This window comes from Plecotus auritus, assembly GCF_963455305.1.
Source record: "Plecotus auritus genome assembly, chromosome: 12".
NCBI lineage: Eukaryota > Metazoa > Chordata > Mammalia > Chiroptera > Vespertilionidae > Plecotus > Plecotus auritus.
This window is the reverse complement of record NC_137778.1, coordinates 34,953,731-35,023,237: the sequence shown is the minus strand read 5'-3', so window position 1 is coordinate 35,023,237 and position 69,507 is coordinate 34,953,731. Positions and strand designations below refer to the sequence as shown.

The following is a 69,507-nucleotide window of genomic DNA, read 5'->3' as shown; positions in this document are numbered from 1 at the left end:
TTGTTACAGTCTCCCATGAGTGAAGGCGGATGCTACAAGTTCTAAAGTCTGTCTTTAGGGAATCTTTGTGTTGTTTAATGGTCTGTCTCCAGCAGCTCTTTGTACCACCCTGCTGGCAGCAGGAAATGGTTTGAGGATCTTCTGTTCTCCATAGCCAAGGCATGACCAGCCCCATCAAAGGGCGCTGATGCAAAATGGTCTTTATTCCCTAAGTGTGGGGCCAAGTACCTTCTAGCCATAAAAATGACAAGTTGGGATGCTGTGTGCAAAAAGGCACCACTATTGAAGCAACACATTGAGCAGTATCATAGGAGTCTGAAGTGGCTGGAGTTAGCGTCAATATTGAGTAAGGGTTACTGGCTCTGTCCAACATCAGCTCCCAACATATGTCTAAATTCCTCACCTGAAACATTTTCCCTGATGGAGAGAGGTATTCAGTGTAGTATCAATATGGCTCATTCAAATGCAGTAAACTGAGAGACTTCCACTTGGCAACTGTGATATTTAGTAATCTTTCCACACAAAAAAACATAGTCAACATTTGAGCCCTCATAAGAAGTAAGCTGCAGTGAGATACAATTGAGGCTGCAACTGCTTCCTCTTAGGATCTTCCACTTGGACTTTTTGCTCCTTTTGAATGATGTGCCCCATGAGTACTTCAGTAACTTAATAGCCAGGAATGTGAGCTCTGGACTTAGATTCCTAGGTTCAAATCCTGACATCACTCACGGGCTGTGTAGTCTTTAGCAGTTAATTTCTCTTGGCCTCAATTCCCTCCTCCACAAAATGAGAATAATACCCATTACTTCATAGGATTTGTTGTAAGGATTATATGAATATTCATGTGAAGGAGAAGTCATAAATGTTAGAGATCATCATCATTATTGACATCAATGACAAGCTGGCCGTTTGAATCCTTCCTACGCCTGAAAAGGAAACCAGATAGCCGTACTTTACTATTCTTAACACAATAGTGGAGAGAACAGGGCAAGAGAATGAAATGCGAGCATGGGCTTGGTCACAAAATGGGATCATTGCTTGGGTCCTCTGCCCAAAAGGCTAATTTAGAGAAAGAGAAGTGTAAAGTTTCAGAAAGAGTCAGGATATCAAGGCAGTGTGGACAGAGGAATATTTGGATAAAATTGTCTGAGCGCTTTACAGTTAAATGAGGAGTCAAGAAAGTTTAATCCAGGAGTTCCAAGTGAATATATGGGAATTAATGGGAAATGAAGTCACTAGAGACTCCTATCCTGAGGTTCTTTATACCTGTATTAATTAGCTAATTCAATTTACATGTAGATTTGGGTACAAATAATTAGCTTGGGAATTTGTATTAGTCTGCTCAGACTGCCATAACAAAATGCCATAGACTGGGTGGCTTAAACAGCAGGAACTTATTTTCTCACGGTTCTGGAGGCTGGGAAGTCCCAGATCAAGATGCCAACTGACTGACGAGGGCCCTCCTCCCAACTTATACACTGCCAACTTTTTAATGCGTCCTCACATGACAGAGAGAGAGAGAGAGAGAGAGAGAGAGAGAGAGAGAGAGAGACTCATGACCTTACCTAAGCTTAATTATCTCCCAAAGGCCCCATCTTCAAATACTATCACATTGGCAAGCAAAGCTTTAACATATGAATTTGGAGGAACAAAATTAATTCAATCCATGGCACTTGGGGAGGGTACACAACTTAAAAGGAAAACCATTCCAGTGAGCAGAATTCTTCCCCAATCTCTCCTCCTACTTAGCCATGCTCCAGGTCTTCCATCAGAAATGGGTGATTACTAAAGTGGCAGGAAGGGTGTCATCATGAGAAAAGTTGAAGGATAAAAAGGGATTGCTTAAACATACATGCGGGGCTCTGGGTGGGAACACAAGGAAGCTGGGCCGTGCGTCCTTCACAACCATCACAAATGTCTGTTTTTGGCTCCTCTGGACCAAAGAAGTACTGAGGGTTGGAAGGAGGTGTTATGGGGAAAGCAGGCGAAAAAAGAGGAATTGGGGAAAAGGAATGAGCAATTAGCACATAAGAGTGAGAAAGCAGAAATAAAAGCCAACATCCACAGAAAGAAGAACCTCACACCCCCTGCCTACCCAAGCTCTGCCCTTGGGCACAGATGGGTCTCTGATCCGTCCTCCCCCACCCCCTTCACACCAGGCAGCTTCTGAAGGAGGAAGCCTGCCTGCCCACTGGAAGAAGCCCTTCCTTCAGACAACAGGGGAGGCAGCAAGCTCCACAGCACTGGGGCAAGGCTTTGCTGTCTGGTACAGTAGGAGAAACACCTTAGGTTTGTCGGTTTCTTTCCTTTTTTTAAAAAAAATATACAGCCCTAACCGGTTTGGCTCAGTGGATAGAGCGTCGGCTTGCGGACTCAAGGGTCCCAGGTTCGATTCCAGTCAAGGGCATGTACCTTGGTTGGGGGCACGTCCCAAGTGGGGGGTGTGCAGGAGGCAGCTGATTGATGTTTCTCTCTCATCGATGTTTCTGACTCTCTCCCCCTCTCACTTCCTCTCTATAAAAAAATCAATAAAATATATATTTAAAAAATATATATATATATATTTTTATTGATTTCAGAGAGGAAGAGAGAGATAGAAACAGAGAGAATCATTGATTGGGTGCCTCCTGCATATCCCCCACTGGGGATCAAGTCTGCAGCTCAGGCATGTGCCCTGACTGGGAGTCAAATCGTGATCTCCTGGTTCATAGGTAGACGTTCCACCATTGAGGCATGCCGGCCGGGCTGGTCTGTCAGTTTCTGCTTAGAGTAAGGTGGAAGTTCAGTCCGGGGGGAGGGTGAGGACGTACTAAAGAGGAACTGAAGAGCTAGGAAGAGCTAGACCTTTTGAAGGGGCTGCCCTGGGCTGCCCAGGAAGGCTGCCTCAGATCTTCATCAAAAGGGTTATTAACTCTTCCTCGTCTCACGGTTGGACTGAAGCAAACCCTTCACTTAGCCTTCTTTCAAATGCATGCAGACCTTGAGAGCGGACCAAGAGGGAGAGGAAGGAGGGGCTGATTAGCGAAGAAGTGAGAAGTGACAGGTGTGAGGCAAACTGACAGGACAGGAGATGGTTTGACTGAATGAGTGTAAGGTGACAGCATTGTCCTGAAAAGCCACATCCCCCTGTGGCTTCTGATCTGTGTTGTGTCCTATTTACCAAGAAAAAAAATCACCCAGATTAACCTCACTTCCTTTCCTGCTATGCTTTGCAGGCTGATAAGTCAAGGGCTGGCTATATAGAGCTATGCAGGAGCTGCAGTGAGGCACTTGAACCAGAAGGAACAAGTGGCATTTATGGGACTCCATGCCTGCCTAAATGACCGTACCCAAAGCATGATGTCTAAGGCGTCATGTTTACCTGGAGATCTCTCCAGGTTGTGCTCAAGTGCCTGCTCAGCATTTTCACTGGCAACTTGAAGGCAAAGAGCAGCTTGTCAAGTGTTCAGCTGACACAGAGTCAGGAGATGGCATGACTAAGTCAGCTGACAGGAGTGGACAGGTTAGAATGATGGATCAAAACTAACGAGGTGAAGATAGAATCCCTAGTTAAGTTCAGGCAATTAGATGCACCAGGTAAGGGAGAGTTGAGTTCACGTGTGAAAAAAAGAAATATGTGATTTGGGTTGATTGCACACTTGATAAAAATTACTAACTAGCATGACATGTTTGCAGCTTTAAGTTGCTTATATAGAGTGGTCAGTACATTTAAAAAAATCATGACAGCAATACATGCGAGTTTTAGAAATTAAAACCACACCCAAGAGGAATGAAAACAAATGCCCATATAAAGATGTGTGCACTGATGTTCATAACATTATTCCTCATCACCCCAGAGGGAAATCAACCCAAATATCCATCAACTGGTGAATGAATGTAGCATGTATCTGTACTTTAGTGAAGTACAGATACATGCTATATAACATGGTGAACCTCAAAAGCATTATGCTAAGTGAAAGAATACGAGGCAATAGACTACATATTGTGCGACTCCATTTATATGAAATGCTTAAAAATGTTTAAAGGCAAATTTCTAAAGACAGAAAGCAGATCAGTGGTTGCCTTGTCCTGAGACTGTTATTAGGGATACAATTTTAACACCACTGAAATTCATACAAAATATGGGTTCGACTAAAGAATTTGTAAAGTCTCCTGTGTTTTCAAATTATTACCAGAGTCGTTCCTACTATAATGGCAACCCGACTGTGCCTGTGTTAAAGGACAAATTGAAAATGGTCGTTTTTGTGAAAGGCACACAATGAAATGAAATTGAATTAGCATTACATATTGTTAAGCCAAAAGAATGGAGCCTCAGAAGAGGAGGGCCTTCCGTTTGGTTTTTATGTTAATATGCTGCTACCTAGTGATCATTTATAAAATGGCAGGACTCGGTTTGTTTTTTTTTCTTGGATTTGTTAAGCCATGTCTGTATACCACAAATATCTGAATGCTTGGCTATGGGGTTGGTGAAATATTTGCGTGAATCACTGAATAATTTATGCTTCACAAAAATACTATAGTGGCAAGAACTGGATTGGGAATCTCGAAAAATGACTTCCAGTCCCCATCTGCTGGTTTCAGCTTTGTGACTTTGAGCCCGGAGAAGATTAATCTGATTCCAAAGTCCAAGGAGAAGCTCTGTAAGGCAGTGGTTAGGAGCAGGGCCTTAGGGCAAGCTCCTAAGGACTCTAAACTTTGGAATCTTATGCTTTAAAATGGGGATAAAAGAATACCCACTTCCAGGGTAGTTATGAGAACTAAGAATGCATGTAAAAACACTTAGAATACACCTCAGAAAAAGTTAAGCTAGCCCTGGCTGATTTGGCTCAGTGGATAGAGCGTCAGCCTGTGGACTGAAGGGTCCCGAGTTTGATTCTGGCCAAGGGCACATGCCTGGGGTTGCCAGTTCGATCCCTAGTAGGGGGTGTGCAGAAGGCAGCCAATCGATGATTGTCTTTCATCATTGATGTTTCTGTCTCTCTCTCCCCTCTCCCTTCCTCTCTGAAATCAATAAAAATATATGTATTTAAAACAAGTTAGGCCTTAACCAGTTTGGCTCAGCGGATAGAGCGTCGGCCTGCGGACTGAAAGGTCCCAGGTTCGATTCCGGTCAAGGGCATGTACCTTGTTTGCGGACACATCCCCAGTAGGAGGTGTGCAGGAGGCAGCTGATCAATGTTTCTAACTCTCTATCCCTCTCTCTTCCTCTCTGAAAAAATCAATAAAATATATTAAAAAAAAAAAAGTTAGGCTAGCTCTGGCCAGTGTGGCTCAGTTGGTTGGAGTGTTGTCCTGTACATCTAAAAGTCTCGGGTTCAATTTCTGGTCAGGGCACATACCTAGGTTGCAGGTTCGATTCCTGGTCAGGGCGCTTACAAGAGGCAACCGATCAATGTTTCTCTCTCACATCTATGTTTTTTTCTCTCTCTCCTTTCCTCTCTCTCTCTCAAATCAATAAAAACATATGCTTGAGTGAGGATTTTTAAAAAGTAGGCTCTAGCCAAAACCGGTTTGGCTCAGTGGATAGAGCGTCAGCCTTCGGACTGGGGGGTCCCGGGTTCGATTCCGGTCAGGGGCATGTAGCTTGGTTGCGGGCACATCCCCAGTGGGAGGTGTGCAGGAGGCAGCTGATCGGTGTCTCTCTCTCATCGATGTTTCTAGCTCTCTATCCCTCTCCCTTCCTCTCTGTAAAATATCAATAAAATATATTTAAAAAAATATTTTTTTTTTAAAAAGTAGGCTCTAGTGATATTTCCCTAATAGTAATAGGTGATAATTTGCATCATAATTGTGACCCCCTCCTACTCTATCCCAAAACAATGAGCAAAACTCAGAGGGATATACATTCAGAAAACTAAATATATTTTGGTTTACCAATTAATTGGAAACCACATTTGAATAATTTAATTTTAAAATAAGTAAAGGTTGCATAGAAGTTGGAATTTTACAAATAACTTGGAACCTGGCATTGCTGATTATTTTTAAATCATACAGATAGTGACAGGGATGTCAAGGGCTGGCTGCTCTAGCTGAGCCTCTTACCACTGGTATCTTCTAGATGTCCGACATGTTTATATATGCCAGCCAGCACAATGCTGACCAGAGAAAATACGTTCCTTCTATGTCCCCACGAATTACAATGGGTGTTTGAACCACTGGGGATTTCATTTCACACACTGGAGAACCAGTCTGCTTAAGGAGCTACATTGTCTGAAACGGAACAGTTTCTACTATTTTACTTCTTCACCATTTTATTTCCTTAAGATGTCAAAATAGCGTAGATAATTTGCGGGGGCCAGCTGCGGCGGGATCCAGATATGGCAGGGATCTCCCTTTTTCGCGTCCAGCACAGAAAGAGAGATGAACGAACCGGTTCTAAGTGGAGGCGGCCAGGGATTGAGAAATAAAAGAAAGAATGAAAGAAAGAAATAAGGCGCAGAGATAGATTTAAAAAGCTGGGAGCTGGGTGGAACCGCTGCCACCTCTGATGGAGAGGCAGGAATCCCGAGCCCACGCAGCGCATTTATTTTATACCCCCAAATACCAGGAAGTAACACCAAAACTTAGCATCAAAGGAGCTTATTTGCATTCTTGAGTAGGCCCAAGCATTCCTGGTGCTGGCCTGGATTTACATATCAAAGCCCGCTCCCGACACCTGGGCTGAAATGAAGGCCAAGCTGATAACATTTCCAGCCTTTTTGGGGAAGCATGCTCCCAGGGCGTGGCTCTGCCTATCGCCCTGAGTTCAGCTGATAATAATTAAAGAAATGCCCATGTGCCTTCCCAGCCGCTGTCTACAATAATTAACCTTAGCTCTTATTTTCCATGCTGACATTCTGACATTGCTGCAGGGGTCCTCAAACTTTTTAAACAGGGGGCCGGTTCACTGTCCCTCAGACCGTTGGAGGGCCGGACTATAGTTTAAAAAAAAAACTATGAACAAATTCCTATGTGCACTGCGGGCCCGGGACGAGTCGGCTTCTAAGCAGGACAGGCAGCGGCACCCGGCGGGCCGGATAAATGTCCTCAGCGGGCTGCATGTGGCCCTCGGGCCGTAGTTTGAGGACCCCTGGGCCTCAGACCTTATATCTTTTGTTTGTTTTGTACCGCTTCTATTGAGGGATAGCTCAGATACCACAGAATTCACCTAAAGTATGCAATTCCAAGTCTTAATAAATTTATATAGTTGTGCGGCCATTACCACAATCCAGTTTTGGAGCAAACCCATCACATATTTTGTGTTTGACTAGCCCCATATGGAAAGAATTTATTGGATCATTAACCTGCATATTTAAACCATCTAGCTCTAGGACCTAGCCTAGGCATTCCTTTGGAGTAAATCCATCTCTAAAGAAAAACCAAATCAAGATCTCAATTTGACTCAAAATAGAGGTCCGTAAAGCACATTCTTCAATAGTTTCTCCACAGGTCTGCAAGCTATTTAAGGACATAACTTAAAAATGTGAATAAAGAGTCAGTTAATGCACATACCCTACTGTACATGTATATATTGAAAAGTGTATATTGTACAATTCATTGTAGTTTATGCTGATATTATGGCCACCCTTCACCCAGTGACAAACTTGTTTTTTTCACTCTTATGAATATGATTAGGTAGGATAAACTGTCCAGAGCCTAAACATTTTTTTCCTTTATTTTTATTGTTGATGTTATTACAGATGTCTAGCATATCACATATTTATGAAAGAAATATTCCCCCTTTCTGTGATCTGGCTGTGCACACTTTCATGGATTTGGACCTGTGATATATTGGCTGGGATATTTACAAAGGAAGAGCTTCTTCCTGAATGGGATATTTAAAGAGGCCCCGATTTTGTCTTGTTTCAAAAGGATATTATTCAAAAACTGATTAAATTACTATGCCCCTCTTCCTGCAAATCCAGTGTTTATGGTCTGCTTCTCCCAATACAGCTTCTATTAAATGTATTTACCTACAAATGTCTCAGTGCAAGAATTATAATCTGGGGATGATGAAAATGCCTCTATTTATTTATTTGTTTTTGCTTTGTCTTTAAATTTATCTATAGGCATTTCAGAGGGGTAGTTATATACAAACTAACACCACTTTGGTTCCAGGAACATCTTTATCCAGCCCTACAGAGTTTACTGCTAATTCCACTCATCTTCACATTTAAATACTATTTTATATTATTATTTAAGTGTTCAGTCTCTACCAAATATTGAGTAAGCCTTTCGTGTTTAGTTGTTAGAAACGTTGTGTGTGTGAATAAATAAATTCTATATTTCTCAAGTGCCTAGTCCACACCGGACACACAAAAAGCTATTTAATATGTACTTGTTTAATTAATAAATGATACCTCAGGTTTGCCTTCCCTCTTCCAGACCCCTGTGACATTTACATTTATCAGATAGCCCAGGCTTCCTAGACATTGCAGCTTTTCTGTCCTGCTGTCCCCACTAAATACAGCAGCACATGCCATACCATATGTCTGGCCATATGGCCCTCAATAGCTGTAATACGAAACCATCTCTATTGCAATAAGTCCGATTTCTATTCCTCCATTCAAATATATATATATATATATATATATATATATATATATATAGCCCAGTGCATGGGGGAGTGTCCCTCAACCCGGCCTGCACCCTCTCCAATCTGGGACCGCTGGCTCCTCACCACTCGCCTGCCTGCCTGATTGCCCCTAACTGCCTCTTAAATGTATTTACCTACAAATGTCTCAGTGCAAGAATTATAATCTGGGGATGATGAAAATGCCTCTATTTATTTATTTGTTTTTGCCTAAGCCGCAGCCTGGCCTCCCTCTGTGGGAGGTGACCTGGTGGATCAGGGGAAACCACCACCCCCATTACCCCGCTGCTGCTGCCACTGCTGGCCTGAGCCTGGGCCCTTCGCAGCCCCTGCGCTTTGTCCCAAAGGATGTCTGGAAGGTCGTCTGCTCTAATTAGCATATTACCCTTTTATTAGTATAGGTTTTTTTTATTGGTTTCAGAGAGGAAGGGAGAGGGAGAGACAGAAACATCAATGATGAGAGAAACATCTATCGGATGCCTCCTGCACACCCCCAACTGGGATGAAGCCCGCAACCCCAGCATGTGCCCTTGACGGTTGACAGGAATCAAATCTGGGATTCTTCATTCAGCAGGCAAAGGCTCTATCCACTGAGCCAAACTGGCTAGGGCTATTCCTCACTTTTTAATGGATAACTTGGATTGCGATTTCAAATACAGGCCCCTTTCATTTAATTTCACCCTCGATTTTTAATATTATCAGAGCATACTAGTAGAAAAAAGTTTGACAAAATGTACAGTCAAGCTCCCCTTCGCCCCTACACTACCAGCGTCTAGAGAACATCCTGTACACACACGAGGCAGCTGCGCGGTCCCCTGGGCACCTGCCCGTAATTTGCTGATTCTATGACCTTGGGGGAGTCGCTTTAACCCCTATGAGTCTCGGGGGTCCTCCATAAAATGCTGCCCATCTCTCCAGGTTGTAGAGAGACATGCGTTTGTAGGCACTCTGTCGGGTCTTAAGCGCTACATAAATTTAAGACTGTTGTGGGGTCCTTTATGCCTGTCCTGGGGCAGACCTGTCAGTTCACCACGCAGCTTTAAAGGACGCCCCCAATCACCTCTCACCCGCACCCCATCTTGCCCCCGCCGCTTCAGCACCACAAGTTCTGCGGCTCCTGCTGCGGTGGCCGCTCCTCCAGCCCTGTCCTCCCCAGTGAACGTGACCGAGCACAGCGACAGAGCGCCCACGAGCGCCAGGCCCTGGCCCGGGGAGATCTGGGAAGATCGCGGCGTTCTCGGCCATCGGGAGGAGCGAGCCTTCTTTGCAGCGCTCCTCCCTGCAGTTTGTAAACCCGTTTCCTGTAGGGCCGCCTCCGAGAGGGTCTTAGATGGAAACCCGAGTCGCCCGGGTCTCAGTCCAGCCCGTAAGCTCTCCGAGTTCCTGCCAAGCAAACCCCACCGACCTCCAGTCTAAACCACCCTCCAGCCTCAGCCACGCCCCCCAGTCAAATGCCCCGCCCTCACGCCTCAGCCTCAGATTTGATTTCTGCGCGCGCCAAGTCTTAGTGTAGCTATGATTGGTTGGAGGTGAGTGAATCTCCAGTATGATTGGCTGGGACTAGCTAGAGGGTGGGGTTAATGCCACGGCGGTGAATTATGGGGGGGATTAAGACTGATGATTGGTTCTGGAGGACCGACTGAAAAGCGGAAGCAGGTGTTGGAGCGGGACTTCGTGGGAGAGGCCCAAAAGAACCGGATGGAATTAGTTAGGTGTCCAGAGCATGGTGAGGGGCCAGGGTCCTAGGGCCCCCCGGGGTCGGTCCATCTGTCATGGCGTAATTGTTGTCGACCTTCTCTCCTCAGGGACTTCCTGCTTTCTGAAAACCGGCGTTCGCGATGGCCCGAATAAAGGGAAGAGCTTCTACGTGTGCCGGGCGGATGCTTGCAACTTTGTGCAGGCCACCGAGTAGGTCCCCACTCCCTGTGACCTCGCGGGGCCTCCCGGGAGGAGCCGCCGGCTCTCGGCGCCCGGCGTCAGAGGGTGTAGGAGCGGTGGGGCCCCTGGTCTGCGGAGCCAGGGCCCTTGAAGTAGTTGGTAATCCCAGGACCGCAGGGCGTGTTGGGGAGACGCTCCGCTCCTGCTTGCTGTGTGACCCGAGCCTGGTTGCTTACCCTCTCTGGGTCACCAAGAGCTGTATAATGGGGGATAGGCTACATCTAATCCTTCTGGTCCTTTCCAGCTCTGGGTTTCTATTTATGTGTCGGGCCTAGGCAACTTGGACATTCCCCTCCTCCGCCCCATTTAACTGAGGACCTACAGGCATAGTAGGAAGGAGTTGGGGCTTGTTTTGAATTAGTTTTAGGCTGAACTGGTTTTTAAGTGTTTGAGGTTAAAACACCCCGATGGCCCCATCTAAAAACAGGATTCTCTGCATTTAAGTGGTGATAATGATAATCCAAAGAAACGAGTTACTTCAGGGGTTAATGCTGAAAGAAAATCAGATATCTGATTTCAGCACTCACTCCAGTTTTACAAAATGGAAAGCTGAGACCCAGCAATATTAAGTATCTTTTTTAAAGTGAGAAAAGTTAATACTTTTCTCAGAGTGTTCATGTTTTGTAGTGCCAGCTGTCCACAGTCTCTAGAAGACTTGAAAACGATCACATCATTAAACATTTTTCCCTTCTCTCTACTGGACTTGATAAAGAAAAATAACTTTTCTCTATACCATGTAAAGCACACAATGGATATAAACTAGAAAATAAAGTATTTTTCCAGCATGTAATATTTTCCGAGATAATATTCTTTTACTGGTAGCCCTATACTAAGGTTTTTAATTGAAAGAAATTACTGGAATCCACTTTAATTAAATACAAAATGATTTTGAGTAAAACTGTCAAATCTTGAGATAGAAGGAACCAACCAAAAATAAGCTATCAGCAGCATATTATGTTAGGGTTTGCTATTTATTTCTAGTTTCTATACTGAGCTTCTTAGGTTCTGTATCTAGCTCAAGTTTCATGAAACATGAAAGCATGTTCATATTAGTAGGAATTAAGCATTAATGGTAGCATAAGACTTGGTTTTACATTAAAAAGAACATACCCTTAAATAGAGTGCCATTTATACAAACGTACTGCTATACAAACTAATCTTCTATAGTAATAAAAGCATAATATGCTAATTAGACTAGACATCCTTCCGGACAACCTTCTAGAGCAGGGGTGGGCAAACTTTTGACTCGAGGGCCACAATGAGTTCTTAAACTGGACCGGAGGGCCGGAACAAAAGCATGGATGGAGTGTTTGTGTGAACTAATATAAATTCAAAGTAAAGGAGCGGAGGGGAGAGCAAGAGAACCGGATAGAACAGCCGGATCCGGCCTGCAGGCCGTAGTTTGACCACGGCTGTTCTAGAGGAAGCCGGGGTTGTGAGGGAAGCCTGGGGCCTGGGTGCCAGAGGGAAGCCAGTGCCTGCAGCTGGGGGAAGGAAGGCCTACTCTTTTTTTTTTTTTTAAATATATTTTATTGATATTTTACAGAGAGGAAGGGAGAGGGACAGAGAGTTAGAAACATCGATGAGAGAGAAACATCGATCAGCTGCCTCCTGCACAACCCCCACTGGGGATGTGCCCGCAACCAAGGTACATGCCCTTGACCGGAATCGAACCTGGGACCTTTCAGTCCGCAGGCTGACGCTCTATCCACTGAGCCAAACCGGTTTCGGCAGGAAGGCCTACTCTTGCACAAATTTCATGCATCGGGCCTCTAGTACAATAACATTTGACTTGAAGACAATAATTTGATCTATTTGGAATATGTCTGGTAACCAGAATATAAGCAAAATAAAAAGTGTTGCAGGTCATAGGAGAGGAAAGTACGTAAACCAATTTACTCTCAAATGTCAAATTTTCTCATAAGAAGAAGTTGGAGGATAGGATTTAAGTTTATGGCCAACCATGAACAAATTAGGGTGTGTTGCTGCAGTAGATATATGAACAACACTGTGACAGAAAACAGGTTATGAAAGGAAAAAGGAGGATGGAAGAACCTGGGGAAAATTCCCAGCCAGTCTTCGATACTTCATGCATCCTGTGGTCTTATAATGTAAAGGTCATGTACCACAGTATATTTTTAAACTTTTGAGTCATCAGGAAAGAGATATTGTCACGCATTATTTGGGGGGTGGGAAAGAGGAAAGCTGTGGCCGCTTTCCCCAGAGGAGTGCATGTACACATGAAATGTCTGGGATTTACAAACAGTGGAGGTCATGCCTGGACTCTTACAGTTTGGATTTAATTGTGGGATGTTTGCTTCTGTTCTTTGCCTTCTAAAACAAAATTTCAATTTTTTTCCCCTCTAGCCTTCCTGTTTCTCATTGTTTATTGCACGAGGGATTTGAGGTAGATCTTCAGGGCTTACTGCCACCCCAGGGCACGAAAGAATATAGGTAAGTGTCCAAAAGGAACATCTAAAGTACATTTTCTTTTTTTTTTTCCTAGCCTGGAAGAGTTAGAGCCAGGTATGTTTTCCTAGGATTCTTTAATACTCGTTATTTAAAAAAAACAAGAACACAGCAGTATTTTTACATGTATTGAATATCGTCTGAGCTGTCACTCCCTCACTGCTGAGCAAAATTTCAGGATTAAACTGCTCCACCTTTGTCCCCATTCAGCTCTCATGTAGCCAGTAACACCAGCCCATCAACGGTCATTAACTTGTCAACTTTCTCATTCTGGTAATAGAATGAGGAAATGTGTAAAAATGTCTAACATATGTTAAGTACTCTGTGAATGTTAGTTGCCCTTTTTATGGGAACTCAGAAGTGCAGGAAAGTCTATTTAGATGTTAGATGATATTTCTTATGAGAATTGAAAGATAAGTAGGAATTCACAAGGAGCAAGAGAGGGGTCATATTTAACTGATTAATATTCTACATTAGGGTACAGAGGCACGAAGTAACAGAATTACATGCATTTGGTTCAGTAATAGTTTAGCACGTGTTTGAGTAGAGACTTCAGAAGATAAGGCTGGCCAGGAAGGCAGGGGCCAGGTGTGATGGTCTTTATATGATATTCTGTGCAGTTTGGAATTTATATATTCTAGATTGATTTCCCCCAACCCCCTCTCCCCCAAATAGAGGCATTCAAGGGCCATCTTCATAATTTTTACATACCTGAATACTGCCTGTTTTACTGTTTTTCTTAATTGAGCTATACATGCAATAAGATGCACAGATCTTAAGTCTTCAACTGGTTGAGTTTTGGGAGAAGTATACTAGTACACCCATCCTTATGACCAAGACCCCAGTCAAAATATAGAATGTTTCTATTGCCTAATTAAGTGCTATTGGACCCGCTTCTAGTTAATCTCCTCATCCACCATAGGCAACCACTATTTTGATTCATAATATATACATTTTTTTGTTTGACTTTTATGTAGCAGTATCTGTGAAATTCTCCATCTGGTTTTGTGTATCAGTAATTCATTCATTATTATTGCTGAGTTGAATTCTATTTTATGAATTCTACAGTTTGTTTCATGTGCTCATTTGCCATCTGTGTATCTTTGATGAACTATCTGTTTAAATATTTTGGCCATTTTTTAAATTGAAATTTTTATATAATTGTAGATTCACTTGCAGTTATATCAATACAGAGAGATCCCTGTAGACTTTACCTAATGGTAACATTTTGCAAAATTTAGTATAATATCACAGCTAGAATATTGATATTGATACAATTCATTGATCTTATTTGTAAAGATAGTTTTACTTATACTAATTTGTGTATATGTGTGTGTATATCCTATCTAATAAAAGAGTAATATGCAAATTGATCATCATTCCAACACACAAGATGGCTGCCCCCATGTGGTCAAAGATGGCTGCCCCCATGTGGACACAAGATGGCTACCACAAGATGACCAGCAGGGGAGGGAAGTTGGGAGGGACCAGGCCTGCAAGGGAGGGCAGTTGGGGGCGATCAAGCCTGCAGGGGAGGGCAGTTAGGGGTGACCAGGCTGGCAGAGGAGGGAAGTTGGGGGTGACTGGGCCTGCAGGGAAGGGCAGTTGAGGGGGACCCAGGCCTGCAGGGAAGGGCAGTTGGGGGGGGAACAGGCCTGCAGGGGAGGGCAGTTAGGGGCAATCAGGCTGGCAGGGGAGCAGTTAGGCATCAATCAGGCTGGCAGGGGAGTGGTTAGGGGGTGATCAGGCTGGCAGGCAGAAGCAGTTAGGGGCAATCAGGAAGGCAGGCAGGCAGGCAAGCAGTTGGGAGCCAGCAGTCCTGGATTGTGAGAGGGATCCCAGATTGGAGAGGGTGCAGGCTGGGCTGAGGGACATGCCCCTCCTGTGCACGAATTTCGTGCACCGGGCCTCTAGTGTGTGTGTGTGTGTGTGTACACTAGAGGCCCGGTGCACGAAATTTGTGAACAGGAGTGGGAGGGAGGTGTGGGGGGGACTCCCTCAATCCGGCCTGCACCCTCTCCAATCCGGGACCCCTTGGGTGATGTCCGACTGCCTTTTGCAATCTGGGACCGCTGGCTCCTAATTGCTCGCCTGCCTGCCTGCCTGATCGCCCCTAACCCCTCTGCCTGATCGCCCCCAACCATTTCTGCCTGCCTGATCGCCCCTAACCACCTCTGCCTGCCTGCCTTATCACCCCTAATTGCTCCCCTGCTGGCCTGATCTCCCCTAACCGCCTCTGCCTGCCCCGCACCCAGGACCCAGGATTCCCTCCTCCGGCTGGCTGCAGGCACCCAGGTTCAGGCTTCCCTCCCTCTGGCTGGCTGCAGGCACCCAGGACCTGGGCTAGCTTCACCCGGGCCGGCCGCAGCCACAGGGGACCGTGGGCAAGCGGCTTTGCCTGGGCTGCAGCTGTAGCCGCCCAGGATCACGGGGCAGGTGGCTTGTCCCTCTCCCGGGCTGCAGCCCCAGCTGCTGGCACCCGGGACTGCGGGGCGTGCGGCTTGTCCCTCTCCTGGGCCGCAGCCTGGCTGGTCCCCATTCCTCTCTCTCGAGCTCATTTGTGCCTGGCTGGTCCCCATTCCTCTCTCCCCAGTGTAGAGTGTCTGAGCTGTTACTGTGTGATGGTGTGAGGGTGTGATGACCAATTGTATATTAGCTCTTTATTATATATATGTATACATACACACACACACACACACACACACACATTTAGTTCTATACAGTTTTTTCATGTGTAGTTTTGTGTATTCACCACAACAGTCAAAATATTGAACAGTTCGATCACCACAGGAACCTTCCTGTTGCCCTTGTATAACCATACCCACTTCACTCCTACTCCCCCCTCACTCCTGGCGGCCATGAATCTGATCTCCATTTAAAAAATATTACATTAGCCCTAACCGGTTTGGCTCAGTGGATAGAGCGTCGGCTTGCGGACTCAAGGGTCCCAGGTTCGATTCCGGTCAAGGGCATGTACCTTGGTTGCAAGCACATCCCCAGTAGGGGGTGTTCAGGAGGCAGCTGATCGATGTTTCTCTCTCATCGATGTTTCTAGCTCTCTATCCCTCTCCCTTCCTCTCTGTAAAAAATCAATAAAATATATTTTAAAAAATATATTACATTAATGGAATTATACAGTATGACCTGGGACCTTTAAGTCCGCAGGCCGATGTTCTATCCACTGAACCAAACTGGAGATTTTTGTCTTTTAAATATTGTGCTGTCTTTTATTATTGAGTTGGAGTTCTTTATATATTCTCTATACAAGTCCTTTGGCAGTTGTACACAATCTGAATATTCTGTTTGTGATTTTCATTTTCTTAACTGTTTTGAAAAGCAGAACTTTTTCATTTTTATAAAGTTCAGTTTATTACATTTTAATGGCTTGTGCTTTTTGTCTTCTCTGTAAGAAATCTTTGCCTACCCAACATCATAAATTTCTCCAATGGTTTCTTGTAGAAGTTTTATAGTTTTGCTTTTGGCTTTGTTTATTTGTTTGTTTACTCTATGGTTGACCTCAAATTAATTTTGGGTATCTTATGCGATAGGAGTAAAAGTTTATTTATTTTTCAATGTAATATCAAATGAATGCTATGCAATTGTTTCTGCGCTGTTTTTTGAAGACATTCTTTTCTCCATGGAAATGCTTATTAAAAAATCAGTTGAGCCCTAGCTGGTTTGGCTCAGAGGATAGAGCATCAGCCTGCGGACTAAAGGGTCCTGGGTTCTATTCCAGTCAGGGGCATGCTCGGTTGTGGGCTTGATCCCCAGGAGGGGGTGTGCACGAGGCAGCCAATCAATGATTCTCCCTCATCATTGATGTTTCTATCTCTTTCTCCCTCTCCCTTCCTCTCTGAAATCAATAAAAATATATTTTTAAATATATTTTTTTAAAAATTAGGTGACCATTTGTGGGCTATTTCTGGACTTACTAATCTGTTCCACTGCTGTCTTATCCTATCCTTACACAACCAGATAAGGTAGTGTGTGTCTTCTAACTTTATTTTTCAAGACTGGCTATTCTGGGTCCTTTGCATTTCCATATACAACATAAAATCAACTTTTAAAATTTCCTCAGGAAGCACTGTTGGGATTACACTGAATCTATATGGATCATTTGCGGGAGAACTGACAATAATATTGATTTTCCAATCCATGAGCATGGTCTATTTATTTATGACTTTAAAATTTCTTTTTAGTATTGTTGAATAGTTTTCATTATGGAGTTCTGTACCCTTTTTGCTAATTTTAGTCCTCAATTTTATGGTTTTTGATGTGGTTGTAAATGGAATTTTTAAAAATTTCACGTTTCGATTGTTTTCTCTGATATAGTGGGGCTGGTACGCTTCTAGTACATGAAACCATTTGCAAACTACTGGGGGCTCTATCATGCAGAAATACTGTTCTAGGTGGTAGGAAACCACTGAAGAATTTTTGATTCAATTTGCATTAAAAAAGAACTAACTATGGAGGATAGATTAGAAAGTGAAGATAGTGGAGGCTAGGGGACCACTGAAATAATAGCTACATAGCATATTCATGATCTCTTATTGTCATAGATTCTGCTGTGATAAGTTTTAATACCCCTGTTTTACAGACAGATAGGGAAAATGTAGAGAGATTAGAATGGAATCTAAGTTCCCATGGTTGTAAGTTACATTGCTGATATTCAAACCTAGCGAGAAAAATGGGCTTGGATTGAGGCAGTGGCAGTGGAATTGGATACACTTAGACTGCAGAAAACTTGCTGAAAGAGAATTGATAAGACGAATTTTCCGGTAGGGCATTGAAGCATGCTTCTTCCCTTCTTTCTCATCCGGAATAGTGATCATGGTAGCCCTGGGCGACTTTCCTGGGTTGTGAGGACACAGTGGGGCTGTGTGTGATGCACTTAGTCTGGTGTTTGGGTTATTGTCAGTGCTCAATAAATGGTTGCTGAGTTGGGGTTTATGGGTGATGAGTATACCATTAAGCAAGAGAGGAAGAAAGGGTTGGGATGTGATCACGTGGAGAGCTTTGGATTAATCATGTGTTGTGTAATGTGAAACCAGCTAAAAGAGTGAGTGTGCAGCTTTGAAGAGAGGTGTAGGCTACTGGGAATTTTGAGAACTTATCATTAATATTCTTCATACTAGGTAGGTGAAGCTGAGAGGTGATCATTGTTTTAAAATAGAAAAAAAAAATGCTAAATGTAATTCTTTTAGCCCAAATCCAGAACACTATTACTAGGAGGTATTTACTAGAGCTTTAAAAAGGTTGTTTTAGGATGAATAAAATAAAGTTCTGCAGCATACAACCACAATAAAAATCATGTATCCAGCTATGTGGTACAGGTGGGGAATATAAGCAGAAGTAGACAGCCCATGGATGATGATGTCCTTTGCAGACAATAATACATTTACCCAGAACTCCTGTACTCTGGAGAATGACCTCAGACTGGCTTTTCTTTTCAAGGACTTAGGTACTTTATAACCCCAAATTAATACCATTGTGTGTAAAGCTTAACCTGAATAGGAGACAGGTGCAGCAAAGTAATATACACCTTGGAGTGCAGCTGCATTTGTGTGCAGTTCTCCAATTTAAACACCAGATGGTACCACTCACCAGCATTTGACTGGTCCTTCAGCCATGGCCCTCTGTTGGGCAATGAAGGAAGCTATGCTAGTCATTCAGTAGAACCAGAGGGAAGAACTCTTGCCTTGATACGCGTGTTTACCACATAAAAGTGGCACACCTTGATTTACAAATGTGGGACATTGTCATTGAGCTCTGAGTTCATGTTCTCTTTTTTTCTCTCCCTGCTCCAGCCCTTTTACTTTTTATTCTCAAGGATATGGGATCAAAATGGGTGGAAATAATATTTTGACTATAAATAATAATACAAGTTAGTTTTTTAAGAAACTGGTTTTAGTAGGATGCTCAAAATATTTTATTTTTAATAACACTTGAATCTTTGTATGTCTAGAAAATTCCTTGAGTGGTTACTTTTTGGGTAAATTTGGCATGCAGATTATCTAGCCCAATGAAGACTACCTAGACTGCTGACAAAGAGGCATTAGGGCATGAGCCAGAAGGACCTCAGGCCCCACCAACCCTTAAAGAACCCACATCAATAAAGCCAGTACCTAGTAGGTATTATAGAGTATCATTCTCTGTGTTGTACAATAGGAGTAACCCTTGTATGTGAAGGATATCAGCCCTTTGTAATATGTGTAGCAATTACTTTTCCCAGCTTGCTTTTTGTCTTAGAATTTGCTTATAGTATTTTTACTATATGGAAGTTTAAAATTTATGTAGTCGAAATTACCGAATTCTTTATCTCTCAGCTGTAGAGTCTTATGTCATGCTAAGAAAAGCCTTCATTTTAGGATTACAAAGATATTCATCTTTTTTTTTTTCCTTAAGATATTTATAGTTTCATTTTTTACATTTCCATTTTTGTTTCAGCTTGGGTTTTAGTGTTAAAGCAGTGAACCCATATTCCTAAGTGCCCTGTGACAAAACTGGGTAAGAACTAGAAATAGGAAGGTCATTGAGCAGTCGTATCTGCACACATTAAAATGCCAAATTAGATGTGTTCAAATGCCAGATGCTTCTGTGACTTTAAGACCTACAGTAAGGGATTATTGCTAATCAAGATTACTGAGAAAGGGGAGGAATTCAGAATTGAACTTGGCCTTGAATGACCTTTAAGATTTGGATAGAGATAAGGACGCAGGAGTGTTCCAGGCTGTAAGCAGAGGTCTGGATATAGGAATAAGCCCCTGTGGCTGCAGGAGTGGAGTAATGACTGCAGTTATTTATTAAGTTCTTAATATGGGTCAGACTTTGATCTGACTCTGTTATCTTCACAGCGACCAAATGAGGTAGGTACTTATTTATTTGCTAGAGGCCTGATGCATGAAATTTGTGCAAGAGTAGGCCTTCACAGTTGTGATCCTGCAGCTGCAGCCCCAGCTTCGTCTGGAAGGTTGTTTATAAGGACGTCTGGATGGCTGTTTGGTCGATTTGCATATTATGCTTTTATTATTATAGATTATTATTACTTTTTACCATTTTACAGGAAAGTAAACTGCCACAGGGACCAGTCAAATATGGTGTCATCATTTTCAGAGCTAATTATATGGTAGGGCTGAGATTTGAATCCTCCCAGCCTGCCTTTCCTCATTCTTAGACACGACTTTAGGAAGAAGGGAGGATGTGCTTTCTGTGCTTTCTGATGAAAGAGACTGAATTGAAGATGTCTGGCTTCCTCTGGCTGGTTTCTTCATCCTGGTTTTTTATAACCTGTATCCTGGAAAATAATTAATATGCTACAGACATTACATTCTCCTTATAGTGGAATCAGTATTTGCTTTCACATGTGTTTTAATGGATTTTCACATCCTTGATTATTTGTGTTTTATACTACATTAGATTGTTATTCCGATGCACTAGAAGTAAGGCTGAGAAGAAACAATGGTGTGGATATATCCCATGGCAGGTAGGAGTTATTTACCTGTTTTCAGACCTGCTCTGTTCAGACTGTTTAATCTGTGGCATCACCTGAAAAAACTTTGAAGTACAACATAAACTGGTTGGTCTTCATCATACTGTCTCGGAAAGGCAGTTCTTTTCTTTAAGGAAGATAGACCCTGTTGTGACTTTTAATTCAAAGAACTATTTGGTTATAGTAAAGATTTAATTAACTGTCTTCTATTTTACTTACCTAAATATTTTTGGAGGTCTTAAATGTAGTCAATATTCTCCTACTTTGGGGAAAATTAGATTTTCTTGACTAACTTCAGCATCTTTTTATACACTGATATCTCCTTGATATTGGTATTTTCTGATTATAATTCATAAGCTCTTAGAATGTGAGAACTAGGAGCGATCCCACAGATATCCAGTAGGTGAGAAACTAGACCTAGGGAAGTGATGAGACTTGTTTTGATGGAGGGATAGCTTGAACTTATGATTCTAGACTCTACAGTGAGACCTTCCAAATCAAGTAAGCATAGGACCTTGATTTGGTTTGGGGAAAAGTTCATATTGAGCAAATAGTTTTTCATGAAAAGAATACATGTGGCTGTTGCTATTAGAAAAGCTCTTTGATTTAGTTAGCACATTTCCTGGATGCCTGGAAAGCAGTGATCATGGACAGAGAAGGAGCCAAGCATTGAAAGTGCTGTTAAGAAACAAATACTTCATGAGTTTGACAGGAGTCTTTTCTAGAGGCAGGGATAGTCCCAGGCATGTTCAGAAATATTGTAATGCTTTTACTGTTTCCATTTCTTCTGGAAAAAAGGCATTCTAGAAATGAAGTTTGCATTAATATCTTATATTAAACTAGAGGCCTGGTGTATAAAATTCATGCATTGGCGGGGGGGTCCCTCAGCCCAGCCTGTGCCCTCTCTCAGTCTGGGAGCCCTTGGGGGATGTCTAACTGACAGCTTAGGCCCGCTCTGGAGTGGGCCTAAGCCGGCAGTGGACATCCTTAGTGCTGCTGCGGAGGCGGGAGAGGCTCCCGCCAGCACCGCTGCACTCACCAGCCATGAGCCTGGCTTCTGGCTGAGCGGTGAGCCCCCTGTGGGAGCGCACTGACCACCAGGGGGCAGCTCCTGTGTTGAGCGTCTGCCCCCTGGTGGTCAGTGCGTGTCATATTGATAGGTTGTTCCGCTGTTCAGTCTATTTGCATATTAGCCTTTTATTATATAGGATCATGTTCTTTTTCCTGTAGGATCCTAATTCCAAAGAGCATTCTTTAACCAGCAAGTCTCAGCATGCATCTGAGCCCTCTCATTATCCTTCCATCCAGCAGAGAAACCCGTTCAAGGTACTTGACAAGAATCAAGAACCATCTCTGTGGAAACAGCTCATCAAAGGTGAAGATGTGGAAAAGATGGCTGGTAAGAAGCAAAGGGAAAAGGAAGACCCACTCTTGGATCAAAAGAAGGAACAGAAGCCTGAATCTAACTGCTGGGTGGAGAAAGATCTCTCATCTGGCCGGGTGGTAAAGGAAAAATCTGCAGGTCAGGAGAAGCCACGAGGGGAGAAAGCAGAGCTTCAGTGTGAAGCAAATGGAATTGAAGGGATGCACAAAAGAAACCTTCCTGAGATGAAATCCAAGCAGTGCCATGGTAATGAGCTGAGAAAACCATCTGCGGCTCCTCAGGAGAACCTGAATGGTGAGAGTCATTATGTCCAAAAAGAATCAGAAACTCTGAGAGAAAAGAAAACCAGGCCTTTGCCTCAAACTGTTCGCAGCCAAAACCCAATAAACAAGCCCCCGGAAGCAGGACACCTCAGCAAGGAGCAGCCCAAGAGCCGGGAGGCTAGAGAAACAAAGGCCAAGGATGACCCCAGCACGCAGGCCACCCAGGAGAGGCGGCTCCAGGGGCCTTTCCAGGCGCAGGCAGAGGCCCATCCTGCACCTGCACCTGCACCTGCACCTGCTCCAAAAGGGCTGGCCACCCAGCCTGCGCCCCCGGCTGCAGGGCCTCCCCTGGGAGAGAGGCGAGAAGCGGACACAAGCAGTGGTGAGGAAGATGATGTTATTTTTGTTTGCTCTCAGCCAAGGATCCCCTCATTCTTAGACACGACTTCGGACTCACGAAAGAAGGAGAACCTCCAATGCCCTGGTCAAACTGTGCAAAGAAAAATGTCTCCTGCCTCAGGTGTTTCCAGGAAGGTAGGACCCTCAGACCCAGCATCCCAACGTGCGTCCCTCACAACACAACTGAAACAAAAGAAGGTAAGTGCTGCCTTGTGCTTCCTTTTGAAGGTTAGGACTCTGCTTACTCTGGGCAGATAGGGACTCCACAAATGAGTTAAAGATGGTAATGTGAGCAAAGCTCCATAGGTGGGTGTTCATTTCTGCCTTTTCCTATGTTTATATATTCAGGATTGGTAAATCAGCTGGGCTTAAAAAAAGTTTTGGTTTTCACATGCAAAGTTAAAAGACCATAATTTCAGAGTTTTAGCATTTTAGGTATTTTAATCTGACGCTATCTTTAACAACTGGAGAGGAGCGATCCATTTTATTGGACCTGTTTTTCAGAGCACACTGGCATCAGTGAACATTCAGGTTCTTCCAGACAAAGGTCAGAAGCTGCTCAAGCAAATTCAGGAGTTGGAGGAAACACTCAGTGCTCTTGCCCTCGCCCCAGAGCAAGGTAAATGGGTTGTGCCCCAGAACTCGGGTTTGCATGAACTTTACAAGAGACATTTGAGAAGCCATCTTTTTAAAAATGTATATATTTTTATTGATTTCAGAGAGGAAGGGAGAGGGAGAAAGGGATAGAACCATCAATGATGAGAAAGAATCATTGATTGGCTGCCTCCTGCACACACACACACACACACACACACACATACACACACACACCCTACCCCCCACTGGGGATCGAGCCTCAACTTGGGCTTGTGCCCTGACTGAGAATCAATCTGTGACCTCCTGGTTCACAGGTCAGCGATCAGCCACTGAGCAACACCGGCCAGGCACGAGAAGCCATCTTGTTAAAGAATGTTGACTCATTCACCTTTCCATTTCATTATCTGCTTCTGAGCTTCCTTTTAAATCACAAGTGTAATTTATAAAAGCTTTCCTATTTCCTGTGGACTCACCTCTCCCATAGTTTTATGCATCTGTAATGCTACACACTCTAGGAAGCTTTCCCTAGCTTATTGGAATGGTGCTCATCCCACGCTCTCTTGCCCTCTCCTCACATATAATTCCTTTACTTTTCTGAACTTGAATCTGTTCTTCCCTTGTTTTGTGAACAGGCCCAGATGAGAAGAGTAGCACTCAAGTACCACAACAGAGTGGCGTCACCAAAACTACCACTGCCCCTCCCCACTTGGTGCCACCCAAACCCCTACAGCTGCAGGGTCAGGTTCTCCAGCCTCTGGGTTCTCGGCTGAAGGCTGCCAGCCAGGCAGCTGCTGGACAGTCCAGTCAGCGCTACGGAGGTAAGATCAAGGGCCTGGCCCTGTTGTGAATAGCTACCCCCAGGAGGTAAAATTCTGCCTGGTAGATGTCTTTCTGCCCACACGAAGGCAAAGCCATTCCTGAGTTGTTAGTTGCCTGTGTGAGAAAGATTGCGATGCTCAGCTGAGCTCTGCACATTGTGTTTAGATCTCTGTGAGGGCAGACACTGTGTCTGCCTGGTTCACTGACCTTGATCAGTCAGCCAGGGGTCAGCACGTAGGAGTCAGTAGTAAGTGTGAATGGAAACTTGAACTCACAGCATGGTGAAGTAGGTAGACCAGCAGATACATTTGTATTCCCTCTGTGTCCGTTAAGCAGAGCAGAGGAATGACATGACTGAAGACCGATAGCAAATAGACCCATCAAGAACAGTAACACCCTGTGTAGCTCAGTGTTTTCATCCTGAACTTTCCAGAAAATGATGAATTTAGAAGTAACTGCAGAATGAAGATCTCAAGGAGAGCCTCAGATATATAATAGGATCGGTTGCCGTGCTGATCAAGAGCCAGGAGCTCAGGTTGGCTGGCAGTGACCAATTTCCCTCCAGTGAGAACTGCTAGAGAAAAAGGGAAAGGGAGAGAAGGAAGCAGCGGGGAGAAAAGGGAGATAGGGGAGAAAGTTGAAGAGCATAGTTCACAAGGGGGTCTATACTCTGCCTGAGAAAGCTAAGGTCCATCTGGAAGAGCACAGAGAAAGCGTGCTTGTTAAAGAAAGTAGCAAAGTAGTCGGGTGTACAGGAATGTTTTGAGAACGTTACTGTGTTACAGCATCATCCCTACTCATAACGATGACTGAGTCACCTAGAGGAAAATTAGATTATTAAGGTTTTGGAAATAATTCCATTAAAATAGTCTTCCTTTTGAAAGCATTTTAACATCTAAATGGTTAATGTTTATTGATCTAGAAAGCTCTTATTTGAATACTTCATCCCTAAAATTGCAGTCAGCTGAGGTGCCTGCATTTGTTAACTAACTGCACTAGAATTCTCCAGAAGGAGTGGGCTATCAGCACGAAGTATTTCTCGGTGCAGGCTCTGGCATGCACTCCAGGGCGGTATCTGTCTGCCTCAGCCTTGCCTGGCTTGGCCTTTTCTGTTGCTAACTTCTTTGCACTCAGCCTCAGGGATCTTTTTCCAAAATACTGATGGTGTTTAATTTCCTCTGCCACCTCCTCAAGGCTGGAAAAAACTTAGCAAAAATATGACGGGTTATCTTATTTTTTCATTTTACTTTATATTATTTTGTCCTTTATTATGTGATAAAAAAAAAAAAAAAACACACCACACACCCACAAACAAACAGAGAACCGGGATAGAGGAGCCTGTGGGCTAGGAGAATCTGCAGGCAGAAAGTTTTAGTCCAATATTGTATGTCAGCTATAAATTAAAAATAAAGAAAAAGAATTTTTAGTCCATACGAATCCATCATTTGGCAAATAATGAATTTCTTTTTGCAGCCATAACCAGGACATGATACTGGCTATGTCACCTTTAGGTAACACCTCTCTGTACACAGGCCCTACCAACCAAGACCGCCTTCATGCCGTGTGGAAAATCACAAGTGAAGCCATTGATGAGCTGCACCGATCACTTGAGTCATGTCCTGGTGAGACAGCTATGGCAGAGGACCCTGCTGGGTTGAAGGTGAGCCGGGGAGTGTTCTATGGCGGTGTCCCCGTGCCCATGGAGAGGTGACCACTGTGCGACGGCTCCGCAGAGTGCCGCTCTGATGAGTTTCCTACAGATAATGCCTCAGTGGCTTCCTTTGCATTATTTTGTCCTTTTCTGTTTAGCAGTGAGAAATAAACCATTTTTTTTCTTAAGGTCATGAAGTTATACAGTTGATCTTGCACAATACTGTTTGAACTGCATGGATCCATTTATACTTATTTTTTTATTTTATTTTTTTTGGATCCATTTATACTTAAAATCTGCATATAATTGGACCTGCACAGTTCAGATCTGCATTGTTCAAGGGTCAGCTCTCCATGTCTATAGCAGAAGCAGATCTACCTAATGACCTTCGGTGGGTGCCACAGGATACAGAGGAACTGCTGCTCTTAAAGAACTAGTTGGGGTGAAAGTGTCTGCACAACATACATAGAACAATAGAAAGTGACTTGAAGATAAGGATAAAAATGTGCATTGTAAAGCACTATAGACTGTATACAAAATGCAAAAGGGATTCAAAATAAAGGAAAAGTCACGCTAGGTCAGTAATTACCAGTGCCTTGAAGCTGCAGGCCTAAAGATAGGTGGGAGGATGGAACCCAGACACCCCAGTTAGAGGGAAGATACAGAGATTGGTATTAATAACTGGTGACAGGGTGACATCAGGACCTGAGCTGGGAGCAGCAGGTGATGTTACTGAGTGGGAAGACTCCCGTGCTGGGGAGCCTGGCCTGGTGAAGGGGCTTAGATCACACTGGCTCAAGAGATATGGAGTCACTGTAGAATTTTGAGCAAGGGTGTTTTATGAAGATTATTTTTGTCACTGAGTACAAGATAAACCGGAGTAAGAAAAGACTAGAGAGAGGGGTGCCAGTTAAAGGGCTGTTGAAAATTATGGTTAACAATGCAGACTGGGATGTTGGCTACAGAGAGGAAAGTGAAATCTATAATAATGAAAGTGTAATATGCAAATTGACCGAACAACCGAACAGTGGAACGATCATCCGGATGTCCTGACAACCTTCCAGATGAAGCCGGGGCTGCGAGGGCTGAGACAGCTGGGCCTGCAAATCCTACTCTAGCACGAATTTCATGCATAGGGCCTCTAGTTAAAGAGATAATAAGGAAAAGCCAACAGAATGGCTGGTAAAAGCAGGGTGACCAGTCAGAGGGGTTGGTTGCAAGCAGTAGAAACTGACTTTGGCTGATTAGGCAGACAAACCAGGACTCTCTCTTGAGGGTGAGAGAGGGGGCGCTTGATAGACATGCTGGACAATAGGCATAAATCACACTGCCCTGGGTAGTCCAGGATGTACGGGTACCCAAGGTGACATGGTGGAGTCAAGAACTTCAAGGTTATATGACATCTAGACCATTGGGAGAATCACTAAGAGAAAATAAAGAGTAGAATGTGGCGTCGCTGTGGGCAGGATCGAGGATAGCCTCTCATGAGGAATTTAAACTTGACTTTTGGTGATTACTTTTGTCAGGTCCCTTTGCTGCTGCACCAGAAGCAGGCATTAGCCTGGTTACTGTGGCGAGAAAGTCAGAAGCCACAAGGAGGAATTCTGGGTAAGTCTGGTATTATGGAAAGAACCAACAAAGATAATGTTGTACTATTTCATTTGGTCCTCTCAACGCCTCTGGGGTTGTTGCCCTCTATTACAGTTGAGAAACAGGTTCAGAATGGCTAAGCAACATGCTCAGGACCCTCAGCAATAGAATCAGTCAGGTCTCGGTTGCAAGCAGTAGAAACTGACTCTGGCTAATTAGCATAGACGGTTTATTCTGTGGTGGGAGGTGTGGAGAGCCAGGCTGGAGCCAGACTTCTAGGAGCAATGGTCAAAGCCAAGTAGTAAGCTTGTGTCTTGTGGAAACTGTCATGGCTGTTTCGCTCTATCAGGCACTGTTACCCCAAGATCAGACACTTCCATGCCCAGCCCTTCTAGCCTCTTTTCTCAGGTCGCTTATATCTGAATCTGGGTCTTGAGTGAGTACTGGTGATCTGTGGAGCCGGGCCATGTTGGCACTGCCTTAGCTGCAGGAAGCCAAGGTGGCAGGTTTTTCAGGCTCTGCTTCGAGGACTCGTCAGACTACATTTTCCAAGGTGCTCAGCTTCTAGAAAAAAATGACAGATGTCCACTGTGGCTAGTAAGTGGCTATGTTGGTCCCCAAGACCACCTCCAGATGCAGTGATTTGCTAGGAGGATGTAGAGCATATAGTCACACTCATGGCTATATTGTATTATAAAATAAAAATAGTAGTAACATTTATTTGATACAAATCAGAGTCAACAAAGGGAAAAGGCACACGGGATGAAGTCCAGGTGCCAGCTTCTGAGGCCTTTCCCATGGGAGTCACACAGGCAAACGTAATTCTCCCAGCAGTGAGATGTGAGAACACGTGCAGTGCTGCCAGCCAGGGGGGTTTGTTAGAGACCCGGTGCCCAAGGTATTTACTGGGGCTGGTCGCATAGGCAGCTTCAGCCTCGTATGTATATAAGTTCCACGCTTCCAGAGGGAAAGCAGGCATTCAGCATAAACCATGTTGTTTGTACAAATAGAGTTAGCACAGTGAGCCACTTTTTAAAAAAATATATTTTTATTGATTTCAGAGAGAGAGAGATAGAAACATCAATGATTAGAATCATTGATTGGCAGCCTCCTGCATGCCCCCCTCCTGGGTATCGAGCCCGCAACCTGGGCATGTGCCCTTGACCAGAATCGAACCCAGGACCCTTCAGTTCACAGGCCAATGCTCTATCCACTGAGCCAAACCAGCTAGGGCCAGTGAGCCACTCTTGTCAGCTCAGGGAATGGTGGGACCCCTCCTTAAATCTGAGTTCCCAGATGCCAGCCACGGGTCAGTCTTCCCTGGAAGCAGGGATTTCAGTGGATAGCTGTTTTTCCTCTTTTTTTGTACAGCAGCAGAGCCAGGATTTGAACCGGAATTCATGCTGTCACATTTTACTTCTGCTTATGTCAGAGTGATTACTTAAACAGTTGAAATGAGGATACTATTTTGCAGGGTATAAATAGTAAATTAGGTAAGTTCAGTTACTGACACATTGACAGTTCTCAAGGAATGTTAATTCATGCCTCTCTCTGATGAATAAATTAAGGGGATGGGGGACTGTTTTGAGTTAACTGTAACTCCAGAAATGTAGAAGCACCAGGAAAGTAGGCATAGGATATATTTATTCTGGAAGCTGAGTTGATTCTTTGCCCTAAGTAATTAACTCTCCTGTCTTTATTTTTATTTTCCAGCAGATGATATGGGATTAGGAAAAACCCTGACAATGATTGCACTCATTCTGGCCCAGAAGGATCAAGAGAAAAACAAAGAGAAGGACAAAAACATGACCTTGACTTGGCTTTCCAAAGATGGTATTCAAGTGCCTTCGTGGCCTGTCATTTCCTACATCAATCATTTGAGCCTGTGGAGAGTGGAAACTTTTAAACTACAAAAGTACACCTTTGGCCATCTAGTGTTAGACTACTTTCCTACATTATCATTTCTGATGCTGAATATGCTAATTTAAGTGTTTTTTTTTCTCTTTTAATATAAACTTAGCTTGACCTGTGAACTAGAAAAATTTGTGGAGAGAGCTAAGGCTCTAGAAGACTTAGTCTAAACATAATGATTACTTTTATCAATATTGAGGATATAACCACAGGATAGGTCCATATTAGTTAATGTATTATTTTTTGAAGCAGGATCTGTCACAAACTCAGATTTGAGCCACCATAGCTGAAGCTGTTTTCCATGTTTCTGAAGTTCCAGAAGTTTCCAGATTCTAGACAGTTCCTATCTTGTTTCATTCTGTTTTTAATCTGTAATGACTATAAGTACTTTAAGTCCTGTGTATTGTTTATAGACACCACCACAGTAAGTTGCCATGGACACAGTACATTTCTCAGTTGGTTAGATCAGTGGTCGGCAAACTCATTAGTCAACAGAGCCAAATATCAACAGTACAACGATTAAAATTTCTTTTGAGAGCCAAATTTTTTAAACTTAAACTTCTAATGCCACTTCTTCAAAATAGACTCGCTCAGGCCGTGGTATTTTGTGGAAGAGCCACACTCAAGGGGCCAAAGAGCTGCATGTGGCTCGCAAGCTGCAGTTTGCCAACCACTGGGTTAGATAGTTAAAAAAATCAGTGACTGTCTGCTCTCAAGCCTCTGATGACCACTGTTGCAGCTGGATCCTGTGTCCCTGTGTAGAATAGCAGCTTAGGTGTGCACACACTTATACTTACACACACATGCACACATGTATACAAACACACACACACGGAATGAGGGGCAGTGGTACAAATACTACATTATTACTTTGTTCCAAAGTAGTGTTTGCCCATCTTAGGGGTTTTTGTACTTATATTTTAATGTAGATATAATTAAGTTAATGCTTTTCAGAAAGAAAAATAATACTCCCCTGTAAAGCCCAGGATGAGTTAGGACAGTGGTCGGCAAACTGCGGCAGCTCGTGAGCCGCGGTTTGCCACTCTGTTGACTAATGAGTTTGCCGACCACTGACTTAGACTCTTGATTCCAATAATTACAGGCTGTTGTTGTTCCTTGTGATTAAGCCCCTATCTCAGTGGTTGGCAAACTCATTAGTCAACAGAGTGGCAAACCGTGGCTCGCGAGCCACATGTGGCTTGTGAGCCGCAGTTTGCCGACCACGGAGTTAGGATATGATCCAGCTTTTACCTTCTGGCCACTGACAGTACACTGGTTGTTTTTTTGTGTTTTTTTTAGACTGAAGTTGTGTACTACCCACTTTCCTCTCCTTTTTTAGTCTCTATGTCTGACACCTATGTAAGGGTGAATAAGAAGTAATTAAGTATTTTGAGTTAAAAGGCCATCGCTTCCATTTTCTATTCTGCTATTACCTATGTGTAGAAATAAGAGCAGCAGTTGTTAAAAAAATATTGATTGAAGGAATGAAGCCAGTTGAGGGAAAGGTAATGTCTCTCAGAAGCTAAAGGCTATTTAATGGGTGTAACTAGGTGTTGATTTTTTCCTCCTCTTGAGACTCCACTGAGTTTACTTCCCATGGAACACTTATCATCTGTCCTGCTTCCCTGATCCATCATTGGAAAAAGGAGGTGGAGAAACGTGTGAGCAACAACCAACTGAGAGTCTATCTCTATCACGGCCCAAACCGGGATCAGCGTGCAAAAGTGTAAGTGCAGAAATATTGAAGTCACTAGGCTCAAGAGGCCTCATTGACTGTGCCTGCTTTCCCTGAGGTTTCATTTAATCAGAACTAATGATATTGTCAAGACCAAAGGTACTCTTATCCCCAAACAGCCTCACTTGTATTAAGAGATAACTCTTGAGAGAAAATGGTGTTCTTTTGCTATATCCTTGTCACTCCGCGAAAAGCTGCCATGTGAGCAGGCCTGATACGCCTGAGTTGTCAGCCAGGCAGCAGCTGCACTCCCTGGTAGAAGAGGCTCTGTCACAGGTATTTCATGATAGTGAATTTCTGATTCCAATTCACATTCTTTTTCTGTTAGTGTGAATGGAACTAGCCCAGTCTTAAAGAGCATTTTGATACACTACTAATGATTAGTTGATGTAGGCTGATTGTATTTTTACTAGAGGCCCAGTGCATGAAATTTGTGCACGGGTAGGGTCCCTAGGCCTGGCCGGCCATCAGGACCGATCAGGGCTTTTGGCTGCTGGCCAGGGCCTTCCTTCCCCAGCTGTTGGCCAGGGCTTCCCTTCTCGGCTGCCAGCCGGGGCCTGCCTTCGTTCCGTGACGCCCCCTGGTGGTCATTGCATGTCATAGCTAGCGATTGAACTCCCGGTTGAACTCCCGAAGGGACACTTTGCAAGTTCTAGAAAGTGATCTTTTTTCTCTTTTAATATGAACTTAGCCTTTTATATACATAGATAACATTTATATATATATATATATATATATATATATATATATATATATATATATAGATGACTATTTTTCATATGTGAATAGTCTAAGAAGTTTTAGATGCAAGAATTTAGGATTAGACCTAACTGTGAATTCCTGAGGAGGATTGATCAGGAAGGGGAATATTTCCTCAGATGTTAAATTGAGTCCTAGTCTTTGTCTTTTGGTTTTAAAGAATTTGGTTTTTTGTTCCTGTGATATAAGGGTCTGAATTGAATATTTACTGATCTAGTTAAGAACTGATTTATTTCCACTTCTTTCCCCTACCTCTCATAGTGAATCTTTTATCCCCTAAAGAACAGGGCAGTGGTCTTTCAGGGGTAAATTGCCAGATTGGTGACCCCTATATTATACATCAATTCTTGTGACTGAGAGTCTCTTCAGCCGACGAGGGCATTGGGGCAGCAGCAGCAGGCCAGCATGCTTCTCTGGCAGAGAGTACTGTGAGTGGCCTGCCTTTATTTAGAAATAAATTGCATCTCATTGGTTTGCACTTTGATCATACCTGGTTTGGTATTCAGAGTGTACTAGTTGACTGATTGGAATCATTCTCAGTTATACTTTGTATGATGTTAAGGCCACCTGGAGTCCTTGCTGCCTCTCTGAATTAGGCATGTCATTTTTATCAAAGGTATTTATGGACATTCTCTCAGGTTCACATTATTAAGCTTCTTTGGGAAAAGATTTGTGCCTTTCATTAAGAATCTTTACATGTAAAGAGTGTAGGCAAGGTAAACTGAAAGTTTACAGCGTGATTATACCCACATGTCAAAGCTAGATCAGTGGGTTTTTACAAGTCCGTTGTAGAACAAAGAGGAGAAAGCATCCTTGATGAAAGGCAAACTGCTTTGAGAGTCTCTTTACTTCCCTGGGACTGTAGCATCATCTGTGTCAAGTCATTACCAAATGTTAGTTCCCAACGTTCTGTACAGGCCAGATATTATTATGAAGGTTAATATGAGCCCAGCTGGTTCTCCTTTATGACTCGTTGGATGGGAAGAGGGAGGCTGTTCTTGTTAAAGTGAGTAGACTGTAGAAATGATCAGAGGTAAGAGGGAAGGAAGCCAAATGAGTCAAGTTTACCTCTCCAGAATCATGTGTGTTGATGTAGGACATAAATTAATGAATTCTGCTGTCTGTCCATCCAGCCATAGGAATTTTTATGACGAGATCAGCTCTGCTTCTTATTGTCAGTGTCACAGGGGGATCGTTTACCACTTGCTTTGTGTTATGTCTACACAGCCTCTCTACGTATGACATCGTGATCACCACCTATAGCCTTCTGGCCAAGGAGATCCCCACAAAGAAGCAAGAGGGACTGGTCCCGGGCACAAACCTCAGTGAGGAGGTGAGGCTGGGGGCTGTCAGGGAAGGAGAGGTGGAGCCCCATCTCCTTTCGCTCAGTCTTGTCACAGCATCAGAGACAGCAGAGGTCAGGAGTGTCCTAGCCAGTCCACCTGTGGAAACGAAGCGCTCTCTGTCCCCTCTCTTTTATTTAGACCACCTCCGCAGTGATAAAGGGTGAGGCTTGGCACAGTTTTAGCTATTTTGTTTTGTGTGTTTTTTTAGGAAAGAATAACTACATCACAGTTGTGTTGGTCATCACATGATTATAGGAAAACCTCACTTGTTGTAATTTTTATTTTAGATTCTGTGCGATATCCTCTCAGGATATGCTTTATATTTGGTGTGAAGACTGGTATTTTAGGACTAGGATTTTGGTATTAGGCCATAATTCCCTGCCTCTCTTCAACTCTCAGGAAAACGGGTTGAAATAATAAGGCTACACGTGGGCCAGAGGCTAAATGATAACCAGCGAAAACCTGATGTTTGCTCTGCACTCAGGGGCGTCGCAGTTGTCTAGGGCAGAGGCTTTATTGCGTAAGTGATTGAGGGGCTTTTTTGTCCTGAAAATACAGTGTTGCTCCAGGAACTCCTCTTTAACATACGTTTTTACAATGGAATAGTCACAGACTCTGTATTTGGGGAGATCTCTGGAATGGAGACATCCGATGACCAACTCTGCCTTCTTGCAGATGATTAACTGCAGATTCCTCAGTGGTTCCTCATTGCTTTTAGGATAAAACCTTATTTTTTTTACATGATATTTTAGGCTTTTATGGCCTTGCCCTGCTTGCATGTCCCTCTTCACCTACAGCTCAGCCCTCCCTGTGGCCCCCCTTGCTCAGCCATAACAAGGCACATGTGCTGCTCCGCCACGCTCTGCCACCCTCCTGTGCCTTTGTTCACTCTAAGTGGAATGCTCTGCCTCCTGTTTGGTTCAGTGTGTCTCTTATGCTTATGTGACAGCACTCCATTTATCCAGCAAATATTGAGCTGCTCTCTCGGGTATTATGGGCACAGCAGTGACCAAGACTGGGTCCCTACTGTCATATACTAAAGAGTGCAGTGGGGCTTATACACTCACTGTGTTGTACGTAGTTATCTTGGTGCTTGCTTTTCTCTGGGTTGTGAGCTTTCTGAGGGTAGGAACTGTCTGTTTGTATGGCTTAGTATCTCACATATGAAAGTAGACTTTTAGTAAGTTTTCAGTGATTTTTTTTTGGTAAATTTAGTAAATATTTTATCGAATGAGTGAATACCTAGCGAAGTCCTGACCCATAGCCATTGCTCAAAAGTGGATTGAAAGAGTAAATGAAAACTCATATTAGAAAACATTTTATTCTTAAGCATCTTGAGCTCCAGGACTGGGGCTCTCAAGTGACTTGTTTTTTGGATCCATTGAGAGTTTCCGCTCTTGGTTTCTTAAGCTTAATGCTTATTTCAGTGTACCTCAAACCTGAAGGTCAGAGCGGGTCTTCAGGGGAGGACCCACTTGTTTGTTACCTCCCCTATCTTCTTGAAGACATACACCTTTTCCCATACTGTCGTTGGGTTTCACTGGTGTGTCTTCCAGGGTATCTCAACACCTTTGCTTCGCATAGTCTGGGCCCGAATCATCCTGGATGAGGCTCACAATGTCAAGAACCCCCGCGTGCAGACTTCCATAGCTGTGTGTAAGCTGCAGGCTCGTGCCCGTTGGGCTGTCACTGGAACCCCCATTCAGAACAACCTGTTGGACATGTATTCACTGCTGAAGTGAGTAAACTCTTTGGGATTATGTAAATGTGAACCCTGTCAGTAACCTTCCTAATTATTTCGTATCTCACGGTAAAGCTCTGGTGTATGCCAGGTTATCTCATGTAGCAGATGGCAAGCCTCTCAACCTTTAAAGGGTAAAAGAGTTAATATTTATGAGAAAAATAATCAGTTGATTGACTGGCTGATATGGGACTTTGATTACATTCAGCCACTGTATATGGAAAAATATAAAACAGATTAAATTAAAGGAAAAAAAAAATCACCTTTTTCAGTCCAGTGAATGTTTTGGGCTATTTCTGCTTTAAAACATATGACCTGGGGTCAGGACTACAATTTATTTGAAGCAAACAGAAAAGAATGCTGATTTTAAAATACTTGCTTTTATTGAAGTCAGCCTGTAAGAGGATATGGAATTTCTTTGCTAGCCTTTTAAGCTTTAGGAATAAATTCTAGCTATTGGTTATATGTCCTGTTGTGATGATACAGACAGTGTGTTAATGGGAAAGTTCACAGTTTTATAATGTGGTTTTCGTTGTTGACCTAGGTCCTTTTGATCTGTCTAGCAGAGCTTTACTATGACATTCACTTTTAAAAATGATGGGATGGTAGATGTAACAAAATCTGATTTGTTTTTCATCTGATGACTTTCTTTGAACCTTTACTCTATCCTCCCATACTTTTCCTTCTTTCTATGTCCTTCCCAACAAAAAAGATTTCTCCGTTGTTCTCCATTTGATGAATTCAATCTGTGGAGGAGCCAGGTTGACAATGGTACAAAGAAAGGAGGTGAACGGTTAAGTATTTTAACCAGGAGCCTTTTGCTACGGAGAACAAAAAACCAGCTGGACTCCACCGGCAAGCCCTTGGTAATCTCATTTATGTGTGTTCCAGGGGGAGGCCAGGGAAGGATGGGGACCATGTCCTTGTCTTGGGTTGAACAGCCACCTGCTTTGCTTCGGGAGCCTCTGAATCCCACTTTCCAGGGCAGAGCCCTGGGTTGCTGTCCTGCACCTGTGTCACGGCAGCCCTGCTGTGCTGTGGGTTAGGCAGCCCTACTTTTAGGGAAGGTTGGAGGCTGCTGTCCAGCCTTGACTAGATTTCCAGTGTCAGCTCTGGGAATTTACTCTAATATTCGGTTAATTTCTGTAACTTCATCCCAGCGGCTTTTTCCTTTTACTTTCTCAGGTGGTGCTGCCCCAGCGTAAATTTCAGTTGCACCGTTTAAAGCTTTCTGAAGAGGAAGAGACTGTTTATAGTGTCCTTTTTGCAAGATCAAGGTGGGTGCCATGAAGAAGCACCTTCTCACATGTACCGTTGCTTTTCTGTCCTTGGCTTGGCAGTGAGTTGAGGGTCAAGTCTTCTCAAACTGTATTTATGGTATTATTGATAAGACAGATATCTCTGTTCCTTTTTTATAATCTCCCTGTCTTGCTCCTTACCCCCTCCCCAGCTCACCTTTGTCTCACTAACATTGAAGGCTTTTGAAGCTGCTCTTCATTGGCTTCCTTGCATGGAAGTGCTAGGGTATGGTCACTGCACCAGGTCATCTGGTCCTCGTGGGGCCATGTTGGGAAATTATCTTTTTTACCTTTGACCTGTGACCCAGCATCTCATTGGAACTTAAAAACAAAAAACTGCTCCGTAATCTTTGTCATCTGGTCTTTGCACTTTCTGTAAAACCCTTCTCCTTCCCTGAATTCAGATTTACTCCCCCACTACCTCTCACTTCCAGCATAAATGTGTCTTTTTCTCTTTGTATACCTCATATTTATTAATATTCATCAATAAATAATATTAACAAAATATACTAATTAATAATATCAACATGTCAGTGTATTACATATTAATATTTAATATTCTAACATTTTGCATTGATATTTATTAATTATTTAAAAATGATTTGGGGGGTTTTCAATAGTTATTTTTCATTGCCTGTGGGTCAATGCTTGCTATGAGCCTGACATCATTTAACAAGTTCACCTTTATAGTTTTTCAAGGTGCTACTGCAAGCACAGTTAAGCAGTGGCCATTGTAAACCTATTTAGTTGTAGTGAACATTTTATGTGCATTTTCTTTTTTGATCTGAGGCAGATCAGCTCTACAATCCTATCTAAAAAGGCAGGAAAGTGGGGATAAGCAATCTGGACGAAGCCCTGATAATCCATTCAGTAGAGGTAAGCAGTGGGGCACTCATACATAACTAATGACAATGTGCAGTCAGATTCATAAAATTACAGCAGGGAGGTTGTGGATTCTTGGTATCAGAGATTTGACCTTAGCTGGGAACCTCAAACCACAGTGTATATACTGATCTATAAGAATCAGTTCTGGTGACCTAAGCTTTTTTTTTGTTTTTAATATATTTTTATTGATTTCAGAGAGGAAGGGAGAGGGATAGAGAGCTAGAAACATCAATGATGAAAGAGAATCATTGATTGGCTGCCTCCTGCACGCCCCCTACTGGGGATCGAGCCTGTAACCCGGGCATGTGCCCTTGACTGGAATCGAACCCGGGATCCTTGAGTCTGCAGGTTGACACTCTATCCACTGAGCCAAACCAGCTAGGGCCCTAAGCTTTTTAAAAAATATTTTCAAACTGACCTATTAAGTATAAGTAGGTCAATAAAGAAAACTGCATTTCATTTGGCTTATTTGGTAGAAGTGTTATAACTATATCATGGAGCCTCAGATCAAAGAAATTTAAAATAGCATTTTTTAGTTCTTGATTCATCCTCATACCTCTGTTTTAAACCCTTACTGTTTCCTGTGGTTTGTTTTCCTTCCTGAAGTGGCACAGGAGTTTGGGTCCAGTGGGCCTGGACACTCTGTGGCCACAGACTCGCAGGGATCCAGCACCGTCCACATATTGTCACAGTTGTTGAGACTCCGCCAGTGTTGCTGTCATCTCTCTTTGCTAAAGTCGGTAAGAAAAGCCTTTAGCTTCGTGCCCAGAAGGGCTGCCAGGAAATTCCTGTCTTTCTGCATCTGGTACCTAGTCTGCTGGACCAAGGAAAATGGGGTTTGGGTGTGTCTTTGGTGTTTGGTGGGGCAGAAAAGAGGGTGCTTGTTTATTTTACTTTGTTTTACATTAATTTTTATTGATCTTGATAATTCCCATGGTGTTGAGAACAGTTCTTATTGTTTGTTTTGTTTTAAATAAGCTTTTTATAAAGAATGGGAAATAGCATTTTATTAAGAAGGAAACCATTTATGAATACTTTGGCATTTTAGGATATCATAAAGCTAATTTAGTTCCTTTTTTTCTGCCTTTAGGCAGTAGGACTTTTAAGTCTAGTTATGAAAACTCAAGTATTTATACAATTGGAAAAGTTGCCTTTATGTTTGAGAGAGGTACATCCATAATTAAGAGGAGTATTTTATTCTTTTGAGGAGTAGTTGTAATGTATCTTGATTAACAGTAGCTTAATTTACTGTACTATCCCAGCTGGGGAAAAAGAATGATCATGTGATCTGTCTGGCAAGTCACTAAAAAATTCCATCATTTGATTTATCTTTAATCTGGTGAAAAAAACTTGCAAAATTACATTTTTAATCGTGGTTTCTCTGAGGAGCTACTGATGATCAATGAGAAGACATTTGGCTGTGTGGAGTGTTAACAGTCAGCACTGCATTGGCAAGTGCTGTGGCTTGCTGCCTCAGTGCCCACCTGCTCCCGTCCCATCTGTCTCCTGCTCAGGCCCTGGATCCGACAGAACTGAAGAGTGAAGGCCTGCTCCTTTCCCTGGAGGATCAGCTCAGCGCGCTGACCTTGTCCGAACTCCAGAACTCAGAGCCGTCTGCCACTGTTTCCCTGAATGGCGAGTGCTTCAAGGTGGAGCTCTTTGAAGACATGAGAGAGAGCACCAAGGTACTTTGTCACCTCTATTCTGGTGGACAGAGTTGGACTCCTCACACATTTGTCCAAGGGGGTACAGTCCTTTGATGGCAGAGCTAGAACTGTTCGATTTTAGCTGCTTAAATTCTCCCTCCAGTCTTAAATTCTAATTTTATTTCACAAATAAAACTAAAGTTAGATAGTGGGCCAGCCCAGGCATGAAGGCAGCTTTTGGTCATGGATTACTGGGAAAGGAGCCGATCAGGTTTATGCAGGGACAGGGCCACAGTGAGCGAGCAATTTGTTTGGGGAAAGCTTTAAAGGGAAACAACAAAAGCTGGACCCTAGAGGCTGTGTAATACATCTGAGTGTCAATGGCTCTGACTTGTTGAAAGGCTTCCATCTGCACTAGTGTTTCCCACACAGCCTCCTATCTCCATCAGTCATTCTGTTCTGCTCATTAGAGCTCTTTAAGGTGGGGAGCCCGTTAGAGGAAGGCTGAGACGCGCTGCAACTTGAGCCCTGCCTTTCATCTCACGCCCACTGCCTCAACCTCTTTCTTCAAAGGCTTCTTTAAAAAGTAACTAGAAAGGCGGTCACTGCCAAGGGAATGGTGTTACTTAAGAATATTTTTAATTAAAACTTTAAAATATTTATCTAGGTCTTTACCACTAATAACTGAGAGAGACATAAGAGCGCCATATATGGCCAGACTTCCTGTCCTGGCACCTTCAGAGTTTGTGATTGGGTTAAAACTTACATTCCTAATAATTCGTGTTCCTTGTCTAATACTCAGGTGATGTTTATTCACAAGGCTTCTTAGCATAGCCCATTAGCGGTAGCTCACAACACTGAGGTTGCTTTTTGAAGGGAAGGGAGTTTTCTCTGGTAACATAAACCTGAGCTCAGGCAGAATGTCACTGGGATTTGACCTCAGCACATGGACCATGAATCCTGCTCTCACAACACTTTTCTCAAAATACTCGTGGCCATTCTTTTCACATGGCAATCAGAGCACTTTCTAGAACCTCGAGTTGCCAAGATACCACACACTTCACGTACCTGCTTTTTTTCTTCCTGCTGATTCAAAATGTTACGGTCCTGTGACTCACTTCCTGCCTGGCATCAGCACGTTTTCAAATTGGGAAGCATCTGCACGCGGGCCTCTACAGGTCCTGCTATAACCATAGAGTAAGTGTAGGGGCTGAGTGCCCCTCACAATTCATCTGGCTCAGCCCATGTTTTTACTGTTGTGGAATCTGAACTCTTAACTGGGAGTTCCAAAGTAATACAGTCATGTGGCGGCAGAGTCAGGATTTTCTTCATCTCCTGGTTCCTGGTCTAATTTTCTTCCTCCTCCACCTTTCTGTGGATGACCTCTAGGGCCCTTCAGAGGCTTTTGCAAGGTCATTCACATCAGCAGTCAGGAGGAATGAACTGAGCTGCTGTCCAAAGTCCTGCCCATGTGTTCTTATTGACTCATCCCCTGGACTCAAATTTGACAAATAACCAGAGAGCTTGTTTGGACGCTTTAGCAAGTGTTTCTCAGTCTGGACACATCCTCTCCTTCAACAACATTTGGAGCAGGCCTTCACTTGGGGAAAGCCTTTTTACCTTCTTCCCCAAATGTTAGAATGGTACCTTCTCTGGTCTAGTAATGTGCTAGGGGTACAGAAATGAACCAGACATATGCTGGCTCTGCCTCCTTGGAGCATCTCAAGGTATGGAAGCAAGAGATGATTAAATGAGCAATTAATATATAGCATGAAGAAGATCTTGGTAATAGAAACAAAATGTGCTGTGGTAGCACGTAGGCAGTAGGCAGCTGACCCATACTTTGGGCATTAGGGAGGACCTTCAAGAAGAAGTGACATTAAGCTGACGGGGAAGAATGGACAAAGGTGAGACAAAGCATGGCTTGGTGAAGGAAGACTATAGAGTGTCGTTTGAGGAGGGCATAGTGAGAGATGAAGCTGGAGATGGAAGCAGAGGCCAGAGCAGCCAGGATCTGTGTACAGAGCTTGGGCTTTATCCTCAGAGGGGAGCCACTCAAGGCGCTTGAGCCAGGAAGGGAAGTGACACACTGACATTTTGGAAATAGCTGTCTGGCTGCAGAGACGAGAGTGGAGTAGAGAGTAGAGAGGGTAAACCAGGAACCACTCAGTAATTCAGAAGAGGGACAATGAGAAGAGTTCTTATGCTGCATATGTTAATGTAACCTTTTCCAGGTTTCATCTCTGTTGGCAGAATTGGAGGCAATCCGAAGAAATCCAGGGTCTCAAAAGAGGTAAATGTGTTGTCTCATTATCCAGGTATTTCTTGTAATTAAGCAAGAAAATTTGGTATTGCTGATAGTTACAAATCTTAGTGTTTTATATCAAGGATCTTGAGTCATGCTCAGCAGAAAGCACTGACGTTATAGCCCAACTTCCCTCTGATTTCTAGTTAAAGTATTTGTGGCACTGATTAGAAAGGAAGTCCCTGGAGGATCAGAGAAAGCTAAGCCTCCGAGAAGTGTTTAAAAGTAGAGCAGTATCTAAAGAAAATCAGGGTAACAGATGCAAAAGGGAGGGAGAACTTCGTGAGCAGGCCGGGAGTCCATTTGCTATTTGTTTCAACTTATGTGTATGTTATAAATCTGCATTTGTATATGTGAAATATTTTTATCTAAAAACTTTAAACTCTAATTAAAATAGCATGGAGGGGTTGGGTGAGGGGAGTAGAGAAGTCCTAGCAGCTTGTTATTATGACTGGTGACAGGTCCCTCTCTGTAGGACCACAGAGCTCCTCTGGGTGAGCACTCGACCCCCAAATAGGAGGAGGCTGCAGTGCTTACCTGAGTTTAGTCACCACTGTATGCTCACTTCATTCAGTGCCAGATAGATTGTAGGCTGGATCTGGAAACAACTTGGAGCATTATAATCTTTTTTACAATGTCAAAGTTTATCTATTTATCCACATATAATCTTAAAATGTGACCTAAGCATGTGCCTTTCCCCTGTAGGTAACAGAAGGCCTTTTCTCACCACATGACAACTGAATCTTAAGACTCGCAGGGGCATGACAGGCTGCAGATGAGTTTAATCTGTTTGGGGGTTGTTTTATCCTTTCTTCCAGTGTCATTGTCTCTCAGTGGACCAGCATGCTGAAGGTTGTAGCCTTGCACCTGAGGAGGCACAAACTGACCTATGCCACCATCGATGGCTCTGTCAGCCCCAAACAGAGAATGGACTTGGTAGAGGCATTTAACAGCTCCAGGGGCCCCGAGGTATGAGCTGGTCACATCAGAGTTATAGAATTAGGAGCAAATTTTTCTCAGTTATACAGAGAATTCTACTGTAGCAGCTCAATTTAAATATATTCATAGCTTTGATCCCTCCAGGTCTTTTAAATTTATTAGACATTTATGGGGTACATATCAAAGTATGCAGATACTCTAAAGAGAATAAAATATGAGGGCTAAAAGGAGAGGGAGAGCAGAACTGGGTAGGATCAAGAGATCTTTGTGGAGGAGGCAAGTCTTAAAGAATGGGTAGGATTTGGAGAAGAAATATGGGGGGAAGTGGAAGAACGAGGCATCTGATGATGGATAATAAGACTTTGGAAAGCATTCGTGAGTGACAGGAGGATCATAAAGATGCTGAGGGTGGGGGTACAGAGACTGATGGGATAGACAGAATCTGGTTAAAGGAAAGTGTATTGAGCTAGCCACCCCGTCCTCTAGAGTGCAGTATTTGTATATTTTGTATTTGTATATTTTGGCAGGCACACAATGTTTTGAGATTCACTCACCAAAAAACTGTGAAATGAGAATTTTCTTAAAGGTGGGGCATTTCAGAGTTTCAAAATAGTGCATTTATGGCAGCAGAAGGAAATTTGATAGGAACTCGGTGCTGCTCTGTACTGATGTTGGGCTTGAACCTGGGACAGAGGAGAGTGTATTATATGGAGTTACTGATGTGCTTTCTTTGGTAGGTCATGCTGATCTCTCTTTTGGCTGGAGGTGTTGGTCTAAACCTGATTGGAGGAAACCACCTTTTTCTTCTGGATATGCACTGGTAACAACAATTCTGGATTTTTCTTGAGTTTCACAGCCGATCAGGGGACCAGCAGGCTGGAGGGGCAGCAGGGCCTGCCTTCTTTGTTGACTGCTCTGTCTGTGTTAGGGAGATGCTGCTGCACACGTGTGTGGAGATGCAGATCTAAACAGGGCGCAGGGCTAGTGGACAGCCCTGAATTCCTGACCAGCAAGGCCTCACATGCTACTGAAAATAGTCCATTCACTTTATTGTTATTCTAACGTCTGTTTCCATGGAAACTGGGAGCAGGGCTTTTCCTATCACTAAGACCTAAAACCTACATCCCTCAGTTCTGCCTCTTCAAAATACTGTATTTCAGACATAGGTGTTTACCCTGGAAAAGAGGGAGCAGCATTACTCTAAAAGGAAAAGGGGGAGGGATTTTCTAATTATGTTAGGACTACTATTAACATGTCACCCTTGGCCTCTCATGTAGTGTCAGCAACAGGAGCATAATAGCACCTTTCCTGGAAATAAGATAAATGGGTAGTGTGTTGTCAGGAGAAACTGTCATAATTAGTCCCAGCTTTTGGTTTTCCAGTTATGCCAGCCAGGGATTGCTGCATGTGGGTCTAATTCTCTGGCAGTTGAATCACAGAATATGAAAGTTGAGAAAGGTATTCAGCTCTCATGTTTCCAGGTGGCAGCCAGGAATGTAGAGGGTTGAAGTTAGTTTACTTGCCCAGGGTCCCCCAGCTAGTTAGTGACCAAATTTGAATGTTGGTTCCACCTCTGTTACTGTTTGAACTGATAATGCTGAGTCACTATTAGCAGTGACCCCAGTTTCTCATTAGAGGGCAGGAAATATGTGACACTAAACTGTCTGCAGCCAGTATGGCCAGGACAGGGATCTGCAAACTTTTTCTGTATATAGTTTAGGCCAGATAGTAATTATTTTAGGCTTTGAAGGCTGCATAGGTCACTGTTGCCTCTTCTTCATTGTGGGATTTTGCTTATTTTACAACCCTTTAAAGCTGTAACAACCATTTTTAGCTAAAGAGCCATACCAAAGATAGGCTGTGGGCTGGATTTGCCTATGGAGTTGGCTGCCCCTGGCCTAGAATGTCTGTGCCTTTGAGCTTTACCTCTTTTCTTCCAGGAACCCCTCACTTGAAGATCAAGCTTGTGACCGAATTTATCGAGTAGGACAGCAGAAAGATGTTGTCATACACAGGTAAGTAAGGGTCTCCCAAGACCTAGGACCCTCCCCAAGTTCTGCTTTCGTGCCAGTCTTTCTTGGGTAGTATTTTAATAGAATGTAAAGTATTTAGTGATCGTTTTTCTAATGATGCTCCTGAGGCACATCCCCCTTAGACTCGCAGTCAGGAAGGGAACACAGGCATTGGAGGATGACCTTGGAATTGGCCTCTGCAAAAGAAGAGCAAGCTGTCTATAGTAGTGAGCCTTAGCTCAGTCAGGGCAGCCCATGAAACGACCCTCTCCCTCCCTCCCTCTCTTGCTTACAACTTTTATTTTGACATAATTTCAGACATATAAAAAAATGTAAGAATTCTTACAAGAATAATACTAAAAAAAAATCCTGTGTGTGTGTGCATACACGTGTGTGTGTATGTGTACATGCAAACTTTTTTCTGCACCATTTCAGAGTAAGTTGCAGGCATGATGCTTATTTATCCCTAACTACTTTAGTGTGCATTTCCTATAAATAAAGACATTCCTTACATAACCACGATAAAATGGTCAAAATCAGGCTGTTAACAATGTACTACTGAAATAATACCTGAGCTATGGACTTTATTCTGTTTTGCCACTTGTTTCAATGATGTCTTCTCTGCAAAAGAAAATCCTAGGTTAGCATTCTGTTGTCATGACTCTTCTCTCCTTTTATGTGGAACAATATGTCAGTCTTTTTTTATGTTTGAAGAATACAAGCCAGTAAACTTGTAGAATAGTCCTCTGCTCGGGACCCACTTCTCTTTAAAAACAATAAAACCTGCCTTGATGCTACAGTCCTCTAGCTATGGACCTCTGTTTCTCCTCCTGTTTCAGGGCCACGTTTCCTGGAGAATTAGAAATCACTGACTGTCTTTACTTGCTTACCTTCCATTCATTCCTTAGTCTTTACCAACTGACTTTCACCCCATTGTTCCATTGAAATTACTCTTGCTAAGGGCACCAATAAATTCCAAAATTTGCCAACTACAGCGATTATGTTAGCTTTCCTGTCTTGAGCTCTCTTCTCACTCTGGATGCACCTCCCCTAAAAATCCTGTCTACTCCAGTAACTCCCACATCTGTATCTTCAGTTCCAAGATCCCCTCAACTCCAGACCCTGCTCAGTATCTGAATCTGACTGCCCAGATACCCACCCATTACTCATTCACTCATGTATTCATCTCATTCAACTCATAAAACTCATACCTATTGAGCACTCACTATGTAGTAAGTACTGTTACACATTCCAGGGACTCAAAATCTCCCAAACTGAAATTGTTTCTTCCTACCGCCTCATAGCCATTTATTCTCCGAATTCCTTGTCTTTGTGAAGACTATCACTGTTTAATCATGGAGCCAGAAACTAGGCTTCCCGTCATTCTCACTTTCATCTACCAAGCCCATTAATTTTATTCTCTAAAATGTTTCTTATAACCATCCCCTCCTTCCCAGCCCACTGCCCTTCCCTCTTTCAGATCTGAATTTCTTAGCATGACATGCAGAGCTACTCATGATCAGGCCCACCAGCCTCTTGAGCTTCTGCCGTTACAGCGCAGCGCAGTAGAGTCCTTTTGACCTTGGCCCTGGCCAGACTGGATGACTTGATCTTCCCCCCACATGCCATGTTCTACAACTCAGCCATGGTTTTACATATGTTCCCATTTCGAGGGATGCCCTCCCCGCTTCCATCTGGCCAGCCCTTGCTCACCCTCCAGGCCATACATTAAGAGTTAACTCTTCGGTGGAGCCTACCTCAGTACTCCAGACAGATGTCCTCTTGCTCCTTTAGCACACGGGGCATGCTTCCATCGTAGCACTTTCTGGGTGGTATTATTGTTTATTTTAATCTCTTTCTTTTGGGTTCTCTTTGAGAGCAAGACTTATGTTAATCTCTCTATACCTACACTTAGTGTAGTACGTGGCATACTAGTATAGTGAATGCTTAATCAGAAATGGTTGAGTGATTGAATGACAACAGTGGCGTTTCCTCAGTTTGTAAAACCTGTTACAATGTGAATTAGCCCCAAAATCAGATACTCTGTTTGAACCAGCACGCATGCCTAGCAGAAACTTCCTTTCCATCTTATCAAGACGGAGCTGTTGGTGTGAAAGCTGGCTCTCTGTGCTTTAATGGATAGGGATATCTTTTGCTCATGTTGGCATTTCTCCATTACCTTGCTTCAGAAAGAAATAAAAAAGTCAATTTGAGTCACATCATTTTAAATGGACATATATTTAGTCAGGGTTGTCTGGGTTGCCTAAACTTAAGAGTTCTTAACCAAACGTAAGAAAGCTTAAATAAAGGAAGAAACCTTATTTAAAAACTAAAGCATAATTAGAAGTTTGAAGATGTTATTAGATACGCTACCTTGGATTTCTAATTGTTCGCTTGTCTGTGTTTTAGATTTGTTTGTGAGGAAACAGTGGAAGAGAAGATCTTGCAGCTCCAAGAGAAAAAGAAAGATTTGGCCAAACAGGTTCTATCAGGATCTGGAGAATCTGTCACCAAGCTGACCTTGGCTGACCTCAAAGTCCTTTTTGGCATCTAACTTCCTTCGTAGAGCTCAAAAGGGTGCCACTGTTGGTGTGTATTAGGATCTGGGAGAACGGCCTAACCCTGGTCCCTTGGGCTCTCCTTGCTTTCCATTTCACCATCGCGCCTTCTGCCCCCTCAAGTGAGGCATACTCTAACCCCCAGAACTGAGTGAGTGACACAAACTGATAAATGGCTTCAGATGAAAGAAAATGTCTTAGCGCTGGATAATTTTGGAAAACAACTCTGGGAGGGTTGTGCGTAAGCTTCAGGAAAAGCTCTGTTGCCTTTCTCTTCTCAGCTGATGGGGACCTTGTGTTATTGCCTTTCTAACATCCCTTCTTTCTCCTGCCCATGAGGCTGCTCCTATAACCTTCTCTATGGGCCAAGCAGAGAGTGGATGGACCTTACGCCACTCCTCTGCATGGTCTCACCTCCAGGCCCTCCTCCCTCTCAGGGTAAGATCAAAGAGGTGCCCTATACATCATTTTGTATTGCTATCCTATCATGTACTATTTGTGTCATAATTTAGTATTTTTATCATTTTTATAGTATTTGTATTTTGACAAATCTACAGTATTCATAGTATTTAGTATTGTTGTGTTACTTAGTCTTTGTACCATTGTATCATTTAGCATTGGTATAATCTAATGTGTTTGACAATGTAACAGAGATAATGCTGTGCTCATTAAACCGCATTTTTTTCCCTCCTGGGTACCCAGAGAGACTACATTTCCCAGTCTTTACTGCAGTTACATGGGTCATATTACTGAGTTCTCACCCCAGGAATGAGGACAGAAGTGATGTAAGTCATTTTTTTATCTTTCCTCTAAAACTTTGCAAGTGATTCTTCAGGCTGTTTCTTCCCTTACCAGCCCACTGGATGCAGAGGACCCGATGGAAGACTACAAGGCCCCAGAGAATTGCAAAGCCTCTAGATAGAGATTCGTACCCTGGTTGTTGGCCATGGACCCTTTTGATTCCTGAGTGACTGGGACAAAAGCCTTCCCCATATGTGCCTCCCTTCTTACCCCAGCTCACCCACATTGGACTGTGACATGGTTTTTTAAGGCATAGAGATTTTAGGGTTGTTTATATAAGAGTTAGTACCCTAATACAAACCCTTTAGACTTCTATACTTTGGGAAACTAGTCAGATTTCCTTCTTCCCATTAGCAGCTGTTTCCAGAACTCTTACTGTGCTAATGGTGCTGGAAAGAATTGTAGTTTTCCCTAGACAGACCACTACCCTCCTTTGAGTTGGGAATAGAAAACGAATCCTCTGTTAACCCAGTCGTGGTCTGGACAGGGGCATTGGAACCTGTTTAAGCAAAAATGCCTTTCTAGGACAAGGCCTAAGGCCTACAAAGGAAAGGATAGTATGGCCGGGGAGGAAGAGTTCGGTTTAGAACTTAGACTTAACTCCAGTCCCAGGTTCACCTTGGCTGGGGTGTAACCTTGAAAAGAATCCTTCACTTCTCTACACTTTGGTTTCCACATTTGTTTTTTTTTTTTTTTAAATATATATATTTTTAAATATATATATATATTTAAAAATCAATAGATTTTTACAGACAGGAAGGGAGAGGGATAGAAAGTTAGAAACATCGATGAGAGAGAAACATCAATCAGCTGCCTCCTGCACACCCCCTACTGGGGACGTGCCGCAACCAAGGTACATGCCCTTGACTGGAATCGAACCTGGGACCCTTCAGTCCGCAGGCCGACGCTCTATCCACTGAGCCAAACCAGCTAGGGCTGGTTTCCACATTTGTAAGGTGGGTATTGTTTTCAGAACTCAACAGCTACAGTGCGGTCGCTGATAAAATCAGGAAACGAGAGACGTAAGATTACCCTCCCGGAGTTGTGCTATAAGATCAGCACACCAGGGCAAAGATAAGTGTCACCTGAGCAGCAGTGGCTCCCAGGCCAGCAAGAACGTATGAACCCTGCCTCTGCCCCTTGCTGATTGTCTGATAATAGGCTGGTTACAGATTCCTTGCACATCTCCATTCTGTTATCTATAAGATACCTAGGTTAGCATATAGCTCAGTGTGCTCCACTGGGAATTCACTAACAAATACCCCTGCTATAACCCGTTTGACTAGATAGACAGTGGGTCGTCATCAGAAAGCACGTTGATGAACATAGTCGGTGTTTGTTCCAAGCACTGGTTAGGACAGAGGAGATGTTAACTTGGAAGTCCAAGTATTCTTGCTTTTGGTCTGGAGAGGGATGGAGGGATTATAGCCGACAGTATTCGGAGTCCATGGACAAATGTAATCTGCTGTAGGATTCCTTCTGGCATCATAAACAGTTCCTCTAGTGTTCCTTGTTCTGATGCTAAGCTAGCAAAGCCACCTAACTATGTTGTGGGCAGGTGTTTCTGTAACAGTGAGATGCTGTTGACTTGATGTGTATGCAGTAAAAGTTGGAACCACTGTCCTGGTGGCGTGAAATATACTACACATACACCCTTAAATCCTAGCCCAGGGGTGAAAATTTCTCATGGATTAATGAACATAAGTGGCATTCTGGCGACTCTCTCGGGCTCGCATTCATTTTAGTTACCGTGAGTCAGTTTTTAAGCATAACAAGGTGGGTCTTTGCCCCTTCCAGCAGTGGGCCACATCCCACAGTGTAGTGGTCTCATCGAGGTGCTGCCCTCTGAGTCCTGGCAGTGCCAGGCAGCCTCCCTCTCTGACACCACAACTGCCGGGTCTTGTTCCACCTGCCTGCCCACTTCAGCAGACTTGGGCAAGGATGAAATAAGGTGATAGGAGCTTTGTAAACTGTGGCATGCCATACAAACGCCAGTGTTCACCGCTTTGGGATCAGACCTGGGAATATGAGAATCCAGCTGCAGCATGGGTGCGGCTGAAAGAGCCAGATGGTGAACATCTGTCACCAAAGCACAACCCTGCTGAGCACCAGTTTACACGGTATATCCAATGGGACAAAACTGCCTCATGGAAGGTTTATAGTTTGACTTCTCTAGCAGAGTTGATCAAAAAAGGGCATTCATTGTGCTGGCCATGGCTGGATGGAACCCTGGCCCTTTAAAAACCCGCCAAGGTTTTTAAACCTTGCATGCAGTCATCAGGAACACCAGTGGGTGGAATGATATCTTTGTGGGACACGACCCATTTCTCTAGCAGTGGTGACGTAGAATGACTATTAGGAGCGCTGGGTGGCTCCCTCTCTGATGGTCTGTGTTGCCCAGTGAAGTGGCTGTTAGCAGGCCTCAGGTGAAGCCAGATTCACCTGCACTAATGGGAGGACCATGGCGATGCCAGTGCTCAGTGTGGCCTTTCGGGTTGTCTGAAGTCTTGCTGTCTACCATAATGTCTGGAGAGAATTGGGTTTATAAAGTGGGACATTGTATTATGCTATGTAGCATCTAGCCCTAGGAGAAGACAGAATTAAGAAGCGTAACTGGCCCTAACCAGTTTGGCTCAGTGGATAGAGCATCGGCCTGTGGACTGAAAGGTCCCAGGTTCTATTCCAGTCAAGGGCATGTACCTTGGTTGCAGGCACATCCCCAGTAGGGGATGTGCAGGAGGCAGCTGATCGATGTTTCTCTCTCATCGATGTTTCTGGCTTTCTATCCCTCTCCCTTCCTCTCTGTAAAAAATCAATAAAAATATATTTAAAAGAAAAGCGTAACTGCAGTCACAAAGTGAGTGATAGTAGGAATTTAGAATTCCTAGGCATATAGCTTAGATTAAAATGTTTTCATAGATAAAAATGAAGTGAGGGTCAGTTCTAGACCAAGTACCACAGAACTCAGTAGCTAGGGGACAAACCTAGCCCCTAGGGAAGGAACGGGGACACACACATGCAGCTACACTGGATCTTTGCTAGCTTGAGTCCCTTTTTCCAGAATCTACAGCTGAATCTGAATGTAGGTAGAGATTATATGTGAAAGAAAAGGTGGGGAGAAGACTCTTACTGCTTAATTATTTATACATTAATTAAAATATGTATATTAAATGTGTCAGGCACCGCTGGGCATTGAAAACATAAAACCGAAACCAATCCCCATCCTCCTGTGGCTACAGTCTAGGAGGGGGACAGGCGTTACTCAGATCCTCATGGAAGACTGTGATGTGCAATGGTGAGATCCACATGAAGAGGTCCATGTAGCTGTGGGGGGCTAAAAACTAGGATTTGACCTGCTTCTGGAAGACTTCTCTGAGGAAGTGATGAAGGAATTGGAATCAGTATGTAGAAGGTAACAAGGCCAAGAGAGAAATGCCTTTTCCCTATTCTGCTTTTAATTCGCATTCACTTCACCCAACCGCCTCTTCACTGACGCAGACCTAACACACGGGTGGGTGTACAGCCTCTGGAGTGAAGCTGAGCGACTTGCACTTCAGAGATTAGAGAGTGGGTGGGCTGGCAGGTGTAACGTGTACGCTTGTTACCCAAGACAGCCGAGGTGTTTATCCTGTTACAGTACCCCAGGGGACGAAGGCTGTAATTATGGCTCTTTTTTCTGACCTGTTAACACCAGAGGTGTAACTTACATCATACTGCATCGTGTGGATGCTTCAGTGCTCACAACTCAAAGGTGATTTCTGAAGCACTTTGTTACACTTGGGGACAATTCCTAAATGCTCAGGCTTCTTTTTCTCCTTACCTTGGAGTCTTGGGCTCTGCAGCTCACTCATACTTTGCCAGGTTTTTCAGCTGACAGGGCAGCTAAATTAAATTGAGTGTGGATTCCACTGTAGTGTAAGCCAAGGAACACCCCTGCCCCCACCTGCACAAACTTCCTTAATATTTGTAATTGAACTGTTGCCATTAATATTGCTTAAGGGCTAGGGCATTTGCCAAAACCTAGATATCTTATAGAAGTTTTCTGTTGCTCATCTACGGTAGTGTTATCCAATTATTGAAATCTTTTCCAACTGAAATAAATAAGCTCTTTATCCTCATTTCTGAAATCTGATTCATTAACAGACTGGGGGCGGGGGGGAGATGATGTAAATACAATAAGCTTCTTCGTGGCAAGCAATTCCCTACATGTCTGAGGTCATTAGAAAATTCAAGACTGGTCCCTAAGGTGCATTTAATTTATCCAACGTGTTTGAGAGAGGACAAGATTTTTTTTCTAAGTGGTATTTGGTTAAATGGCAAATATTGGAGTTTGGGGAAGGGAAGTCTGGCTTGTAGAAAGATACGAAGGAGATCCAAACTAAAAATTCTACCAATCAGATTTTTATTCATTCAACAAAATATTGATTAAGCTCTACTGTGTGCCAGGAACAATATAAAATACACAGGGACAATACAGTAGTTAATAAATGCCAAATCTCTGCCTTCATAGAGCTTACAGTCTAGTATAAGAGGACAGACAATAAACAAATAGAATATATATGGTAAGTAAGGGTAACATGGAGTCCTGGTGAGGGGAGAGTAGCTCTTTTATATGATGTGCTTAGTGTCCTTTCCAGAAAGACGTGACAAAGCAGAAATCATGGTGGTGGTGGGGGGGTGATAAGGCTGCAAGACAGAGTACTTGGAGGGTTTGAGAGCACCAGGCAGGCCAGTGTGGCTGCAATAGAGGGATGGGCGGTGGGGCGGGCGGGTAGGGAATGAGAGAGCAGGTCACGCAGGGTCTTACATGCTGATGTAAGGACTGGCTTTGTTCTGAGTACCACGGGAATCCATTGGAAGGTGTTGAGCAGAAGCGTGATTGTGTCTGGCAGGCGCAGGACTGCAGTAAAGGTATGAGGTTCTATTTTAACACCACTTCCCTCTATCTACTTACTACTTGTGTGCCCTTACCAAGTAGTCATCTTCTAGGCTCTGGGGTACGAGATGAACGTGGTATGGAGGGGGCGGAAGGGGACTTCCATCTAAACAGCAAGATCACATTACAATCCACTGAAACTGCTAGTGAAAAGTGGATACGATAAAAGGAGGTGTTTATTTCTGTGGAAAAGATCTATATAAAATGTACCTCGGAGAAATAAGAAAAGGTTAATTACCAAAAAGTAAGGAACACTGTTATCGGTGGGGTGTCCTCCATGTCCCCACTGGTTGCCAGTGGAAATGGTCTTGTAATATAACAAGAAAAGGAATTTTCTAAGACTCGCCTGGGAGAATGAGTGATACTTACTGGCGTGGAATTAAACCCCTGAGTTTTCAAGGTCCCATCTCCCTCTATCCCGCCTAGAAAAAAGTCCATTTTGTCTTCAGCAGAGCTAGGATTAAAGCCAGTGTCCAGAATTTCCACTTCCTATTTCACTGACCAATCCAGCATCAGGCTAGCTGAGCTTGTATTCCCAGCTGCCGTCCATTGCGTGTGGGGTCCGCATGGCCATGGGCCATGCAGCATCTAGGGCCACATGGCTATGGAGGGAACATGGGAGAGTGCAGGGAAGCAGGAACAAAGCAAAAGAAACGAGGAATAAGAAAGAATTCCTTTCAGTTTAACCTTCTTAAGGTTTTGTGCACACGCAGTGATTTCACCCTCTAGCCAAGGATTCTGTTCCTAGGTTTGACTGACAGGCAAGCATCTTTTCTGCATCACCCCGACTTTACTGTGCATGTGTCCATCTTCCCCTCCCCACAGTGATCTGCAGGGAATGGAACGGTGGTCCCTGGAGAGTGTGAAATTGCAGCTTCCTGGCAAAGCTGCCCAGATGACCATGCTTCTAATGTCTGGCCTCCCTTTTGCTCCTTTCCCATTATTAACTAGCTAGTGACAAGAGTAGAAACACTGTCTCCATGATCTTGAAGTTTAATGGCATAGGTACCTTCATACCCATACAAACAGAAGACAGCCTCCTTTGACATATAGTGGTAGCGTCTTGTGCTCAACCATCCCCACATACAATCAGTGAACAACTCACAAAAAGTATTTGCGCTCCAGCATCTAGGTAAGGCACTTTGTGTTTAATTCTATAAGTTTCTTCAGAATTAATCGAGGTCCAGGGTCTTCTGGTGATCTGAAGCCGTGCTGGCTGCAGCTTTAGCGGGTTGACCTGGGAAACAGTCAGAGTGCCACCGTCCTGAGTAGACTCCTTGCTGTGCTCTGCCCACCTGTCCACGTGCACTCTGACTTCTCAGTAAACTTCCCGCAGCATGACCAGTGGGGACGACCTGGGTGGCCTTTGTGTCCATGGCCACAGCCTAGGTACCCACCTGTGTCATACAAAGAGGAGAGGGGGAAACACCATCAGAGTGAAGTCCAGCAGTTCCCATGGAAATTAAAGCTCCTGCAACATTCCAACTCCTGGATGTGAAAACATCTAATAAAAACCCAGTGAGAGGAACAAACTATCAGATGCCCCTATAGTCAGGAGGACTCCCAGGACTGATGACAGCAAATCAATGAAGGTTAGCTGAAGTTCTGAGAAGAGTGTTATTTTACCATGGTGCTAACTCAAGGAGATGAGCTGGTTTGGATTTTAATTCTGAAATAATACAAATAAAAGAGGAGTGGAAATAAAAAAGATAGATCCTAAAATGTATACAGCAAAGGGTGCAAAAGCCACACTTAAGGCCCACCATTGGAGTAAGGACACAATAGAATGCTTTTAAAAACAGATCTCTTGCCTGAGCTGGTCCCTTTCCCCCTGAGAAGAGTCAGACCTGGTTCAGTTGGTTTAACCATCCATGCCCCCATCCCTGCCTCGTTTGGAACTTCTTTAACCCTTTACTAGTAAAAGGAACAGGATGGGTTAACATTTGTTATCCTGCCAGGTTGCTGGAAAGAGCAGAAACAGGAAACCAAGCTTCCAGGGAGAAGCAGGGCTCATGGGATTGGTGAACTGGATCAAAATGAAAAGAGCTCAGAACTTGTAAGCTTGCTGTTTCAGTGTTCAGAACAAAGAAGCTTTAAATGAAAGTTTTAGAACTGTGGTACTTGTATCCACAGACTATATTCTTTCTTTTTGTTTTGTTAATCCTCACCCAAGGATATTCCTCCATTGATTCTCAGGGAGAGTGGAAGAGAGAGGGAAAGACAGAGAAACATCAATGTGAGAGAGACACATCGATTGGCTGCCTCCCACATGCCCCCTGCTAGGGCCCGGGCCAGGGAGGAGCCTGCAACCAAGGTACGTGCCCTTGACCGGAATCGAACCTAGGACCCTGTAGTCCACAGGCCACGCTCCATCCACTGAGCCGAACCAGCCAGGGCCACAGACTATATTTCTTAGAAACAAAGCCTAAGGCGGAATATCCCAAACTTAGTGTCTGCTAATTCCCACTGCTGGGAGACGGTCCCAGAGGGGAAGGACTTTCAAGACGACTGGCCCTCCTTACCTGGCATGGTGCCCCCACAGGCACAGCGAGCCGTTTTCTGGCCTCCACTGGAGCAGAACGTGCAGCAGTGAAACACGCCTGGGTGCGAGTGGTGCCTTTTCCTCACGGTCACAGTGAATGGCGAGCCCTTCGGTGTTCAGACCAAGAGCAAAGAACAGCACCTTATGTATGAGTCAACAGGGATGTGCTGAGCATCCCATGTGCTAAATGGAGTATATCACAGGGCCTGCCCTTAGAGGGAAGCACTGGAGGACAAGAGCTAGCTGGGTGGGCCAGATACAAAGGCAGGGACAGCCAGGAGACTGCGCTGCCCTAACACCTAGACCACGTGACACACTGGTAAACCCTGTCTGTGCTTCCATGCCACTGACTCGGCCTTAGCTTCTCCGTTCTTGAGGAATCTCGGGTAATTAGTGGAGCGCCACAGCCACAGGCCCGAACATCCTGTGATTCTTTCTCCAGTTTCTCAGCCTCACACGTCCTCCCCTCAGATACTGAGCTACCTCCTTCCCTTCCACCCCTCCATCCTGGATATATTTGTGTACCCACCCTTTTATTCTGGGACAGTGAAGAGATTTGCAAGGGAGAAAGGTTAAGAGCGTGGTTAATAATTTTCAAGTTAGAAACTCTCCTACCTGTCCCCTTTCCTTCAAGGATAACTTCCATTCTCCAGTTGCTAGCCTATGTTGAGCAATAAATATTCAGTAAGTGTTGCTATGTGCCTACCCCTGTGTGAACCACGCAGTCGGAAAGTACGAAGTCGAGAGTCTGGCACATTAAAGCCTTTCAGATGTTAAGTCTCTCTGCCTTTAGAGAATTTACAATCTAAAAAATGGGGTCAAATTCTGGTTTTGCTATGCAGGTACTGTACGCTTTGACACGTTCGGTGTCTCAGTCTAATCAGATGATGATCTCCATACCTAAAAATGGTTCGGAGGAAAAATGAAATAAATGTATGCAAGAACACCTAACCCACTCTGGCACGCTGGTTAGGCAAGCAACGTGTGGCTAATGAACAATGAATCTTCTAGTATGCAGACCACAGGCCTGACATGTCATGACTCTATGGTATTTGTGTCCCTGTCAGTGTTGATTTCTGGTTGGTGGGAACCTCTGATTACTCAAATGTCAGCAGAGAGATTCTGCTGGACATGTTGAGTATGGCCCAAGTTTTTAAAAATTCATAATCTCTAGCCAGAAACTGTTACACTTGTCTGTGGAGGTGGTATAGTAACCATGGTAACAGTTAAGCATATATGTCAACAGAGAATCACATGGGCAGCAGACAGATGACTAGGCAGTTGAAAGGAGAGGGTGTATGTCTCCCAATGGTATTCCAGTAAGTCCACCATCTGGTCATCATCCGAGCAAAGCTGGAAAATCCTGAGCCAGATTATATTTCTTGAGTGTGTATTCTTGTCTGCTAGTAGATTGTCCCCTGTGATTAAGGCATCTTTCCCAAATTCAGAGTTCCAACAAGCCAACTGGGAGAATGATAAAATACAAGCATCACTGCCCAGAGGTAAAACAGGGCTCAAGAATTCTTAGGCACCAGCATCCTCTGGGAAGAATGAATCACAAAATCTGGGGCATTTCTAAAGGGAAGGGCAGCAAGAAAGAAGAGAATCCTATTCGGTCCCTCTATACAGCTGATGCTATGAGAAAGCTCTCCATATCCGAAGGCGACAGAACCCACGAGGGCCAGGGTGAAAGGAGCTCAGGGAAGCATCCGCACAGGTCTGACCCACCTGTACATGCTGCTCTTTGACGCAGACCAACACCTTGTAGATGCCAGGTTCCTTGGGGGTATAGGAAACGCCGTAGGTCCCGTCCTTGTTGTCTTGCACCGTTGTTCGGACTGGACTGGATGGAGAGAAGAGTTCCAAAAAGCTACTCACTCTCACAGCCTGCTTCATTGCCCATTATTTTAGGATGGAAACTACACCATTAAATTCAATCAACTTTCAAATGTCCCCCAAACAAGATGCTGCTCCCACTTGTCTCAGAAACTAATTTCACAACAGAGGGAAGCAAAATAAATGCTGACTTCATCTGCTGTGTGGATGAGTTCCTTGAAGACCTTATGGCCCTGCTGTGCCCTCCTGTACTTTGTCCTTCCCTTCCCTCACCGGAGCCACGTAGCTCGGCTCCCAATACCATTTAGTAGCCAAGTGGGGCTGAATTTTGAGAAGGGCACCATTCAGTCAAATATAGACTATTTTTCACTCTATTCAAAGCTTGGGATGAAGACAATCGGGCAGATCAGACCTTTGGGAGAGAATTGCATATAGGCATAGAACCCAGAAGAGACATCTGGTCCAATTGGTCATATTTTTAGTAGCAGCATGGGGAGGCAGACGGGAACCACTGCCGTTACCACTCCACCATTAATTACTTCAGACCTCAAGCTTCCAGTTTCATCACCCAGGACACGTGACTGTGTGGTACAAACCTGTCTTTCTTATCTTTAGGGACAACTGCGACTTGAATGTTGTCTCCTCCCCTGCCCATGCTCTCTCCCGCTGCGTCCTTACAAAGCAGGGTGAAAGAGGCTGTCTGTCTCTCCCGGGCTCTGTGGAGATCTGCAAGATAAACGCGCAGTCCTCACCTTCATGGCCGATGCGTGACTCCCTCCCCAGATCACACACCGTCTTGCTTTTTCTCTATAGAACGAAGGGTTGTGCTTCCTGTGCATGGTGGTCACCCTGTTCTCTTTCTTCTCTTCCCGTTCTGTCTCCCAGCGCATGCCTCCTGGGACTCTCTCCTCGTTCTCTCTCACAGCAGCTGCTTTTAGGTCACAGGATCCTGGACATTAACGTCAGCCCCAAAGAAGCTTTTGAAAATATTCAGGATTGGCCTAAGTATTCAGAGGAGAAAACCTCCAGACCCTGGGAGGGAGGCTGGCAACCCCAACACTACCCTCTCTCAGCTGCAGATACTGCCGGAATGGGCTTGGACTCCATGCTAAGAGCCTCCACAGTGCAGCAGCTCATGCCAAGGTGCTGGGATATTCAATAGCCAGGACACAATAGAATACTTTAAAAAAATAATTGGACCTCTTGCCTGCGTTGATCCCTTTCCCCCAAGAAAAGCGCCAGACCTGTTTCTGTTAGTTTGATCATCCATCCCCCACCCTCCCATCCCTGCAGCCCCTAGCCCAGCAGTCAGATGAATGGGTTCAGGAACTACTGTGAGGTCTATGGAGGGTCTAAGAATCTCCTCAAATTGCCTGAGGTAGTGGGTGTCTCTTTGGAAAAGAGCATTCTCAAAGGGATCTGTGACCTCCAAACAGTTCCCAGTTCCTGTGCCCGAGTCAGGAGGACTCCAGGAGACAGCCTTCCTGTCAAGGCTGATCTATGACATACACGTGTGAACACCATGCTTCTTCTAGAACGATGATTGTCTTCCACTACTGAATGAAATGCCTACAGTCTTCTTTGAAATGCCAATGAGAACCAAAAAGGATCTAGAAAGTAAACCATAATCCCTCCCTCCCTCCTCTGAAACTCTTCAGAACTCGATCCAAGCAACCTGCTCCCTTCAGAGCACTCTGGATTCCACCCTGCCCTGAAGTCTATGCCGTTATCTCCGAGGGCTGCCATCTCGGCTTTGTCTTCTAATAGAAAGAGCATGATCCTTGAATTCCTGGGTGGTTACCACATTTCTCAACTGGAAAAGGACCAAGCCTCACACCTGCAAGGGATAGTAACTGTACCCTGATCAGAACAGATTGAAAAACAAAGGCAAGAAAGGGGGTCATTGTCCTTTAGTAAACTGGCCAGTAGGGAGCTCCTAGCTGAACAGAGGCCTCGCTGAAAAAGCTACACATCCTTCAACACCATGTCCCTGGCCACTGCCCCCTCGGTGCCAATGGGCAGTGCTTTCCTACCTTTTCCTTGAAGGACACATTTGGCTGGATCGACCTCTTTGGTATTGATGGCCCCATAAACTTCATAGCCACGGCACCGGCCTGCTTTCTCCTGAGGAGAGAAGCATATCTTATCGTTTACTCTGGGACGGGCACTGTACTCGACTTGGTTCAGCTTCGTGAGCCGCTCCACTACCACCCCCTTGGTGATGAGAATCTCCAAGTCAGTGCCACTGGTCAGCAAGTGCTCGGTGAACTCCACTCCAGTGCGCATGTCTGCCAGCAGCTGCTCCAGCTGTGCCTTCTGCAGCTGTAGGGAGTTCTCCTGCTGGAGCCGTATGTCTTCCAGCTGCTTCAGCAGCTTGTCCCGGTGCTCTTCGATGGCCCTGATGTAGCCCTCGGAGAAGGTTCGGATATCGGCTGCCACGGCCTCCACTCGCTGCTGGAGGGCACTGTTTGTCTCTTTGACCTGTGCCAGGGCTTCCTCCAGGGCCTCCACACGGGGCTGGGTGTCTTTGAGGAGTTCCCGCACGGAGTCCCCATGCTTGTGGATCACGTTGCTGGTGAAGTCACAGGGGTGCTCCCGGTGCGCCCCCACCACGCAGTCTCGGCACACAGGCTGGTCACACAGCTCACAGAACAGCCTCAGCTCCTCCGCAGGGTGAGCAGGACACAGAATGGCTTTCCCAATCCGGCTGTAGCCCTTCAAGTCTTTGAGGTCCACCATGGTGTGGTAAGTCGTCTTCTTCTGCCTCCTGGGGGCAAGCAGAGTCAGGAACAGGAAATGAGGGAACTATTCTAGTTGGGAAACAGCCCAGCAGTTGTAAGAGCATGGTCTCTGAAGTCAAACCTGAGATCAGTTCTTTGCTCTAATCTCTGAATAACAACATGATCCTCTCTGATCCCAGTCCCTCGTCTGTGCAGTGGGGATAGCACGTACCTGACAGGGCTGTTGTACAGAATAAACAGTAAACTAGGGCTCTCTGGCTCAGGACATGGCATTGCAAAAGGTTGCAGCACTAAGTCTACATCTTAGAACTTTCCCCAAACAGTTAAATTGGCAAGTTTAGACAAGAGCCACAGCCTCTTCCTCCAGCAAGCTAGAGGTGAGAGCATGGTGAAAACCCAGCCCCAAGAAACAACTGAGCCAAATGGCACAGCGGTAAACCCCGGGCCACGGAAAAGCAGCTAGCTGGTCCCGTAAGTCTCCCTCAGCTTTTATCTAAGGTGTTGGTAGAGCATTTCCTTTGACCAGTGCCTACATCACCCAAAGCAGCAAGCTAGGATTTTCCTCAAGAGTTACCAACATTAGAAAGAGTGAAATCAATGATCAGAAGCAAAGCTCTTTGAATTCCTCTTCTCTGTAGCTCTCCAGAGATTCAGGGGAATCCCTGGAAAGCCATGGTGCCTGTTGGCACAGAGGAGTGGCTGTAGAGAAAACAGGGTCAGCTGTTCAGCTGGGCAGCAAGACAGTCAGAGTTACAAGTTAAAAATAGACCGAAGACTACTCACTTGTTCTGTGGGTGAGGCCAGAGAATAAATAGAAGGCAGAACTTAAAAACTACCTGAAGCTAACCCTAAAACCTTGGTTATTTTTTATTCTGATGTGTTGGAATGAGCCCCTGTGACTTCACCTTACACTGGGAAGGCAGCATGGACTAGCAGAAAGCAGATCTGGATTTAAACGTCAGTTGTTATATGTTACTTACCAACCATGGGACTGTGGCAAGTCACATATTGCGGAGCTAGTTTCCCCAATAAGTAGGGGTGGAAGCGGCGCCTACTTTTTTTTTTTTTTTTTACAAGAGGTGCAAGGATAAATGAGATCGAGGCAGGAGCTATGCCATTCCATTCATTCTCTTTCTCCAGCACCCAGTGCTATTACCCAGCATACAAATGACTGATGAGCCAAGGACCCCGTGAACGCGCTTTGCAAATGGAAAAGGCCTATGCAAGCCTTTGATGCTGTTATTACTGTGGGTATTGTCTAAGGCTGCAGGAAGATCCTACCATTCTAGAGTATTTGCTCTCAGATTGTCGGTGGCTCTTTGACCTTCCATGGCATTTGAGAAAGCTTTCCTTCCCATCTGCTCACCAAGGAGGGATGTCTGTCTCAACACCTCTTTCTCCTCTGCTCATAAGCCACACTGGGTAGGGGTATCCCACCGTTACCTATGCGCCTGGCAGCAGAAATGGCAGAGGTTGGCTTTGCAGGTCTGACACCTCTTCTCCACGTCCCTGTCGCTGCACAGGTCACACACCAGGCTCTGGCCTTCCCCACGCAGACTCTCCAGCATCACATCATTCATGGCCAGGTGGTCTATGGTTAAAGCTTTCACTCCACCCATGGGCAGGTCCACCTGAGCATCACATACTGGGCAGAGGATGCCGGTCTGCGGCTGCAGGCGGGGTGGCTTGAGTTCCTGGAATAGTGACCCCTCAGAGCTTGTGTCAGAGTCTCCCCCTCGGATGTCCACTACTGAGAAGGGTTCCAGCTGCTCCAAACAGGTGGTGCAAACTGTGTGCAAACAAGGCAGGAGCCTGGGGGCTTGGAAAAGCCCCATGCACGAAGGGCAGTGCGTCTTGCCGGAGTTCCCAAGGGCAGGCCCACTGGGGAGTTTGCCCATGAAGCCCAGCAGCGGCTTCCTCTTTTCTGACATATTCCCCACGTTTATGCCCAGTGTCAGAAAAGGCCCCGGGCAGTTCTGTAAGGAAGTAGTTGATTAAGCCCACCCAAAGAGAAAGCTCCCAGAACGTGAACAGAGACCATGGGGAATCGCTCTCCAGCAAATCAAAGGGCAAACGGGGAGAGGATTCCTCCGAGGAAGGACCCACAGCTGTGTTCAGGAGTGCCCCCTCTTTTCCACGGCATCCCATGCCAGACACGCCCACTCCCGCCTCTGCCCCCCAAATCCTCCCCGGAAGCGCTTCCAGGTCTAGGACTGGCACTAGTCTCGCTGCTTCCTCCTGAACCCCTCCCTGCACCTCTCTACCCTACCCACACTCCTCCCTTCCTCCCGCCCCACTGGTCCCGCGCCCGACACGCGACAAGCGCCCCCCGTGATGAGGTAGGGGGCCTCCCGCTCCTCCCCGCGACCCGGTCCTGGGGGGAGGGCACACAGCGGGCCAGGACGTGTCGAGTCCGCACCAGCTCCTCAGCGGCCACAGCCTCCCCAGGTTTGGACCCCAGGTGCTGAAAGGCTCCGGCCCCTCTTCGCACCAATCCCAGGCCTCCACTCAGGGGAGTCCAATCACCGTCCGAGAGGGGCGGCCCGAGGCCCCCGCCCTCTAGATTGACACCACCAACACCCAATAAGCTTTGGAAATCCCACATCGCCTGTCCACTCAGGCGGGGAGGGGAGAACCAAACGGCGGGGCGGGGCGGTGGGAGGGCTCGGGCCTCGCTGGGAGGAAAAAAGCAAGGTGAGGAGTGAGCGGCATAGTAGAGCCAGCGTCACCATTTTATGGGTATTGTCCTCTGTATCCCTGTGGTGACAGAGAGGCCAGAGGACCACTTGATATGCCTCGGGGATGGCCTCCTTGGCGCTCTCAGATTGGTCCCACAAACTCAGACTGGGCCCTTCCATTGGTGGGTGGAGCTGTCAGTCAGCCCGGGCATGCTGGGAGTTGTAGGACCAGAAGTTTTCCTGTTTCCGGATGTGGCGACGGAAGTTTCCCCTCAGGCCTAGTGTGACCGCTCATGGGCCTCGGCGGCTCGCTGGCACCGGGCAGTTTCTGGGACGAAGGGCCCCTTCCCCTGGGGCTGGAGAAGCCGCTGTTTCACCCAGTACGGCCAGGGGCGAAAATGACCTAAGGAGTTGTTTGTCGCCCAGATTGCTACAGTTACGCATAACAGAAACGGAGCAGGTTTGTCCCTCTGTTTTTATCAGTCCCTCCAGGAGGGCCCGCGACTGGTCACAATGGGATAGTGGAGGATGTCAAGGAGGGTAGAAATAATTGGGCAGTTGAACTCATTGAACACCCTTTATAATTTCTTTGTTTATTAGTGCCCTTACCAGTCGTCTCCTGGTTCGGCCATGTGGGGCCTTTGCTGTTCCTGGGATCTGGAATCTCTCCCCAAAACTCCACAAGTGACAGCACTAGCTCCTCGCCTCCGCCTTCTCTGCTCCAGCCATTTAGGCCTGTCGAGTAGGTTCCATCTTATTTGCTTTGTTCTTGGCCTTCCCTACATTGATTTGCGCCCAGTGAACAGTTGTGTCATTGATGTCTTCCTTATCCATACCTACTCGAGGCACAGTGCCTAGAGCACAAGCTTTTAAAAATAAGGTAATCTGAAAAACACACACACACACAAATAAACTTGTCGACTCCAAAATATGAAGAAAAAAATAACTATTGACAAAAATTCGAAATGTTTAGCCATTTCCAAAATAGATACAACATGTCAATGAGTCCAATGCCACTTACACAGGGTGAGGCAAACGTAGGTTTACAGTTTGTATGGAAAAATAATACAAGAACTAATAAGTGATAATACCAAAATAAATTTCCTATACTCAACTGTAAACCCACTTTTGCCCCCCACCTTGTATATAAAAATTACACGTGATTTCCAAAAGTAAGCATGCCTACAAGAATTCTTACCTAGATTTCTTCACCTACCCTGACTCAGAATCTGCTTCCTCCATCCCCGTGTGCTGGAGTTAAGTCACACAAACTGTGCAGACTTGGGTTTGCTATATATTCCAGCTTGAACTTCACCTTCACCTGATGCTTGGTGATGCTTCATCTCTTATTCATGCCCTATCCCATTTCCCAGGTGGGTGTTCCGAGCTTCTCTTGTTTAAGAAGTGCTTTATAATTTACATGAGCATTATCTTGTTCAATCCTTTAACAATTCTTTGAGGAAAATCTCAGAGAAGTCTGGTGGTCAGCCCAAGGTAATAATACATCTGGAGACTTGAACTCAGCCTTAAAATGCCTTTTCTAAGATTTTACACCAACCACCTCTTTCCTTTCCCAGTTTGTTACGCATCTCAGCAGGTTCTTAAAATTTTTATTTTTTTTTAAAAGATAAAGTATTTAGCCTTTGAGTGAGAAAAGCAAAGCTATTTGGAGAACTCTCTTACCTTCTACTTAAAAACCTGATTTATCATACCTCCTTTCATACGCCTCCTGCTTGCCTTTCTTCTGTTGCAAGGTTAACCCCTCAAGACCTTTGCTCTTTAATCCCAGCCTCTCCTGCCTCCTCAAAACCTTGCTGCTTCTACATTTTCAATCTGTTCTTTAAAAAAATGTTTTTCCAATTGCAGTTTATACTCAGTATTATTTTGTATTAGTTTCAACGTACAGCATGGTGGTTAGAGACAATCATATACTTTACAAAATGTTCCCCCTGATATTTCCCATGCCCAACTGGCACCATAAATATTAATTACAATATTATTGACTAGATTTCCTAGACTGTACTTCAGGTCCCCATGAACTAGGGTGTTCTTCTGCCAGTAATTACAACCAGGTGTAAACGGGGGAAACAAATCCCCCATTGACGCCGCTGCTCTTCAGCTTAACCTTCGTGACTCTCGGCTCTACATTGCTGAGGAGTCTCACTCTCTGCTCTCATCATCGTCTTCCCGTTATCATCATCACCACCCGTATTTCCCCGCCCCGGATAAACTAACTGTTGACCCGCTTTCCTATAGAAGCTTTCCTCTTGTAGATCTCAAGTGATGTGCTCCCTGGCCTCTTCTTAGTACACAGCCTCGTACTAAGTATCGCCCTTGTTGTGTGCTTCCCCATCCTTACAACGTGCTTCTTCTTGACTTCTGAACTCCTCTCCTCTCCTGGCCTTCTAACCTCTTGGGCTGCTTCTCACACTCTCCCTCCTCCCTCCACTACTTTGTCCCCTACCTTTTCTCTGCATTTTTTTCTCACATGCAGGTGACTCCCAGGTCCACACTCTCAGTACTGACCTCTCCCCTGAGCTTTGGTCACAACCATCTATTTGAACTCTGCACCCAAATGTGTCCCCATCACTTTAAGCCCCACATCCAGGGGTCCTCACACTACGGCCCGCGGGCCACATGCGGCCCGCCAAGGACATTTATCCGGCCCGCTGGGTGCCACTGCCTGTCCTGCTTAGCAGCCAACTTGTCCCGGGCCCGCAGCGCGCATAGGAATTTGTTCATTTTTTTTTTTTTAAACTATAGTCTGGCCCTCCAACGGTCTGAGGGACAGTGAACTGGCCCCCTGTTTAAAAAGTTTGAGGACCCCCGTAACTTCAATGAACTTTTCTGCTCACTAAACTGCTTTCTGAATTTTATTTTCTCAAGGATATCATCGTTCTCCCTTCCCTCCAGCTTGAAACCTTATAGTGCTCTTGGCCTCCTTGATCTTTTTCCATATCCAGGCAGGTACCAATTTCTTTCCATCGTCACTGCCAACACCTTACTGTGTAGACTTTTAGGACCCGATCATCTTGACCTCAAGTATCACGATAGTCTCCAAATTATCCCTCCCCTCCGCTTTTTTTCCAAGAAATCCTAAACAGCTTTTCCAAATTAATTGTAAACATGGTACATGGTCAGCCTTTATTCTAAAAGCGTCAGTAGCTCCTTATCTCCATAGGATAAAATCTGGATTCCTTAATAGATCCATAAAACTGTCCTGTTAGTTATTCCCTGAACATTGCTAAGCACACTTCTTGGTCTCTGCCAGTTTTTTTCTGCAGAATTTGTTCATCTTTGTTTAAACCTACCCTTCCTTCTGTGTCAAGCCTGTTTGAAACTTTCCCTGTTACTTCAAGGCCTCAGATTTGAGCTCCAATAGCTCTTTACTTACACTTTTCACTTTCAAGTTTGTGCTACATTGTAGTAGCAAGTGTTTTTATTTATTGTGTATAATGTATGCATGTGCATCTGTATTCACATATACACACATACACACGTATATTCCTTATCTCTATTAATATGAAATGCCCTTGGCAACCAGCCCACGGCCTTCCCAGGAGGCCCCTAGCAGAGACCTGTTATTGAAGAGGCAGGGAATGGTGACCTCACATAAAGGAGGACAGACAGAGGTTTTGTGGATTGTTGAGACCAGACGTGATACGGAGTGAGATCATGGGAGAGGACGAAGGATGAAGGATTCTGCTTTCTCAGAACAAAGTTCCGGGTGGTAGTCTACTCTCACGTACTGCTTCATCTTTCTGGGGACCCCAGGCAGCAAACAGTGACAGGGAAGTACGCAAACCATGGAATCGGAGGAACAGGATTGATGAAAATGGCCCGGTCCATCAAGGGGTCTACAGGATTTCAGCCCACTCTTGCAACCCCAGACAGGGAGAGTCCCCAAGGCAAGAAGGCCAGGAAGGGAGAAGGACCCATCAGGAAGTGCGGCAGATCTGGACTGGGCGTTTTGCTTGATCAGTACTCCAGAGACGGAGTGAATAGAGAGAGCGGTATCAGGTTTATCTTTGACCTCTTAATCAGAATAGTCTCCACTTGCTTCCCTAACTCCCCTCACATTTTGCTCCGAAACAGTACAGTCTGGCATCTGCTCTCACCGTTCCTCTGAAATAGCTTTTGCTAAAGTCCCGGATAACTTCCTCCTTGCTAACTCCAGTGGATACTTTCCAGTTATTCTTTAAGAGAATTTTCTGTAGCTTTGACACTGATAGGTTTCTTCTCCTTGAAACCTTGTCCTCCGTTGATTGCCACAGCGCTATTTAACCTCTGCTTTTCTTTTCCCACACTTCCTTCCACCTGGCTCTTAAACCTTGCTATTTCCCAGGGTCCTTAGCTCTCTCTTTTGATAATAATTTTTAAAAACACACCAAACCCCCTCATCCTCCCTTGATTGTTGTGGGATTTAGAGGTGATGTATACAAAGCACCAGCCCCCTTTCTATATGGGGGGCTCTTTTTATTATATTATTGCCCACATCAATTCTCTGAATTTATTCCCCTTTCTTCCACACTATTTCTGCTTTAGCTCAGGTTCTTTTTTTTTTTTTTAACTCAGGTTCTTATACTTTGTTTGGATTACTAATTAGGGTCCCCATTTCCAGTCAATACTCTCTAATCTTATGAGATACATTTCTGAAATTTCAATTTGATTAGGATCTCCAGTAGCTACTTAGCACCTTCATTTATTCATCAAATATCCTTGAAGCACCTGGAATGTTTTCCCCAAATGTCTTCATGGCTTGCTCCCCACTAGAATAGTAAGTTCCCCGAGGGCAGGGCCTTTTGCCTATGTGCCAGGATCTGTCATTGTGCAGAGCAAGCAAAGACCCCTGCTCGCGTGGAAATTGTCTCCCAGGAGCGGCTTCCCTGGACCCTGCCTCTGCCAGCCCGACCAGCCTCATTTCTTACACCGCCCCACCCTGACCCCAGCATGCACCCTGAGCTCAGCCTTTTTTATGATTGTCCCAGCCACTTGCTTTGCTTTGGGCTTCCTGCCTGCTCTCCTTTGCCTCCTTAGCTTCCACCCATTCTCCAGAGCTCAGTTTCGAGACATCATTTTCTCTAGGAGTCCTCCATCGACCAAGTCTGTATTAGGCACCCCTCTATGTGGTATTGCTCCGTGATAGCCTCTACTAAGTCCTTAACGTTGTACATTTCTTTTTGTAAAAAATATATTTTAATTGATTTCAGAGAGGAAGGGAGAGGGAGAGAGGGATAGAAACATCAATGATGAGAGAGAATCATTGATCAGCTGCCTCGTGCACACCCCCTACTGGGATGGAGCCTGCAACCCAGGCATGCGCCTGACCCAGAATCCAACCGTGACCTCCTGGTTTTTAGGTCGATGCTCAACCACTGAGCCACACTGGCTGGGCAACATTCTCTATTCCAATTTTTTTTCTAGTTGTTCAATAAATATTTGTTGAATGAATAGGTCATTGCTGTGTTTTCTTCCTGTATTTTTTTAAGAAAAAAAAATCACACTAAAGTAAAAACTGGCATCTGTTCATTACAAAGAATTCAGTAAAACATGCTGAAATCCCAAAGATGGAAGTGAGAAAACAACCCCGATCCCACCAGCCATAATAACCAATCACATTCGGTGAACATCATTTTGGAACTTAATATGCAAATACAAGAAGAGAAGCATGGGTAATGAAAAGATGGATAGAGATACTTTTTAAAAACCATAACAATTATATTTCGGGTACAATTTTAAATTTAATTTTACTTGAATTTCACAAAAGAAAAAGAAAGAGAAGTTGATGGAATTGCTAATTCATATAAATATTTCCTCTAACCCTACCTGGTTTGGCTCAGTGGATAGAGCGTTGGCCTGTGGACTGAAAGGTCTCGGGTTCCATTTCAGTCAAGGGCACATGCCCGGGTTGCAGCCTCGATTCCCAGTAGGGGGCATGCAGGAGGCAGCTGATCAATGATTTTCTCTCATCATTGATGTTTCTATCTTTCTCCCTCTCCCTTCCTCTCTGAAATCAATAAAAAAAAATTTAAATATTTCCTCTAGACAAGAGATACTTCCCCTAAAGTATCCCTTCAAGATTAAAAAAAGAAACTGCGAGAACATTAAAGGTTGAAGTCATTATGATTTTTTCCAAGGACGTATTTTCTTTTTTGTGTGATAGACTGACTTCTTGCTATGAAGGATGAGTTCGTTGGCCCAGCCACACGGGGGGCATGAACACGCAGTTCTGAAACTACTGAAGCCCTTCTGTACCAGTTAGCAAATGTCAGCCACTGGACTCTCCCCAGGGCTCTCCCTCTCTCCAGGCTGCCCATCCCACCCCCAGGACCAACCCCAACCCCCATCTCCCTGGGACCCAGAGCTGGGCGGGGCGGGGGTGCGCAACAGACACAGACCTGCGGGTATGGAGATGACCCCTGAGCCGGCTCCAAATCAGATGCAGAAAGTGCTGGAGCCTAGGCTCAAGTGTAGGTGGCAGGAAGGGAGTGGGCTTTGCTCCGTGCCCAGCCCTGCATCATCCTGCAGCTGGGGGCTGGGCAAGACAGTGGGGAGTCCCTGAGCCACGTGGCCTGCGCTTCCCACCAAACAGCCTCCCACCAAGCAGCCTGCCTGGTGTGCCCACTGCACTGTCACTGCAGAGGAGCCCCGGAAAGCAGGAGACGGCCGAGGCACAGACACAGGGATGGATCTCCCTGTGAGCCCTGCGGTGAGCGGTCTGGGGAGGTGGGGGTGGAGTCTCTCCTGCCGCGGAGCACAGGGCTCAGCTGTTCCCAGAACCCCAAAACCCGGTCAAAGTCCCAAAAGGAGTCCTAGCCGGTTTGGCTCCGTGGATAGAGCATTGGCCTGTGGACTAAAGGGTCCCAGGTTTGATGCCGGTCAGGGCACATGCCCGAGTTGCAGGCTCGATCCCCAGTGAGGGGCTTGCAGGAGGCAGCCAATCAATGGTTCTCTCTCATCATTGATGTTTCTCTCTCTCCCTCTTCCTTCCTCTCTGAAATCAATAAAAATAAAAAAATAAAATAAAATGAAAGCCACAAAGGAGGGGCCTATTTCCTGAGGCTGCTGCTCCGATGACTACAGACTGGCCTAAACCAACAGGAACAAGTGCTGTCCCCGTCTGGGTGCCAGAATCTGAAATCGGGGTGTCTAGGGCTGTGCTCCGTCAGAGGGCTCCAGGGCAGGGTCCTTCCTGCCTGGTCAGCTTCTGGGGGCTCCTGGTGCTCCTTTGCTCCTGGCCCCATCCCTTCACTCTCCCCTGTCTTCACGTGGCTGTGGACGAAAGGGGCCACATGCTGACCTGACAAGCTCAGGGGAGGCCTGCATGGCCATGGTCTTGCAAACTCAGAGACCTAAAGTGACCACAAAGGATGGTCTGAAATTAAACTTTTAACTAAACGCAGTTATGGTGGGCAGTTACATCCTAGGCCGGTATCTTCACTGACAAGGTCAACCTTTACCTTAACTGAGCCTATCTGTCTTTTTGCATCTATGATAACAGACCCTTGAAATGTCTGGGTAACTTGTAACTTCCCTTGTTCTGGAGCCCCTGGGGCACAACCAAATGTGGTGGGCGCCAGGACAGATGCCACAAAGTCCTTCATTATCATGTTAATTGTTCCTGCACCCACCTAAGTATGTGTCCATCATTTTACTTTTTATCCAAT

At 44.7% G+C, this 69,507-nt stretch overlaps 2 protein-coding genes across 4 annotated transcripts; one reads left to right on the top strand and one right to left on the bottom strand.

Moving 5' to 3' along the window:
• The first annotated feature begins 10,194 nt into the window (after nucleotides 1-10,194).
• On the top strand, nucleotides 10,195-47,011 carry TTF2 (transcription termination factor 2). 2 transcript variants are annotated; one of them, XM_080648324.1, is made up of 23 exons: nucleotides 10,195-10,298; nucleotides 10,378-10,480; nucleotides 12,878-12,964; nucleotides 20,396-20,462; nucleotides 21,699-22,712; nucleotides 23,019-23,133; nucleotides 23,744-23,929; nucleotides 25,463-25,590; nucleotides 27,108-27,189; nucleotides 28,885-29,004; nucleotides 30,658-30,808; nucleotides 32,804-32,909; nucleotides 34,479-34,660; nucleotides 35,376-35,529; nucleotides 35,849-35,940; nucleotides 36,755-36,837; nucleotides 37,453-37,586; nucleotides 38,361-38,531; nucleotides 40,727-40,785; nucleotides 41,616-41,766; nucleotides 42,474-42,556; nucleotides 43,677-43,751; nucleotides 46,158-47,011. In XM_080648324.1, exons 1-23 carry the CDS (start codon nucleotides 10,271-10,273, stop codon nucleotides 46,300-46,302), a joined length of 3,516 nt encoding a protein of 1,171 aa, XP_080504450.1. In that variant the 5' UTR covers nucleotides 10,195-10,270; the 3' UTR covers nucleotides 46,303-47,011. The 2 variants fall into 2 exon arrangements, with proteins under 2 accessions (XP_080504450.1, XP_080504451.1); XM_080648325.1 differs by having other exon boundaries at nucleotides 10,212-10,298; nucleotides 21,777-22,712.
• A 4,476-nt stretch (nucleotides 47,012-51,487) lies between these two features.
• TRIM45 (tripartite motif containing 45) lies at nucleotides 51,488-61,308 on the bottom strand. Of its 2 annotated transcripts, none has more exons than XM_080648044.1 (6): nucleotides 60,606-61,308; nucleotides 58,455-59,188; nucleotides 57,018-57,147; nucleotides 56,314-56,428; nucleotides 54,566-54,726; nucleotides 51,488-53,440 (listed from the first exon to the last, which is right to left on the bottom strand). In XM_080648044.1, the coding sequence occupies exons 1-6, from the start codon at nucleotides 61,091-61,093 to the stop codon at nucleotides 53,362-53,364; spliced, it is 1,707 nt and encodes a 568-aa protein (XP_080504170.1). In that variant the 5' UTR covers nucleotides 61,094-61,308; the 3' UTR covers nucleotides 51,488-53,361. The 2 variants fall into 2 exon arrangements, with proteins under 2 accessions (XP_080504170.1, XP_080504169.1); XM_080648043.1 differs by having other exon boundaries at nucleotides 54,566-54,692.
• Between the last annotated feature and the right edge of the window lie 8,199 nt (nucleotides 61,309-69,507).

Bases quoted from the DNA above. Each gene is read 5' to 3' on its own strand.
- TTF2 (XM_080648324.1), top strand. From the start codon at position 10,271: ATGGAATTAGTTAGGTGTCCAGAGCATG. The intron at 32,910-34,478 runs GTGAGGCTGGGG...TGTGTCTTCCAG, and splicing joins GCACAAACCTCAGTGAGGAG to GGTATCTCAACACCTTTGCT. The intron at 35,941-36,754 runs GTGGGTGCCATG...GATCTGAGGCAG, and splicing joins GTCCTTTTTGCAAGATCAAG to ATCAGCTCTACAATCCTATC.
- TRIM45 (XM_080648043.1), bottom strand. From the start codon at position 61,093: ATGTCAGAAAAGAGGAAGCCGCTGCTGGGCTTCATGGGCAAACTCCCC. The intron at 59,189-60,605 runs GTAACGGTGGGA...GCTTGCCCCCAG, and splicing joins TTCTGCTGCCAGGCGCATAG to GAGGCAGAAGAAGACGACTT. The intron at 57,148-58,454 runs GTAGGAAAGCAC...TTTATCTTGCAG, and splicing joins ATGTGTCCTTCAAGGAAAAG to ATCTCCACAGAGCCCGGGAG.